Source organism: Lampris incognitus, chromosome 9 (assembly GCF_029633865.1).
Source record: "Lampris incognitus isolate fLamInc1 chromosome 9, fLamInc1.hap2, whole genome shotgun sequence".
Taxonomy (NCBI): domain Eukaryota; kingdom Metazoa; phylum Chordata; class Actinopteri; order Lampriformes; family Lampridae; genus Lampris; species Lampris incognitus.
This window is the reverse complement of record NC_079219.1, coordinates 61,763,827-61,831,802: the sequence shown is the minus strand read 5'-3', so window position 1 is coordinate 61,831,802 and position 67,976 is coordinate 61,763,827. Positions and strand designations below refer to the sequence as shown.

The window sequence follows — 67,976 nt, the reverse complement described above, 5'->3', positions numbered from 1 at the left end:
TAGGTTAAGAGGAGAGGTGATGATCAGCGAGCAGCAGTATGGTTTCATGCCATGAAAGAGCACCACAGATGTGATGTTTGCTTTGAGAATGTTGATGGAGAAGTATAGAAAAGGTCAGAAAGAGTTGCATTGTGTCTTTGTAGATTTAGAGAAAGCATACGACAAGGTGCTGAGAGAGGAGGTGTGGTATTGTATGAGGAAGTCGGGAGTTGCAGAGAAGTATGTAGGAGTGGTGCAGGATCTGTATGAGGGAAGTGTGACAGTGGTGAGGTGTGTGGTTGGAATGACAGATGGGTTCAAGGTGGAGGTGGGATTACATCAAGGATCGGCTCTGAGCCCTTTCTTGTTTGCAATGGTGATGGACAGGTTGACGGATGAGATCAGGCAGGAGTCTCCATGGATGATGATGTTCGCAGATGACATTGTGATCTGTAGTGAGAGTAGGGTACAGGTTGAGGAGAGCCTGGAGAGGTGGAGGTATGCACTGGAGAGAAGAGGAATGAAAGTCGGTAGGAGCAAGACACTTCCACCGAGTTGACTGATCACTGCCAGCTGTTTTCAGCTTCCGCCTGTTACCTAGAGTAAATAGGTGTCTACTTTCCTGACACCTGGGCTTCTTCTGGAAGATCATAATTTTTGTCTTTTTTAAGTTTACTGCCACGGCTCGGTTCTGACTATTTCTTTCGCAGATCCAGATGCTGCTGCAGACCCTGTTCTGTGGGTGACAGCAGCACCAGGTCATCTGCATAGAGCAAGAATTTAACTTGTGTGTTGTTTAGGGTGAGGCCAGGAGCTGCAGATTGTTCCAGTAACACCGCTAACTCATTGATGTAGTTATTGAACTGGGTTGGACTCAAACTGCAGCCCTGTCTCACCCCTCGCCCTTGAGTGAAGTATTCTGTTCTGTTGTCGCCAAGTTTTACTCCGCATTTATTTTCCAAATATATAGATTTGATTATGTCAAACACTTTACGCCCTACGCCACTTTGGAAGATTTTATAGTATAAACCATCGTGCCAGATAGAATCAAATGCTTTCTTAAAATCAGTGAAGCATGCAAATATTTTCCTTTATTTTTTTGGTGAACATGTTGATTAATTAGGGTGTGCAGGGTGTAGATGTGATCTGTAGTGTGGTGATTTGGTAGAAAGCCAATCTGACTCTTGCTCAAGACACTGTGTTGGGTAAGGAAGGCCTGTATTAACAATACAGCAGAAAACCTTCCCCAGGTTACTGCTCACACAGATGCCTCGGTAGTTATTGGAGTCAAATTTATCTCCACTCTTGTATATTGGGGATATAAGCCCCCTATTCCAGGTGTCAGGAAAGCAGCCAGCATGTAGAACCAGGTTGAACAGTTTAAGCGGGGCCTTCTGCAGCTCAAGGGTGTCACGATGGGAGCAGGGATTGAGGACCCAAATGCAGACAGCGGAGACACACTGGGTGATAACAATGCTTTAATAAAACAAATAGACAGACTTACAGGCAGCAATGAAAACTCAGGACAAGGCGTGAAGCATCCGGCAACCAAGAGTCAACTCCCATGTGTGTATGTGTGTGTCTGTGATGATCCGACAAGGAGCCAGGGCAACCAGGGGGAATATATAACATAGAGGAGCCAATCAGGGAGATTGGGCGCAGATGCACAGGACAGGGCAGGAACAGAAAAGCCAATCAGAGAAAGGGGAACAGGTGAGTAAAGCAGGGGCAATCAGGTAAATGAGGCAATCAGGGGCGATCAGGGTTACTCAGGCAAACGGGGCGCAGGTGAACAGAAACACCAATCGGGATGGAGAACAGGTGATCCCCGATGGCCCGGACCACACAACCATGACAGGACCCCCCCCCCCCCCGTCAAGGGATGGATTCATGTCGTCATCCCAAATGAATGGAACAGGAGCACCAAGCAGGGTGGACTGAGGGGGTCTGGGGGAGGGCTTCGGGACCAAGTGGTCTGGGAGTGGATGAATGGGGCCAGGGATCTCAGGTGGATGGCCTTGAGAGCTGAACCAATGGATGCAACCGATCTGGAGGGCGACCAGGATGCAGGACTGAAGGGCGGAGCAGCACTGGTGGACAGGCTTGGACGGGTCAGCCGCTCAGGAGGTCGGTGACGCAGACAGGACCGCCTCTCTGGAGGCTGGCGATGCAGACAGGCCGGCTGCTCGGTTGTTGCTGGTTTGTAAGTAAATAGCATGTCTTTTATATAGTGTGATGCAAGGCCGTTTAGCACTTTGTATACAGTTAACAGAATTCTAAAATCGATTCTAGTTTTGACAGGAAGCCAATGCAGAGATCTAAGAACAGGTGTAATGTGTGCATACTTTTTAGTTCCGGTGAGAACACATGCTGCCACATTTTGAATTAACTGCAGTTGGCGCACAACTGATTTTGGGAGGCCGGTGAAAAGTCCATTACAGTAGTCTAGTCTACTTATTATAAATGCATGGATCAGTTTCTCACAGTCTCATTTTGATTAAAAGCCCACTAGTTTTGAAATGTTTTTAAGATGGTAAAAGGCTGAGATGATTAATGTGGCTCTTAAAACTACAATCACTGCCTATGATCACACCCACATTTCTAGTTTTGCTTTTGCACTCCAGAGACAGAGAGCTGAGATGAGCTGCAATTCTCTGTCTCTGAGTCTTTGCACCAAAAATAAGTATTTGTCTTGTCTTTGTTCAATTGTAAAAAGTTCTCTGACATCCATATATTAAAATCGTCAATACACTGAATTAGGGAACGTATGGGATCTAGGTCATCAGGAGATAGGTCTATGTGCAGTTGTGAATCATCTGAATAATTCTGGTAATTCACTTTGAGTTTCTTTATAACATGTGCGAGTAGGAGCATATAGAGATTGAACAGCAATGGTCCAAGAATCGAACCTTGGGATACCCCACACATTATACCCACTATGTCCGAGGAAAAGTCTCAAATAGACACAAAGAACTGCTTGTCCGGTAGATATGTTCTAAACCAGTTGAGAACTGGGCCAGAGAGGCCGACCCACTTTTCTAATTTCTCTAGCAAAATATGATCAACAATGTCGAAGGTGGCACTGAGATCCAGGAGCACAAGAACAAATGTTTTTTTAGAATCCGTGTTCATATGCCTGTCCGTATGACTGCTGGAATAGGCTCCAGCATCCCCGCGACCCTGAGAAAAGGATAAGCGGTAATGGATGGATGCATGTTCATATGCAGGTCGTTCACAACTTTGATAAGTGCTGTTTCTGTGCTATGGTGAGATCGAAAACCTGATTGACAAATGCCTAGAAGGTTGGTTGATATTAAATAGTTATTAACTTGAGAATAAACTGTTTTATCAAGTATTTCGCTGAGGGATTGTAAGTTGGAGATGGGCCTGTAGTTGGCAATAGCTGTCGCATCAAGGTTGTTCTTCTTTAGAAGTGGTTTAATGACAGCTGTCTTAAGTGCTGCAGGAAATATACCTGCTTGAAGATAGCAGTTAATAATTTCTAAAACATCATATGCTAAGCAAGTAAAAACTTTTTTTTTAAAATGTGGTAGGGAGAGGATCCAAGCAGCATGTGGAGGACCTGAGCTGCGCAACAATATTGTCTAGATTTTAAGGTCTAGAGCAGGGGTCCCCAACCACCTGGATACGGACCGGCGAATCCGGAAAGATCCCGCCCTCAGGCGCTAGGATTGGCCAGATCCGCCTGTCAGTCAACTTTCCGGATTCATTCTAGGAAAAAAATATTCGCTTACCGTACACACACAGTTAAGTTGGCACAGTTAGCTTGGATGCAAACGTGGCTAATGGCTAACAGTTAGCTAGCAAACGTGGCTAGGGTTAGGGTTGTTGTGCGTTCGCATCGGCCTTGACTAACAGGCAGATCTGGCCAATCCTAGCGCCTGAGGGCGGGAACTCTCCCGGATTCATCCTAGGAAAAAAATATTCGCGCACCGGGCCGCAAGGAAACAATATGATATACAACATTCAAACGCTAGATGCTTTTTAATTTGAAACGGATACTTGAAGTGTGTACAATGATGCAATTTCACCACTCATTCACGTGGCATTCGGCAGACCAATGGTAACTCAAGAAGAAGAAGTAGAAGAAGAACAACAACAGTAACTAATTTCATAACTCAGAGACTTCAGCTAGCTAGCTAGCATTAGTACCGGTAAAAAGCAAACGTCGCTTGAGAGTTTCTCAGGAAGAGGTAGGGGGCAGTAAAAGGTCTAATGACGATGATAACGCAGAGACAGCAGAGGTAGAGACAAAAGAAAAAAAAAGAAAAAAGAAAAGAAAAAGAAAAAGAAAAGCTTCCTTCAATAGGAAATACGACGAATCGTACCTAAAATACGGCTTTATTTAGACCGGCCCTGGCGTGCTCCGAGCCCCCTTTGTGTGATATGTGGAGACGAGCTGTCTAATGAGGCCATAAAGCCTCAAAACTGCTGCGGCACCTCGAGTCCAAGCACCCTGCACTTAAACACAAACCCGTGGAGTTCCGTCCATTATCCGAGCCGCTTATCCTGCTCTCAGGGGCGCGGGGATGCCGGAGCCCATCCCGGCAGTCAGTGGGCGGCGGGCGGGCAGACACCCTTGACAGGCTGCCACACCGTCACAGGGCGGAGTGGCGTGTCTGAGCGAAAACACCTTGGGCAAGCGGGGCAGAAGCGTGCGCTGAGAGCCCCCACTTCTACACAGGCTGCTGCTGCTGCTCTGACAGCGTCGTATTTAGTGGCTAGCCGTGTTGCTGGGGCTACTTAGTGGCTGGTCGTGTTGCTGGGGCTACTTAGTGGCTGGTCGTGTTGCTGGGGCTACTTAGTGGCTAGTCGTGTTGCTGGGGCTACTTAGTGGCTAGTCGTGTTGCTGGGGCTACTTAGTTGCTAGTCGTGTTGCTGAGGCTACTTAGTGGCTAGTCGTGTTGCTGAGGCTACTTAGTGGCTAGTCGTGTTGCTGAGGCTACTTAGTGGCTGGTCGTGTTGCTGGGGCTACTTAGTGGCTAGTCGTGTTGCTGGGGCTACTTAGTGGCTAGTCGTGTTGCTGAGGCTACTTAGTGGCTGATCGTGTTGCTGGGGCTACTTACTTCCCTTTCACACTTGAAAGTCCAAACCAAGGTCTGAACCAGAGGCTGGTTCTGGTGCTTTCACATCTGTTATTTTATAGTCATTAGGTTCAGGAGTTCTGCTTTCATACCAGCGGACCTTGACTTGAACTTTTGGCTCGTTGTTGCCGCCAGGTGCGCTCGTTGTTGCTAGGTGTTACTGTTTGTGTTTGTTTTATCACTTCCTATGATTGATCCGAAAGTTCGAACCTTTGATTTCACATTAGACGTTCGTGAACCTTGGTCTGAACCGAGACTACCTCCTGAGCTTGGACCAAAGACCCGAGTCTTTGATCCCTGTACCCTGGTCCAAGAGGTTTCACACCTGACAATCTGGTTCGGACTTTTCTGGAAAGTCCGGACTAAACAACATAAGTGTGAAAGGGCCCTTATAGTGGCTAGTCGTGTTGCTGGGGCTACTTAGTTGCTAGTCGTGTTGCTGGGGCTACTTAGTGGCTGGTCGTGTTGCTGAGGCTACTTGGTGGCTAGTCGTGTTGCTGAGGCTACTTAGTGGCTAGTCGTGTTGCTGAGGCTACTTAGTGGCTAGTCGTGTTGCTGGGGCTACTTAGTGGCTAGTCGTGTTGCTGGGGCTACTTAGTGGCTGGCCGTGTTGCTGAGGCTACTTAGTGGCTAGTCGTGTTGCTGGGGCTACTTAGTGGCTGGTCGTGTTGCTGGGGCTACTTAGTGGCTGGCCGTGTTGCTGAGGCTACTTAGTGGCTAGTCGTGTTGCTGGGGCTACTTAGTGGCTAGTCGTGTTGCTGGGGCTACTTAGTGGCTGGTCGTGTTGCTGAGGCTACTTAGTGGCTGGTCGTGTTGCTGAGGCTACTTAGTGGCTGGTCGTGTTGCTGGGGCTACTTAGTGGCTAGTCGTGTTGCTGGGGCTACTTAGTGGCTAGTCGTGTTGCTGGGGCTACTTAGTGGCTAGTCGTGTTAACCCCCGGCCGACCGGCCAGTGAGTCTCTTGTAGTTTACACTAAGGCTAAGAAGCCTTTCACTATCGACGAAGAAGTGATTCTGCTGCTGCCAAGGACACGTGCCGTGAACTGCTGGGGAAGCTGCAGATGACAAGGTGGTGAAGCTTCCTCTTTCAGCCACCACTTTCAAGGAGATGAAACTGGTGAGTTGCAATGCTCTTATAGTATGTATGTTATGTTAATGCGAGGAAAATATGCGCTGTGTGTTTGATACCCAAACCTTACTTTAAATGTTATTGTAACATGCACGGATAAGTAGGCCCGTTCGGACCCTTTAGTCGACTGGTTAGCGATGTCGCCCGCGGTGCGAGAGATATGGGTTTGCGGCTCGGCTGTGGCGGTTCCTGCGGTTGCCCCCCTAATTCGCCACATTATGATACTGTTGATTTATAAGCCTAACCTATTTTCCGGTCGCCACTCCGCCCCGCCCCCAGTACGCCAGAATATTGTCAATATTAAACCGGTCCACGGGGTAAAGAAGGTTGGGTACCCCTGGTCTAGAGGGTCAAAGTCAGACATGGTGCTAGTGATATTTCTGGAGAACTGGAGGGTAGTAGGTTCATTCATTACTGATGTTCTGTCTAATGGCAATAATTTTATTATTGAAGAATGTAGCGAATTGTTCACATTTTTCGGTGGACAGCATCTCTGATGGGTTTGGAGATGGTGGATTAATAAGCCGATCAATAGTAGAGAAAAGCACTTTACTATTGTTAATATTTTCATTGATGATTTTAGAGAACAAAAGACTGCCTGGCGTGTTTAATGACTTTGTTGTACTTATTCAGCCTATCCTTGTAAATTTCATGGTGAACTTGAAGTTTAGTCTTTCTCCACTGTCGTTCTCCCTGGCAACACTCTCTCTCTCTTAGGCTGCCTAACAACCACTCTATTTCTCCAGGGGCCTTTTTGTTTTTCTATGTTTTTAGTTTTAACATGTGCAATGTTATCAAAGATATTTCATATTTTTGAGTTGAAGTTGTTCACAAGCTCCTCAGTTTGTGATGACTTGAACGGTGACAACTAATTTACAGTTTTCTTAAAGGTTTCAATTGTATTTTTGTTAATTAAACGTTTTTTGATTGTTCGAGTGCACTTCTGTTGTACAGGAAAAGAAGACACATCAAAAAAATGTGCAACAGTGATCTGAAATAGCAACATCCATTGTAGGTGGGTTCAGAAACATGCTGAGTGAGACCAAATGCCTCCAGTAAGCTAATGAGGTTTCTAGCATCGGGATCTGTTTGGTTGTCAACATGAACATTAAAATCACCTAAGATGATGAAACAATCATACTCAGTGGAAACCATAGACAGTAGCTCCGAAAATCCATCAAGAAAGCCATGTTTAGATTTTGGTGGCCGATCGTAGCCTTACAATGTATAGTAAATCCCAGCCACTGAGGATGCACAAGCCAGTGCGTTCTTAGTGCCAGTCTCAAGCCCCGATAAATGGGGAGGGTTCCGTCAGGAAGGGCATCCAGCATAAAATCTTTGCCAAATCAAATATGCGGATCATAAATCAGATTTTCACACCAGATCGGTCGAGGCCCGGGTTACCAACAATCGCCACCGATACTGTTAACCAGCAGGGTGCCAGTGGAAACTATACTACTGTTGGGCGAAGGAGAAGGAGAGGGGGGAAAGCATATCCAGAGGCAGCTAGAGAGGAGGAAGGGTAGGCATGTGGAGGTGAGAGTTGGAACTTTGAATGTTGGTACTATGACTGGTAAAGGGAGAGAGCTGGCTGACATGATGGAAAGAAGAAAGGTAGGCATACTGTGTGTGCAAGAGACCAGGTGGAAGGGGATTAAGGCCAGGAGTATCAGAGGTGGGTTCAAACTCTTCTACCATGGTGCGAATGGGAGGAGAAATGGGGTAGGGGTAATTCTGAAGGAAGAGTATGTCAAGAGTGTGTTGGAGGTGAAGAGAGTGTCAGACAGAGTGATGAGTATGAAGCTGGAAATCGAAGGTGTATTGCTGAATGTTATCAGTGCATATGCCCTGCAAGTTGGGTGTGAGATGGAAGAGAAAGAAGAATTCTGGAGGGGGTTGGACGACGTGGTGGAGAGGGTACCCAAGAAGGAGAGAGTGGTGATTGGAGCAGACTTCAATGGACATGTTGGTGAAGGGAACAGAGGTGATGAGGAGGTGATGGGTAGGCATGGAGTCGAGAGAAATGTGGAAGGACAGATGGTAGTGGATTTTGCAAAAAAGATGGAAATAGCTGTGGTGAATACATATTTCAAGAAGAGAGAGGAACACAGGGTGACGTATAAGAGTGGAGGAAAGTGCACACAAGTGGACTATGTCTTATGTTGAAGGTACAGTCTGAAAGGGTTCGGAGAGACTGCAAGGTGGTGGCAAAGGAGAACATAGCTAGGCAGCATCGGATGGTGGCCTGCATGTAGGATGAATTTGGAGACCAAGAAGAGGAAGAGAGTGAAGGCAGAGCCAAGTTTCAAATGGTGGTAGTGAAGAAGGGAGACTGTTGTGTGGAGTTCAGGGAGGAGTTAAGACAGGCACTGGGTTGTAGTGAAGAGATGCTGAATGGCTGGGCAACCACTGCAGAAATAGTGAGGGGGACAGCTAGGAAGGTACTTGGTGTGTCATCAGGACAGAGGAAGAAGGGCAAGGAGACTTGGTGATGGGATGAGGATGTACAGCAAAGTATACAGAAGAAGAGGTTGGCAAAGAAGAAGTGGGATAATCAGAACGAGGAAGAAAGTAGACAGGAGTACAAGGAGATGCAGCGTAAAGCAAAGAGAGGTGGCAAAGGAAAAGGCGTATGGTGAGTTGTATGAGAGTTTAGACACTAAGGGAGGAGAAAAGGACTGGTACCGGTTGGCTAGACAGAGGAACTGAGCTGGGAAATAGAAGCTTTTCTGTCCATATAGACCAATTCTCTTCAGCTGCGGCCCCACTTAACTATGGGGTCCCCCAAGGCTTCAATTTGGGCCCCATTCTCTTCTCTCATTGTATATGCTGCCATTTGGGTCCATTTTTAAAAAACATAATATGTCTTTTCATTGTTTTGCTGATGATTTGCAAATCTATCTGCCTATAAAAGCAAACAGCAGAGGTTCTATACAGGCTTTGCTGAGTTGTTTAAAGGATGTCAAAACATGGATGGAATTAAATGTCCTGAAACTAAATCAAAATAAGACTGAAATTATTGTATATTGACAACCTGATCTTCTGGATGGTTATGATAGTGCTCTTGGCCCTTTAGCTTCCTACCGTCACTCTTCTGTTAAGAATCTTGGTGTGATTTTTGACAGCTGTTTTAACTTTGATAAAAAAAAATAAAAAAAAGCTAAGTAGTCAAAACAGTTTTTTTTTTCAATTACGACTTCTGGGAAAAGTAAAGGCCTATCTCCCTCCAAATGATCTTGAAAGGGTAATTCATGCATTTATTACCTCTCGTTTGGATTATTGTAACTCATTGTATGTTGGTGTAGCTCAGTCATTACTTCGTCGCCTGCAGCTTGTACAAAAATGCAGCTGCTCGCCTGCTGACAGGAAAGAAGCGACGTGATCGCATAACACCTGTACTGGCCTCCCTTCATTGGCTTCCTGTCTGTTTTAGGATCCAGTTTAAGATTTTATTACTTGTTTTTAAGTCTTTAAATGGGCTGGCACCATCTTATTTATCTGAGCTAATAATACATCATCATACACCAGTCAGAGCACTCAGGTCAACAAACCAGATGCTCCTACATGTTCCCAGATCCAGGCTTAAGGGTAGGGGTGACAGAGCCTTTGCAGTGGCTGCCCCTGATCTCTGGAACAACTTACCAGTACACACAAGATCTGCTCAGACCCTAGAGAGACCTACCTCTTCTCGCTGGCATTCAATTCAAGTTGAGCTTGACACCGTGATTTTACTGTGGAAATATACTTTAACTCTTATGTTTTATTGTTTACATTTAATTTCTTTATTTTATTGTCTTCTTTACATATATTTTTATATTCGTATGTGTCACTTATTTTATATTGTATTTTAAGCTTGTGCAGCACTTTGGTTCAACTGTGGTTGTTTTAAATGTGCTATATAAATAAACTTGACTTGACTTGACTTGGGAAGGATGTGCAGCACGTTAGGACGATGAAGGATAAAGATGGAAATGTGCTGACAAGTGAGGAGAGTGTGTTGAGAATGTGGAAGGAGTAATTTGAGGGGCTGGTCAATGAAGAAAATGAGAGCGAGAGAAAGTTTGATGATGTGGGGATAGTGAATCAGGAAGTGCAGTGGATTAGCAAGAGAAAGTGAGGGCAGCTATGAAGAGGAGGATGAAGAGTGGAAAGGCAGTTGGTCCTGATGACATACCTGTGGAGGAATGTAGATGTTTAGGAGAGATGGCAGTGGAGTTTTTAAACTAGATTGTTAAACACAATCTTGTAAAGTGAGAGGAAGCCTGAGGAGTGGAGAAGAAGGTGGGATTACATCAAGGATCGGCTCTGAGCCCTTTCTTGTTTGCAATTGTGATGGACAGGTTGACGGACGAGATTGGGCAGGAGTCTCTGTGGACTATGATGTTTATGGATGATATTGTGATCTGTAGTGAGAGTAGGGTGCAGGTTGTGGAGAGCCTCGAGAGGTGGAGGTATGCACTGGAGAGAAGAGGAATGCAAGTCAGTAGGAGCAAGATGGAATACATATATGTGAATGAGAGGGAGGACAGTGGAATGGTGAGGATGCAAGGAGCAGAGGTGACAAATGTGTATGAGTTTAAGTACCTGGGGTCAACTGTCCAAAGTAATGGGGAGTGCAGAAGAGAGGTGAAGAAGAGAGTGCAGGCAGGGTGGAGTGGGTGTAGAAAAGTGTTAGGAGTGATTTGTGACAGAAGGGTACCAGCAAGAGTTAAAGGGAAGGTTTATAAGATGGTTGTGAGACCAGCTATGTTATATGGTTTGGAGACAGTGGCACTGATGAAAAGACAGGAGGTGGAGCTGGAGGTGGCAGAGTTGAAGATGATAAGATTTTCATTGGGAGTAACGAAGAAGGACAAGATTAGGAACGAATATATGTATTAGAGGGACAGCTCAGGTTTGACGGTTTGGAGACAAAGCAAGAGAGACAAGATTGAGATGGTTTGGACATGTGTAGAGGAGAGATGCTGGGTATATTGGGAGAAGGATGCTGAATATGGAGCTGCCAGGGAAGAGGAGAAGAGGAAGGCCAAAGAGGAGGTTTATGGATGTGGTGAGGGAGGACATGCAGGTGGCTGGTGTGACAGAGGAAGATGCAGAGGACAGGAAGAGACGGAAATGGATGATCCGCTGTGAGTAGTAGTAGTAGTAGTAGTAGTGGTATTAGTAGAAGTATTACTCGATTACATTACATTACAGTCATTTAGCAGATGCTTTTATCCAAAGCGACTTACAATAAGTGCATTTAATGTAGGAAATCAGGGGAACTACTAGTCATCAGAGGTCATAAGTGCATCTAAACAAGCATCTAAGAGCAAAACCAGTGCTAAAGTAAAAGTGCAAAAAGAGATTTTTTTTGTTTTTTAAATGAGTGAATACAATAAGTGCTAACAAGTAACAGGGTAGTAGTTCCTGAAGAGGTAAGTTTTCAACCTGCTCCGAAAGATGGGCAGCGACTCCGTTGTGCTGACATCAGTGGGGAGTTCATTCCACCACTGTGGGGCCTGGACAGAAAAGAGCCGTGACCGGGTCGATCAGCAGCAAGGGCCGCTGAGCGACGAGGCAACCAGGCATCCTGAAGCAGCAGAGCGAAGTTGTTGGGCGAGGGTGTAGGGCTTGACTATGGCCTGGAGGTAGGAAGGAGCTGCTCCTTTCACTGCCCTGTAGGCTAGCACCAGAGTCTTAAACTGGATGTGAGCAGCTACTGGGAGCCAGTGTAAGGACATGAGAAGTGGAGTTGTGTGGGAGAACTTAGGGCGATTGAACACCAGACGAGCTGCAGCTTTCTGAACAAGCTCCAGAGGTCTGATGGCTGATGCCGGGGCACCAGCAAGGAGGGAGTTGCCGTAGTCCAGCTGGGAGATGACCAGAGCCTGGATGAGCACCTGTGCCATCTCGTTGGTGAGGAATGGGCAAATCCGCCTGATGTTATAGAGGAGATATCTGCAGGAGCGAGCAACCGATGTAAAATTTTCAGCAAACGACAGTTAGTCGTCCAGGATCACACCCAGATTCCTCACAGTCTGAGTTGACGTCACCACGGTGTTGTCAATGGTGATGGCCAGCTCTCGGTGTGGGCAACCTTTCCCCAAGAGGAACATCAGCTCTGTCTTGTCCAGATTGAGCTTCAGGTGGTGTGTCGCCATCCTCTCCGAGATGTCAGTCAAGCACGCAGCAATGCGTGTCTCTACTTGTGTGTCAGAGGGAGAAAAGGACAAGATCAGCTGGGTGTCATCGGCATAACAATGGTAAGAGAAATCATGCGAGCGAATAACAGAACCAAGGGATGTCGTGTACAGGGAGAAAAGGAGAGGACCCAGAACCGAACCCTGTAGAACGCCTGTAGTCAGTCTGCGAGGCTCGGACACAGATCCCCTCCATGTCACCTGGTAGGAGCGACCCATTAGGTAGGTTGCAAACATTGAGAGTGCAGAGCCTGTGACACCCAGCCCCTCGAGGGTAGAGAGGAGGATCTGGTGGTTCACTGTGTCGAACGCAGCTGACAGGCCCAGGAGTATCAGGACAGAGGAGAGACAGTTTGTTCTCACAGAGTGCAGCGATTCTGTCACTGCAAGGAGGGACGTCTCTGTCGAGTGTCCCACCCTGAACCCAGACTGGTTGGGTGTCCGGGAGGTTGTTCTGGTGGAGGTACAAAGAAAGTTGGTTGAAGACAGCACTTTCGAAAGTTTTGGATAGAAAGGGTAGAAGGGAAACTGGTCTGTAGTTTTTGATGTTAGAGGGGTTAAGTGATGGTTTCCTGAGAAGAGGGGGGGGTGACTCTAGCAGTGTTGAAGGCACATGGAAAGCATCCAGCCGGGAGGGAGGTGTTGATGAGGAGGGTTAGATAGGGAAGGAGTTCAGGTGCTATAGACTGAAGAAGAGGGGAGGGGACCGGGTCAACGGAGCATGTGGTGGGGCGACTGGATGTGATGAGGTTTAGAACCTCGTCGGGGGAGAGGGGAGCGAGGTGGGATAAGGTGGGACGTGGAGAGGTGAGGGACAGTGCAGAGGGTGGGATAGTGCAAGCAGCACTAACCAGGTGGTGAGAAAAGGGAGGATCTGATTTCGTTTACCTTCTTGTCAAAGAAGTTAGCGAAGTCATCAGGGAGAAGGGGGGAAGTAGGAGGAGGAGGTGAGGGTTGAAGAAGTGTAGAGAAGGTTTCAAAGAGTTTCTTAGGATTAGAGGCAGAGGATAGGATTTTAGAGTGATAGAAGGCAGCCTTAGCAGCAGAAAGGAAGGAGGAGAAAGAGTAAAGAAGAGACTGGAATTTGAGAAGGTCTTCTGGGAGTTTGCCTTTTCGCCATTTGCGCTCTGCCACTCTCAGGCTCCGTCTGTCAGTACGTACTGAGTCAGTCAGCCAAGGGGCAGGTGGAGTTGGGCATGCAGGCCTGGAGGTGAGGGGACAGAGATTGTCCAGAGAAGAGGAGAGGGTAGAGCGAAGACGATCAGTAGCAGTGTCAGGGAGTAGGAGAGAGAAAGATTCAGGTGTAGGGAGGATAGAGGTAACAGAGGAAGAAAGATCACTGGCGGAGAGAGAGAGGAGGTGTCTATGGGTGGAAACCATGTGGGTAGGGGAAGGGGCTGAGCGGGGTGAAGAGAGGGAGAGAGAGTAGGACATGAAATAGTGGTCAGAGAGCTGGAGGGGAGTAACAGAGAGATTGGAAATAGGACAGTGTCTAGTAAAGATAAGGTCCAGCTGGTTGTGGGTAGGAGGAGAGGGTGAGAGGTGAAGGTCAAAGGAAGAGAGGAAAGAGAGAAGAGGATCTTGCTTGTTAGTGTGGGTGTTGAAGTCACCGAGAAGGATAAGTGCAGAGTCATCAACAGGGAAGTGCGAGACAAGTGTGTCAAGCTCCTCCAGAAACTCACCAAGGGGGCCTGCTGGGCGGTACACAACCACGTTGGTGAGTTTGACTGGATAAGAGACAGTAACAGCATGAAATTCAAAAGAGGGTGGAAAAAATTGTGGAATGGAAACAAGAGAGTATTTCCATTTCAGGGAGATTAGCAGGCCAGTACCACCACCCCACCTCCCAGCTCTGGGAGTGTGAGAAAAAGAGTACATATCAGACAGAGCTGCGGGTGTGGTAGTGTTTTCTGGCATGATCCAGGTCTCAGTTAGAGCAAGAAAGTTGAGGGAGAGCAAGGATGTGTAGCCTGAGATAAACTCAGCTTTCAGCACCCCAGACTGGCAATTCCAGAGCCCTCCCGTCACCACTTGCTCAACGTGAGTAAAGAGAGAGTGGAATAGATGCACCTAGGAGTGACCCAACATCTATGCCAGCCCCGGGAAGAGGAAAGGACAGGAATGCGAAGGAAACACATAGTCTATACTAGGTACACAAAATACAGATGACTGACTGGATCTAAAAAGAGCAGTCCGTGCTTGACGAAGTCTTGGCTTGAAAAAGTCGTGCTTGCCTTTGTTCACTCTAACCTTCGTTCAACCTAGGCTTGTTTGCCTGACACTTGGAAGCTAATGCTTCCACATAGCAGCAGTGATTTAAAGAACACTGATTGCTAATTGTCTGCCATCAGTGCAGGCCACACCCTGGCCACTTAACACCCAATTGGCCAAAGAGGTACACTGAAAATACGCTTATTGCCCAGAAACTGTACACTTATGTAAAACTCTAACGAACCTCACACAATAACTATTAAGGCTGCAAACAGCAAGTTACCAAGGAATATATTTATAAGCTAAAAGGATAACTAAGTCAAAACAGCTAGGCAACAAGAAATATTTAAGGACACACTAGGTGAAAAACAGCTACAGCTAGAATAAGTAAATAACACAAGTAAGAAAGTAGAATAAGACAGCTACAGCTAGAATAAGATGCCACTAGGAACCAGCAGCAGATATATAGACAAAAGGACTAATACTCAAGCAGCTGGAATAAGACTAGTAGCAACTTGTTAAGCAAGAAAGATGATACTTACTCTATACTAGATAAACCAGCAATTCAGAATCACTCCAGAAGTTAAGATGTACACTGGTGCAGATACAATATTTAATACTTATCTAATAAAACTAAACTAATTATTTTATATTACACAATTGGTTTTACTTTATTTTGGGAGGTTCAGAAATTGCCTAGTAATTTCCTAGTAATAAGGTAATTATCATGTAATTTCTTAGAAATAAGGTTGAAATTACATTGTAAGTTGGGTTAGGGTTAGCTGTAAAATTGCCTGTAAAACTACCACCTTATTACTAGGAAATTACAAGGTAATTTCAACCCGTTTCTACGAAATTACGTTATAATTACCGCCTTATTACTAGGAAACTACTAGGTAATTCCCGACTCCCTAAAGTAAAGTGTTACCACACAATCTAATGATAAACTAAGAAATGATAACATAAGTAACAGTAACATAGCTATTAACTGAAGTTTAATCAACTATCAGTTTACCATTTATTAATGATGGTTATTACAAAATGTTACCGTTGATAACTGCTGGTTGATGGTATGACAACACAGCATGGACAGTAGGATATAGAATGAGGATATGGTCATGGATAGTGTGATATAGTATGAGTATATGGTCATGGACAGTGTGATATAGTATGAGTATATGGTCATGGGCAGTATGATATAGTATGAGGATATGGTCATGGACAGTATGATATAGTATGAGGATAGGGTCATGGGCAGTGTGATATAGTATGAGGATATGGTCATGGACAGTGTGATATAGTATGAGGATAGGGTCATGGGCAGTGTGATATAGTATGAGGATATGGTCATGGACAGTGTGATATAGTATGATGATATGGTCATGGACAGTATGATATAGTATCAGGATATGGTCATGGACAGTATGATATAGTATCAGGATATGGTCATGGACAGTATGATATAGTATGAGGATATGGTCATGGACAGTGTGATGTAGTATGAGGATATGGTCATGGACAGTATGTTATAGTATGAGGATACGGTCATGGACAGTATGATATAGTATCAGGATATGGTCATGGACAGTGTGATGTAGTATGAGGATATGGTCATGGACAGTATGTTATAGTATGAGGATACGGTCATGGACAGTATGATATAGTATCAGGATATGGTCATGGACAGTATGATATAGTATCAGGATATGGTCATGGACAGTGTGATATAGTATGAGGATATGGTCATGGACATGGCTCACTAAAGTCTGACTGCTACTTTTCAAAGCTTATGGTAAACTGATTTTTTTTCCATTATGCTGGTGGACTCAATGTGTAAACGTTTTGGGCCATACAGTGAAGTAAAAACAAGGTAATTTATTGATAACTAAAGAATTTGTATTTAAAGGTTCCTGTATCGTTTTATTTACATTCATAAAGGTTATGAATACATTCTGGGGAAACAACTGCTAGCTGAAATCCATCAATTGATATCCAAAGGCACAGATGAGTTTTTGACTCAAGGGCAAAATGACCATGTAATTTACCTATTGTACGAGTTCTAACTTTACTGGAAACCAGTGTCCTTTACTGTAATCCTGGCATCCATTTTGTTATTTGAATGGTGGAGGTCTTGAAGGCATTTCCTGGTAAGAGTTAATTGACATATACGAAAACCTCCGATTTGACCACCAACTGTCTGGGCCTTCTCTCTCTGTGTTCTGGAGACTGAAGATGCCTGTTGGTTGCAAGTTTGAATTCCTCCATTGAGAAGTTTAAGGGGAATACACTTGAAAGAGAGAGGTTGCCCTCCTCTAAAACTACTGTTGAAGTTCTCCTGAGCAGTGGCAGTGGGTTAGTAAAGTGTCTAACAATAAAAGACTGTGGTGGCCAACAATGGAGGACTGCTGTTGTATTGATCAGCTCCTGGTGTTGTATTGATCAGCATCTGGTGTATTGATCAGCTCCTGGTGCTGTATTGATCAGGTCCTGGTGTATTGATCAGCTCCTGATGTTGTATTGATCAGCTCCTGGTGTATTGATCAACTCCTGATGTTGTATTGATCAGCTCCTGGTGGCTAACAGTTGAAAACTGGTTGTACTGGGCAGCTCCCAGTGGCAGTCAGTGGAAGAAGGTGGCTGGAGTAAACTGTGTGAAAACTATGAATACAAAGCAGGGCAAAGGTGATAAAGAGCATGGTGCTCAGTGACGATGAACATATGGATGAAGGCTTTCTTTGGTGCTCTTATCCAAACTAGGCAGTGGATCAGGAGCTTTGTCTTGTTCAACTTACTCTTGTTTAACTTCGTTTTGCAAATGGTGTGATCTGTTTGACCACAGGAACAAATGTGCCATCACTGCTGAATAACAAATACAAACAAACTCAAAAATTAAAAATAAAAATGTTAAGAGGTTTAGATTTTTTTTTTTTTAGCAAACTTTAGAAAACTGTCTCCGAATAAAACAATTAAGATGTGTATATTTACGGAATTCCCTATTATAGCCCATCACAATGCGTACAGCATGAGCAGAGGGTCCTGTGATAGGAGTGTGTTCTGCGTCATATCATGCTAAGAGCACAGAGAGCAGCCAGGGGTACCAGCAGGGTCGGCAGGGGACTGTGTGGCAGTGCTGAGGCCACGAGCAGCAGGTGAATCCTTTCCCTGTCAGTCATCATTCTCTTGGCATCCTCCAGAGCAGCTACAGATGCCATGCTGGCGTTCAAGTCCCCTGTAGCCAGCAGGTCAAACACACATGCCTGATAATAGATATCTGGGGTTGGGAGAAGGGCAGCACAATGGGTCTGGGCGCGCCCAGTGGGCCTGGACAATGAGGAAGAGGAGGATGAGGATGGATGTGGTGGGGAGAGAAAGTTGAGTTGTTGGGAGGCAGGACACCCCCACACACACAGCTGAAGGTCCTGCTCAGGACCAAAAGCCTCCACGATGGTGCGGGGCGAGCGGACTGAGAAGCCCAGAGAGCGGCCGCTCTGTCGCACCACCAGCACTGTGCCGATATGAGTGGCGTGGATTTCCACGTGACGCCCAGGGTTCTGAGAACGAACCACGAGGCTACGCTGGCCACGTTGCTCTCCGCTCCACACTGAGCCATCGACAAAGGCCGCCGGGACATCGTCCAGCTCTGCCTGGTAGAGCTGCTGCTCGATGCACTGCTGCCAGTTCTTAAAGATGATGGTGATCTGGGCAGAGAGAGGATGTATGCTGTTATATCATACAAACATTAGTTATTATGTGACATGAGGGCATAAATTTCACTTTTTGGATCATCAGCCAATAGATTACTCAATTTTAAAGTTAATAGCCACTCAGAATTTCCACTAACCAAAACTGTTTTCTTGAAATAAACCAGATTATAGGGGTCACTACATCGGCTTCAATATATTCATTAGTGAAAATAAAAGGCATTATAAATCATTACTAAGCAATAACCAGAGAGAGAGAGAGATTTTTTTGATTTTTAAAAAGGTACATTTATCCCGAATATGTTACAGTCCAACAGCTTTACCTAAACACAATGATCACTTTATGATCCAGCTCATATAAAAAAAGAGTTTCAGGGAAAAACAAAAAACTTTGATTAGTCTGAACAAGTATTTGTAAATAACAGAACTTCAAAATAAAATAGCCCAACATAACAAACACAAATTCACCTCAGGGGGTTTGCAACAACACAGCATCTTGTCTTTAGACCCTCGCATCAAATGAGGAACAACTCCCTAACAAACCCCTTTAACAGGGAGGAACATTAGGAAGAACCCCCAGGGAGAGCACCAGAGGAGGATCTCTCTCCCAAGACGCACAACATGCAATGATGTTGTGTTCACACAATGTACATTACAAATAAATAAAATAAGAAGAAAACCAAATCTTCACCAACTCCCACTAAGCACACTACCAACCAAAGTTCTGCTCTGCCTGGTTTTACTCTGTTTGTTTTCTGTTGTCTCGTCACTGTTCCTCCTGGTTCGACTGTTTGTTTTCTGTTGTCTCGTCACTGTTCCTCCTGGTTCGACTCTGTTTGTTTTCTGTTGTCTCTTCACTGCTCTGCCTGGTTCGACTCTGTTTGTTTTCTGTTGTCTCGTCACTGTTCCTCCTGGTTCGACTCTGTTTGTTTTCTGTTGTCTCGTCACTGTTCCTCCTGGTTCGACTCTGTTTGTTTTCTGTTGTCTCTTCACTGTTCCTCCTGGTTCGACTCTGTTTGTTTTCTGTTGTCTCTTCACTGTTCCTCCTGGTTCGACTCTGTTTGTTTTCTGTTGTCTCTTCACTGTTCCTCCTGGTTCGACTCTGTTTGTTTTCTGTTGTCTCGTCACTGTTCCTCCTGGTTCGACTCTGTTTGTTTTCTGTTGTCTCTTCACTGTTCCTCCTGGTTCGACTCTGTTTGTTTTCTGTTGTCTCGTCACTGCTCTGCCTGGTTTTACTCTGTTTGTTTTCTGTTGTCTCTTCACTGTTCCTCCTGGTTCGACTCTGTTTGTTTTCTGTTGTCTCATCACTGCTCTGGCTGGTTTTACTCTGTTTGTTTTCTGTTGTCTCGTCACTGCTCTGGCTGGTTTTACTCTGTTTTCTGTTGTCTCGTCACTGCTCTGGCTGGTTTTACTCTGTTTTCTGTTGTCTCGTCACTGCTCTGGCTGGTTTTACTCTGTTTGTTTTCTGTTGTCTCTTCACTGCTCTGCCTGGTTCGACTCTGTTTGTTTTCTGTTGTCTCTTCACTGTTCCTCCTGGTTCGACTCTGTTTGTTTTCTGTTGTCTCGTCACTGCTCTGCCTTGTTTTACTCTGTTTTCTGTTGTCTCTTCACTGTTCCTCCTGGTTCGACTCTGTTTGTTTTCTGTTGTCTCTTCACTGTTCCTCCTGGTTCGACTCTGTTTGTTTTCTGTTGTCTCGTCACTGCTCTGCCTGGTTTTACTCTGTTTGTTTTCTGTTGTCTCTTCACTGTTCCTCCTGGTTCGACTCTGTTTGTTTTCTGTTGTCTCGTCACTGCTCTGCCTGGTTTGACTCTGTTTTCTGTTGTCTCGTCACTGCTATGGCTGGTTATACTCTGTTTGTTTTCTGTTGTCTCTTCACTGTTCCTCCTGGTTCGACTCTGTTTGTTTTCTGTTGTCTCGTCACTGCTCTGGCTGGTTTTACTCTGTTTTCTGTTGTCTCGTCACTGCTCTGGCTGGTTTTACTCTGTTTTCTGTTGTCTCGTCACTGCTCTGGCTGGTTTTACTCTGTTTGTTTTCTGTTGTCTCTTCACTGCTCTGCCTGGTTCGACTCTGTTTGTTTTCTGTTGTCTCTTCACTGTTCCTCCTGGTTCGACTCTGTTTGTTTTCTGTTGTCTCGTCACTGCTCTGCCTGGTTTTACTCTGTTTTCTGTTGTCTCTTCACTGTTCCGCCTGGTTCGACTCTGTTTGTTTTCTGTTGTCTCGTCACTGCTCTGGCTGGTTTTACTCTGTTTTCTGTTGTCTCGTCACTGCTCTGGCTGGTTTTACTCTGTTTTCTGTTGTCTCGTCACTGCTCTGGCTGGTTTTACTCTGTTTGTTTTCTGTTGTCTCTTCACTGCTCTGCCTGGTTCGACTCTGTTTGTTTTCTGTTGTCTCTTCACTGTTCCTCCTGGTTCGACTCTGTTTGTTTTCTGTTGTCTCGTCACTGCTCTGCCTGGTTTTACTCTGTTTTCTGTTGTCTCTTCACTGTTCCTCCTGGTTCGACTCTGTTTGTTTTCTGTTGTCTCTTCACTGTTCCTCCTGGTTCGACTCTGATTGTTTTCTGTTGTCTCGTCACTGCTCTGCTTGGTTTTACTCTGTTTGTTTTCTGTTGTCTCTTCACTGTTCCTCCTGGTTCGACTCTGTTTGTTTTCTGTTGTCTCGTCACTGCTCTGCCTGGTTTGACTCTGTTTTCTGTTGTCTCGTCACTGCTCTGGCTGGTTTTACTCTGTTTGTTTTCTGTTGTCTCTTCACTGTTCCGCCTGGTTTGACTCTGTTTGTTTTCTGTTGTCTCTTCACTGTTCCGCCTGGTTCGACTCTGTTTGTTTTCTGTTGTCTCGTCACTGCTCTGGCTGGTTTTACTCTGTTTTCTGTTGTCTCGTCACTGCTCTGGCTGGTTTTACTCTGTTTGTTTTCTGTTGTCTCTTCACTGCTCTGCCTGGTTCGACTCTGTTTGTTTTCTGTTGTCTCTTCACTGTTCCGCCTGGTTCGACTCTGTTTGTTTTCTGTTGTCTCTTCACTGCTCTGCCTGGTTTTACTCTCTTTTCTGTTGTCTCTTCACTGTTCCGCCTGGTTCGACTCTGTTTGTTTTCTGTTGTCTCGTCACTGCTCTGGCTTGTTTTACTCTGTTTTCTGTTGTCTCTTCACTGTTCTGCCTGGTTCGACTCTGTTTGTTTTCTGTTGTCTCGTCACTGTTCCTCCTGGTTTTACTCTGTTTGTTTTCTGTTGTCTCTTCACTGTTCCGCCTGGTTCGACTCTGTTTGTTTTCTGTTGTCTCTTCACTGTTCCGCCTGGTTTGAATCTGTTTTCTGTTGTCTCTTCACTGCTCTGCCTGGTTTTACTCTGTTTTCTGTTGTCTCTTCACTGCTCTGCCTGGTTTTACTCTGTTTTCTGTTGTCTCTTCACTGTTCTGCCTGGTTCGACTCTGTTTGTTTTCTGTTGTCTCGTCACTGTTCCTCCTGGTTTTACTCTGTTTGTTTTCTGTTGTCTCTTCACTGTTCCGCCTGGTTCGACTCTGTTTGTTTTCTGTTGTCTCGTCACTGCTCTGGCTGGTTTTACTCTGTTTTCTGTTGTCTCGTCACTGCTCTGGCTGGTTTTACTCTGTTTTCTGTTGTCTCGTCACTGCTCTGCCTGGTTTTACTCTGTTTTCTGTTGTCTCTTCACTGTTCTGCCCGGTTCGACTCTGTTTGTTTTCTGTTGTCTCGTCACTGCTCTGGCTGGTTTTACTCTGTTTGTTTTCTGTTGTCTCTTCACTGCTCTGGCTGGTTTTACTCTGTTTTCTGTTGTCTCATCACTGCTCTGCCTGGTTTGACTCTGTTTGTTTTCTGTTGTCTCTTCGCTGTTCCGCCTGGTTTGACTCTGTTTGTTTTCTGTTGTCTCTTCACTGCTCTGCCTGGTTTTACTCTGTTTGTTTTCTGTTGTCTCTTCACTGCTCTGCCTGGTTCGACTCTGTTTGTTTTCTGTTGTCTCTTCACTGTTCCTCCTGGTTCGACTCTGTTTGTTTTCTGTTGTGTCTTCACTGCTCTTGCTTGTTTTACTCTGTTTTCTGTTGTCTCTTCACTGTTCCTCCTGGTTCGACTCTGTTTGTTTTCTGTTGTCTCGTCACTGTTCCGCCTGGTTTTACTCTGTTTGTTTTCTGTTGTCTCTTCACTGTTCCTCCTGGTTTTACTCTGTTTGTTTTCTGTTGTCTCTTCACTGTTCCTCCTGGTTCGACTCTGTTTGTTTTCTGTTGTCTCGTCACTGCTCCGGCTGGTTTGACTCTGTTTGTTTTCTGTTGTCTCGTCACTGCTCTGGCTGGTTTTACTCTGTTTTCTGTTGTCTCGTCACTGCTCTGGCTGGTTTTACTCTGTTTTCTGTTGTCTCGTCACTGCTCTGGCTGGTTTTACTCTGTTTTCTGTTGTCTCGTCACTGCTCTGCCTGGTTTGACTCTGTTTTCTGTTGTCTCTTCACTGTTCTGCCCGGTTCGACTCTGTTTGTTTTCTGTTGTCTCGTCACTGCTCTGGCTGGTTTTACTCTGTTTGTTTTCTGTTGTCTCTTCACTGCTCTGGCTGGTTTTACTCTGTTTTCTGTTGTCTCGTCACTGCTGTGCCTGGTTTTACTCTGTTTGTTTTCTGTTGTCTCTTCACTGTTCCGCCTGGTTTGACTCTGTTTGTTTTCTGTTGTCTCTTCACTGTTCCGCCTGGTTTGACTCTGTTTGTTTTCTGTTGTCTCTTCACTGTTCCGCCTGGTTTGACTCTGTTTTCTGTTGTCTCTTCACTGTTCTGCCTGGTTTGATTCTGTTTGTTTTCTGTTGTCTCGTCACTGCTCTGCCTGGTTTGACTCTGTTTGTTTTCTGTTGTCTCTTCGCTGTTCCGCCTGGTTTGACTCTGTTTGTTTTCTGTTGTCTCGTCACTGCTCTGCCTGGTTTGACTCTGTTTGTTTTCTGTTGTCTCTTCACTGCTCCGCCTGGTTTGACTCTGTTTTCTGTTGTCTCTTCACTGTTCTGCCTGGTTTGACTCTGTTTTCTTTTGTCTCGTCACTGCTCTGCCTGGTTTGACTCTGTTTGTTTTCTGTTGTCTCTTCGCTGTTCCGCCTGATTTTACTCTGTTTGTTTTCTGTTGTCTCGTCACTGCTCTGCCTGGTTTTACTCTGTTTGTTTTCTGTTGTCTCGTCACTGCTCTGCCTGGTTTTACTCTGTCTGTTTTCTGTTGTCTCGTCACTGCTCTGCCTGGTTTTACTCTGTTTGTTTTCTGTTGTCTCGTCACTGCTCTGCCTGGTTTGACTCTGTTTGTTTTCTGTTGTCTCTTCACTGCTCTGTCTGGTTTGACTCTGTTTGTTTTCTGTTGTCTCTTCACTGTTCCACCTGGTTTGACTCTGTTTTCTGTTGTCTCTTCACTGTTCTGCCTGGTTTGACTCTGTTTGTTTTCTGTTGTCTCGTCACTGCTCTGCCTGGTTTTACTCTGTTTGTTTTCTGTTGTCTCTTCACTGTTCCGCCTGGTTCGACTCTGTTTGTTTTCTGTTGTCTCTTCGCTGTTCCGCCTGGTTTGACTCTGTTTGTTTTCTGTTGTCTCGTCACTGCTCTGCCTGGTTTTACTCTGTTTTCTGTTGTCTCATCACTGCTCTGCCTGGTTTTACTCTGTTTTCTGTTGTCTCGTCACTGCTCTGGCTGGTTTGACTCTGTTTGTTTTCTGTTGTCTCTTCACTGTTCCGCCTGGTTTGAATCTGTTTTCTGTTGTCTCTTCACTGTTCTGCCTGGTTTGACTCTGTTTGTTTTCTGTTGTCTCGTCACTGCTCTGCCTGGTTTTACTCTGTTTGTTTTCTGTTGTCTCGTCACTGCTCTGCCTGGTTTTACTCTGTTTGTTTTCTGTTGTCTCTTCACTGTTCCGCCTGGTTCGACTCTGTTTGTTTTCTGTTGTCTCTTCGCTGTTCCGCCTGGTTTGACTCTGTTTGTTTTCTGTTGTCTCGTCACTGCTCTGCCTGGTTTTACTCTGTTTTCTGTTGTCTCGTCACTGCTCTGCCTGGTTTTACTCTGTTTTCTGTTGTCTCATCACTGCTCTGCCTGGTTTTACTCTGTTTTCTGTTGTCTCGTCACTGCTCTGGCTGGTTTGACTCTGTTTGTTTTCTGTTGTCTCCTCACTGCTCTGCCTGGTTTTACTCTGTTTGTTTTCTGTTGTCTCTTCACTGTTCCGCCTGGTTTGACTCTGTTTGTTTTCTGTTGTCTCTTCACTGTTCCGCCTGGTTTGAATCTGTTTTCTGTTGTCTCTTCACTGTTCTGCCTGGTTTTACTCTGTCTGTTTTCTGTTGTCTCTTCACTGTTCCTCCTGGTTCGACTCTGTTTGTTTTCTGTTGTCTCTTCACTGCTCTGGCTGGTTTTACTCTGTTTTCTGTTGTCTCTTCACTGTTCCTCCTGGTTCGACTCTGTTTGTTTTCTGTTGTCTCGTCACTGTTCCTCCTGGTTTTACTCTGTTTGTTTTCTGTTGTCTCTTCACTGTTCCTCCTGGTTCGACTCTGTTTGTTTTCTGTTGTCTCGTCACTGCTCCGGCTGGTTTGACTCTGTTTGTTTTCTGTTGTCTCTTCACTGTTCCGCCTGGTTCGACTCTGTTTGTTTTCTGTTGTCTCGTCACTGCTCTGGCTGGTTTTACTCTGTTTTCTGTTGTCTCGTCACTGCTCTGGCTGGTTTTACTCTGTTTTCTGTTGTCTCGTCACGGCTCTGGCTGGTTTTACTCTGTTTTCTGTTGTCTCGTCACTGCTCTGCCTGGTTTGACTCTGTTTGTTTTCTGTTGTCTCTTCGCTGTTCCGCCTGGTTTGACTCTGTTTGTTTTCTGTTGTCTCGTCACTGCTCTGCCTGGTTTCACTCTGTTTGTTTTCTGTTGTCTCTTCACTGCTCCGCCTGGTTTGACTCTGCTTTCTGTTGTCTCTTCACTGTTCTGCCTGGTTTGACTCTGTTTTCTTTTGTCTCGTCACTGCTCTGCCTGGTTTGACTCTGTTTGTTTTCTGTTGTCTCTTCGCTGTTCCGCCTGATTTTACTCTGTTTGTTTTCTGTTGTCTCGTCACTGCTCTGCCTGGTTTTACTCTGTTTGTTTTCTGTTGTCTCGTCACTGCTCTGCCTGGTTTTACTCTGTCTGTTTTCTGTTGTCTCATCACTGCTCTGCCTGGTTTTACTCTGTTTGTTTTCTGTTGTCTCGTCACTGCTCTGCCTGGTTTGACTCTGTTTGTTTTCTGTTGTCTCTTCACTGCTCCGTCTGGTTTGACTCTGTTTGTTTTCTGTTGTCTCTTCACTGTTCCGCCTGGTTTGACTCTGTTTTCTGTTGTCTCTTCACTGTTCTGCCTGGTTTGACTCTGTTTGTTTTCTGTTGTCTCGTCACTGCTCTGCCTGGTTTTACTCTGTTTGTTTTCTGTTGTCTCGTCACTGCTCTGCCTGGTTTTACTCTGTTTGTTTTCTGTTGTCTCGTCACTGCTCTGCCTGGTTTTACTCTGTCTGTTTTCTGTTGTCTCGTCACTGCTCTGCCTGGTTTTACTCTGTTTGTTTTCTGTTGTCTCGTCACTGCTCTGCCTGGTTTTACTCTGTCTGTTTTCTTTTGTCTCGTCACTGCTCTGCCTGGTTTTACTCTGTTTGTTTTCTGTTGTCTCGTCACTGCTCTGCCTGGTTTTACTCTGTCTGTTTTCTGTTGTCTCGTCACTGCTCTGCCTGGTTTTACTCTGTTTGTTTTCTGTTGTCTCGTCACTGCTCTGCCTGGTTTTACTCTGTTTGTTTTCTGTTGTCTCTTCACTGTTCCGCCTGGTTCGACTCTGTTTGTTTTCTGTTGTCTCGTCACTGCTCTGCCTGGTTTTACTCTGTTTTCTGTTGTCTCGTCACTGCTCTGCCTGGTTTTACTCTGTTTTCTGTTGTCTCGTCACTGCTCTGGCTGGTTTGACTCTGTTTGTTTTCTGTTGTCTCGTCACTGCTCTGCCTGGTTTTTCTGTGTTTGTTTTCTGTTGTCTCCTCACTGCTCTGCCTGGTTTTACTCTGTTTGTTTTCTGTTGTCTCTTCACTGTTCCGCCTGGTTTGACTCTGTTTGTTTTCTGTTGTCTCTTCACTGTTCCGCCTGGTTTGAATCTGTTTTCTGTTGTCTCTTCACTGTTCTGCCTGGTTTGACTCTGTTTGTTTTCTGTTGTCTCGTCACTGCTCTGCCTGGTTTTACTCTGTTTGTTTTCTGTTGTCTCGTCACTGCTCTGCCTGGTTTTACTCTGTTTGTTTTCTGTTGTCTCTTCACTGTTCCGCCTGGTTCGACTCTGTTTGTTTTCTGTTGTCTCTTCGCTGTTCCGCCTGGTTTGACTCTGTTTGTTTTCTGTTGTCTCGTCACTGCTCTGCCTGGTTTTACTCTGTTTTCTGTTGTCTCGTCACTGCTCTGGCTGGTTTGACTCTGTTTGTTTTCTGTTGTCTCTTCACTGTTCCGCCTGGTTTGACTCTGTTTGTTTTCTGTTGTCTCTTCACTGTTCCGCCTGGTTTGAATCTGTTTTCTGTTGTCTCTTCACTGTTCTGCCTGGTTTTACTCTGTCTGTTTTCTGTTGTCTCTTCACTGTTCCTCCTGGTTCGACTCTGTTTGTTTTCTGTTGTCTCGTCACTGCTCTGGCTGGTTTTACTCTGTTTTCTGTTGTCTCTTCACTGTTCCTCCTGGTTCGACTCTGTTTGTTTTCTGTTGTCTCGTCACTGTTCCTCCTGGTTTTACTCTGTTTGTTTTCTGTTGTCTCGTCACTGTTCCTCCTGGTTTTACTCTGTTTGTTTTCTGTTGTCTCTTCACTGTTCCTCCTGGTTCGACTCTGTTTGTTTTCTGTTGTCTCGTCACTGCTCTGCCTGGTTTTACTCTGTTTTCTGTTGTCTCATCACTGCTCTGCCTGGTTTTACTCTGTTTTCTGTTGTCTCGTCACTGCTCTGGCTGGTTTGACTCTGTTTGTTTTCTGTTGTCTCCTCACTGCTCTGCCTGGTTTTACTCTGTTTGTTTTCTGTTGTCTCTTCACTGTTCCGCCTGGTTTGACTCTGTTTGTTTTCTGTTGTCTCTTCACTGTTCCGCCTGGTTTGAATCTGTTTTCTGTTGTCTCTTCACTGTTCTGCCTGGTTTTACTCTGTCTGTTTTCTGTTGTCTCTTCACTGTTCCTCCTGGTTCGACTCTGTTTGTTTTCTGTTGTCTCGTCACTGCTCTGGCTGGTTTTACTCTGTTTTCTGTTGTCTCTTCACTGTTCCTCCTGGTTCGACTCTGTTTGTTTTCTGTTGTCTCGTCACTGTTCCTCCTGGTTTTACTCTGTTTGTTTTCTGTTGTCTCGTCACTGTTCCTCCTGGTTTTACTCTGTTTGTTTTCTGTTGTCTCTTCACTGTTCCTCCTGGTTCGACTCTGTTTGTTTTCTGTTGTCTCGTCACTGCTCCGGCTGGTTTGACTCTGTTTGTTTTCTGTTGTCTCTTCACTGTTCCGCCTGGTTCGACTCTGTTTGTTTTCTGTTGTCTCGTCACTGCTCTGGCTGGTTTTACTCTGTTTTCTGTTGTCTCGTCACTGCTCTGGCTGGTTTTACTCTGTTTTCTGTTGTCTCGTCACGGCTCTGGCTGGTTTTACTCTGTTTTCTGTTGTCTCGTCACTGCTCTGCCTGGTTTGACTCTGTTTGTTTTCTGTTGTCTCTTCACTGTTCCGCCTGGTTTGACTCTGTTTGTTTTCTGTTGTCTCGTCACTGCTCTGCCTGGTTTCACTCTGTTTGTTTTCTGTTGTCTCTTCACTGCTCCGCCTGGTTTGACTCTGTTTTCTGTTGTCTCTTCACTGTTCTGCCTGGTTTGACTCTGTTTTCTTTTGTCTCGTCACTGCTCTGCCTGGTTTGACTCTGTTTGTTTTCTGTTGTCTCTTCGCTGTTCCGCCTGATTTTACTCTGTTTGTTTTCTGTTGTCTCGTCACTGCTCTGCCTGGTTTTACTCTGTTTGTTTTCTGTTGTCTCGTCACTGCTCTGCCTGGTTTTACTCTGTCTGTTTTCTGTTGTCTCATCACTGCTCTGCCTGGTTTTACTCTGTTTGTTTTCTGTTGTCTCGTCACTGCTCTGCCTGGTTTGACTCTGTTTGTTTTCTGTTGTCTCTTCACTGCTCCGTCTGGTTTGACTCTGTTTGTTTTCTGTTGTCTCTTCACTGTTCCGCCTGGTTTGACTCTGTTTGTTTTCTGTTGTCTCTTCACTGTTCCGCCTGGTTTGACTCTGTTTTCTGTTGTCTCTTCACTGTTCTGCCTGGTTTGACTCTGTTTGTTTTCTGTTGTCTCGTCACTGCTCTGCCTGGTTTTACTCTGTCTGTTTTCTGTTGTCTCGTCACTGCTCTGCCTGGTTTTACTCTGTTTGTTTTCTGTTGTCTCGTCACTGCTCTGCCTGGTTTTACTCTGTTTGTTTTCTGTTGTCTCTTCACTGTTCCGCCTGGTTCGACTCTGTTTGTTTTCTGTTGTCTCGTCACTGCTCTGCCTGGTTTTACTCTGTTTTCTGTTGTCTCGTCACTGCTCTGCCTGGTTTTACTCTGTTTTCTGTTGTCTCGTCACTGCTCTGGCTGGTTTGACTCTGTTTGTTTTCTGTTGTCTCGTCACTGCTCTGCCTGGTTTTTCTGTGTTTGTTTTCTGTTGTCTCCTCACTGCTCTGCCTGGTTTTACTCTGTTTGTTTTCTGTTGTCTCTTCACTGTTCCGCCTGGTTTGACTCTGTTTGTTTTCTGTTGTCTCTTCACTGTTCCGCCTGGTTTGAATCTGTTTTCTGTTGTCTCTTCACTGTTCTGCCTGGTTTGACTCTGTTTGTTTTCTGTTGTCTCGTCACTGCTCTGCCTGGTTTTACTCTGTTTGTTTTCTGTTGTCTCGTCACTGCTCTGCCTGGTTTTACTCTGTTTGTTTTCTGTTGTCTCTTCACTGTTCCGCCTGGTTCGACTCTGTTTGTTTTCTGTTGTCTCTTCGCTGTTCCGCCTGGTTTGACTCTGTTTGTTTTCTGTTGTCTCGTCACTGCTCTGCCTGGTTTTACTCTGTTTTCTGTTGTCTCGTCACTGCTCTGGCTGGTTTGACTCTGTTTGTTTTCTGTTGTCTCTTCACTGTTCCGCCTGGTTTGACTCTGTTTGTTTTCTGTTGTCTCTTCACTGTTCCGCCTGGTTTGAATCTGTTTTCTGTTGTCTCTTCACTGTTCTGCCTGGTTTTACTCTGTCTGTTTTCTGTTGTCTCTTCACTGTTCCTCCTGGTTCGACTCTGTTTGTTTTCTGTTGTCTCGTCACTGCTCTGGCTGGTTTTACTCTGTTTTCTGTTGTCTCTTCACTGTTCCTCCTGGTTCGACTCTGTTTGTTTTCTGTTGTCTCGTCACTGTTCCTCCTGGTTTTACTCTGTTTGTTTTCTGTTGTCTCGTCACTGTTCCTCCTGGTTTTACTCTGTTTGTTTTCTGTTGTCTCTTCACTGTTCCTCCTGGTTCGACTCTGTTTGTTTTCTGTTGTCTCGTCACTGCTCTGCCTGGTTTTACTCTGTTTTCTGTTGTCTCATCACTGCTCTGCCTGGTTTTACTCTGTTTTCTGTTGTCTCGTCACTGCTCTGGCTGGTTTGACTCTGTTTGTTTTCTGTTGTCTCCTCACTGCTCTGCCTGGTTTTACTCTGTTTGTTTTCTGTTGTCTCTTCACTGTTCCGCCTGGTTTGACTCTGTTTGTTTTCTGTTGTCTCTTCACTGTTCCGCCTGGTTTGAATCTGTTTTCTGTTGTCTCTTCACTGTTCTGCCTGGTTTTACTCTGTCTGTTTTCTGTTGTCTCTTCACTGTTCCTCCTGGTTCGACTCTGTTTGTTTTCTGTTGTCTCGTCACTGCTCTGGCTGGTTTTACTCTGTTTTCTGTTGTCTCTTCACTGTTCCTCCTGGTTCGACTCTGTTTGTTTTCTGTTGTCTCGTCACTGTTCCTCCTGGTTTTACTCTGTTTGTTTTCTGTTGTCTCGTCACTGTTCCTCCTGGTTTTACTCTGTTTGTTTTCTGTTGTCTCTTCACTGTTCCTCCTGGTTCGACTCTGTTTGTTTTCTGTTGTCTCGTCACTGCTCCGGCTGGTTTGACTCTGTTTGTTTTCTGTTGTCTCTTCACTGTTCCGCCTGGTTCGACTCTGTTTGTTTTCTGTTGTCTCGTCACTGCTCTGGCTGGTTTTACTCTGTTTTCTGTTGTCTCGTCACTGCTCTGGCTGGTTTTACTCTGTTTTCTGTTGTCTCGTCACGGCTCTGGCTGGTTTTACTCTGTTTTCTGTTGTCTCGTCACTGCTCTGCCTGGTTTGACTCTGTTTGTTTTCTGTTGTCTCTTCACTGTTCCGCCTGGTTTGACTCTGTTTGTTTTCTGTTGTCTCGTCACTGCTCTGCCTGGTTTCACTCTGTTTGTTTTCTGTTGTCTCTTCACTGCTCCGCCTGGTTTGACTCTGTTTTCTGTTGTCTCTTCACTGTTCTGCCTGGTTTGACTCTGTTTTCTTTTGTCTCGTCACTGCTCTGCCTGGTTTGACTCTGTTTGTTTTCTGTTGTCTCTTCGCTGTTCCGCCTGATTTTACTCTGTTTGTTTTCTGTTGTCTCGTCACTGCTCTGCCTGGTTTTACTCTGTTTGTTTTCTGTTGTCTCGTCACTGCTCTGCCTGGTTTTACTCTGTCTGTTTTCTGTTGTCTCATCACTGCTCTGCCTGGTTTTACTCTGTTTGTTTTCTGTTGTCTCGTCACTGCTCTGCCTGGTTTGACTCTGTTTGTTTTCTGTTGTCTCTTCACTGCTCCGTCTGGTTTGACTCTGTTTGTTTTCTGTTGTCTCTTCACTGTTCCGCCTGGTTTGACTCTGTTTGTTTTCTGTTGTCTCTTCACTGTTCCGCCTGGTTTGACTCTGTTTTCTGTTGTCTCTTCACTGTTCTGCCTGGTTTGACTCTGTTTGTTTTCTGTTGTCTCGTCACTGCTCTGCCTGGTTTTACTCTGTTTGTTTTCTGTTGTCTCGTCACTGCTCTGCCTGGTTTTACTCTGTTTGTTTTCTGTTGTCTCGTCACTGCTCTGCCTGGTTTTACTCTGTCTGTTTTCTGTTGTCTCGTCACTGCTCTGCCTGGTTTTACTCTGTTTGTTTTCTGTTGTCTCGTCACTGCTCTGCCTGGTTTTACTCTGTCTGTTTTCTTTTGTCTCGTCACTGCTCTGCCTGGTTTTACTCTGTTTGTTTTCTGTTGTCTCGTCACTGCTCTGCCTGGTTTTACTCTGTCTGTTTTCTGTTGTCTCGTCACTGCTCTGCCTGGTTTTACTCTGTTTGTTTTCTGTTGTCTCGTCACTGCTCTGCCTGGTTTTACTCTGTTTGTTTTCTGTTGTCTCTTCACTGTTCCGCCTGGTTCGACTCTGTTTGTTTTCTGTTGTCTCGTCACTGCTCTGCCTGGTTTTACTCTGTTTTCTGTTGTCTCGTCACTGCTCTGCCTGGTTTTACTCTGTTTTCTGTTGTCTCGTCACTGCTCTGGCTGGTTTGACTCTGTTTGTTTTCTGTTGTCTCGTCACTGCTCTGCCTGGTTTTTCTGTGTTTGTTTTCTGTTGTCTCCTCACTGCTCTGCCTGGTTTTACTCTGTTTGTTTTCTGTTGTCTCTTCACTGTTCCGCCTGGTTTGACTCTGTTTGTTTTCTGTTGTCTCTTCACTGTTCCGCCTGGTTTGAATCTGTTTTCTGTTGTCTCGTCACTGCTCTGCCTGGTTTGACTCTGTTTGTTTTCTGTTGTCTCGTCACTGCTCTGCCTGGTTTTACTCTGTTTGTTTTCTGTTGTCTCGTCACTGCTGTGCCTGGTTCGACTCTGTTTGTTTTCTGTTGTCTCTTCACTGTTCTGCCTGGTTTGACTCTGTTTGTTTTCTGTTGTCTCTTCACTGCTCTGCCTGGTTTGACTCTGTTTTCTTTTGTCTCGTCACTGCTCTGCCTGGTTTGACTCTGTTTGTTTTCTGTTGTCTCTTCGCTGTTCCGCCTGATTTTACTCTGTTTGTTTTCTGTTGTCTCGTCACTGCTCTGCCTGGTTTGTCTCTGTTTTCTGTTGTCTCGTCACTGTTCTGCCTGGTTTGACTCTGTTTGTTTTTTCTGTTGTCTCTTCGCTGTTCCGCCTGATTTTACTCTGTTTGTTTTCTGTTGTCTCGTCACTGCTCCGCCTGGTTTGACTCTGTTTGTTTTCTGTTGTCTCTTCGCTGTTCTGCCTGTTTTTACTCTGTTTGTTTTTTGTTGTCTCGTCACTGCTCTGGCTGGTTTTACTCTGTTTTCTGTTGTCTCTTCACTGCTCTGCCTGGTTTTACTCTGTTTTCTGTTGTCTCGTCACTGCTCTGCCTGGTTTTACTCTGTCTGTTTTCTGTTGTCTCGTCACTGCTCTGCCTGGTTTTACTCTGTTTGTTTTCTGTTGTCTCGTCACTGCTCTGCCTGGTTTTACTTTGTTTGTTTTCTGTTGTCTCGTCACTGCTCCGCCTGGTTTGACTCTGTTTGTTTTCTGTTGTCTCGTCACTGCTCTGCCTGGTTTTACTCTGTTTGTTTTCTGTTGTCTCTTCACTGCTCTGGCTGGTTTTACTCTGTTTGTTTTCTGTTGTCTCTTCGCTGTTCCGCCTGGTTTGACTCTGTTTGTTTTCTGTTGTCTCGTCACTGCTCTGCCTGGTTTGACTCTGTTTGTTTTCTGTTGTCTCTTCGCTGTTCCGCCTGATTTTACTCTTTTTGTTTTCTTTTGTCTCTTCACTGCTCCGCCTGGTTTGACTCTGTTTTCTGTTGTCTCTTCACTGTTCTGCCTGGTTTGACTCTGTTTTCTTTTGTCTCGTCACTGCTCTGCCTGGTTTGACTCTGTTTGTTTTCTGTTGTCTCTTCACTGTTCCGCCTGATTTTACTCTGTTTGTTTTCTGTTGTCTCGTCACTGCTCTGCCTGGTTTGACTCTGTTTGTTTTCTGTTGTCTCTTCGCTGTTCCGCCTGATTTTACTCTTTTTGTTTTCTTTTGTCTCTTCACTGCTCCGCCTGGTTTGACTCTGTTTTCTGTTGTCTCTTCACTGTTCTGCCTGGTTTGACTCTGTTTTCTTTTGTCTCGTCACTGCTCTGCCTGGTTTGACTCTGTTTGTTTTCTGTTGTCTCTTCACTGTTCCGCCTGATTTTACTCTGTTTGTTTTCTGTTGTCTCGTCACTGCTCTGCCTGGTTTGACTCTGTTTGTTTTCTGTTGTCTCTTCACTGTTCCACCTGATTTTACTCTGTTTGTTTTCTGTTGTCTCGTCACTGCTCTGCCTGGTTTTACTCTGTTTGTTTTCTGTTGTCTCGTCACTGCTCTGCCTGGTTTTACTCTGTTTGTTTTCTGTTGTCTCTTCACTGTTCCTCCTGGTTCGACTCTGTTTGTTTTCTGTTGTCTCGTCACTGTTCTGCCTGGTTTTACTCTGTTTTCTGTTGTCTCGTCACTGTTCTGCCTGGTTTTACTCTGTTTTCTGTTGTCTCGTCACTGTTCTGCCTGGTTTTACTCTGTCTGTTTTCTGTTGTCTCGTCACTGCTCTGCCTGGTTTTACTCTGTTTGTTTTCTGTTGTCTCGTCACTGCTCTGCCTGGTTTTACTCTTTTTGTTTTCTGTTGTCTCGTCACTGCTCCGCCTGGTTTGACTCTGTTTGTTTTCTGTTGTCTCTTCGCTGTTCCGCCTGATTTTACTCTGTTTGTTTTCTGTTGTCTCTTCGCTGCTCTGGCTGGTTTTACTCTGTTTGTTTTTTGTTGTCTCGTCACTGCTCTGGCTGGTTTTACTCTGTTTTCTGTTGTCTCGTCACTGCTCTGCCTGGTTTGACTCTTTTTGTTTTCTGTTGTCTCCTTGCTGTTCCGCCTGGTTTGACTCTGTTTGTTTTCTGTTGTCTCGTCACTGCTCTGCCTGGTTTTACTCTGTTTTCTGTTGTCTCGTCACTGCTCTGCCTGGTTTTACTCTGTCTGTTTTCTGTTGTCTCGTCACTGCTCTGCCTGGTTTTACTCTGTTTGTTTTTTGTTGTCTCGTCACTGCTCTGGCTGGTTTTACTCTGTTTTCTGTTGTCTCGTCACTGCTCTGCCTGGTTTGACTCTGTTTGTTTTCTGTTGTCTCTTCACTGTTCTGCCTGGTTTGACTCTTTTTGTTTTCTGTTGTCTCCTTGCTGTTCCGCCTGGTTTGACTCTGTTTTCTGTTTTCTCGTCACTGCTCTGTCTGGTTTGACTCTGTTTGTTTTCTGTTGTCTCTTCACTGTTCCGCCTGGTTTGACTCTGTTTGTTTTCTGTTGTCTCTTCACTGTTCCGCCTGGTTTGACTGTGTTTGTTTTCTGTTGTCTCTTCACTGCTCTGCCTGGTTTTACTCTGTTTGTTTTCTGTTGTCTCGTCACTGCTGTGCCTGGTTTTACTCTGTTTGTTTTCTGTTGTCTCGTCACTGCTCTGCCTGGTTTGACTCTGTTTGTTTTCTGTTGTCTCTTCACTGTTCCGCCTGGTTTGACTGTGTTTGTTTTCTGTTGTCTCTTCACTGCTCTGCCTGGTTTTACTCTGTTTGTTTTCTGTTGTCTCGTCACTGCTGTGCCTGGTTTTACTCTGTTTGTTTTCTGTTGTCTCGTCACTGCTCTGCCTGGTTTGACTCTGTTTGTTTTCTGTTGTCTCGTCACTGCTCTGCCTGGTTTTACTCTGTTTGTTTTCTGTTGTCTCGTCACTGTTCTGCCTGGTTTTACTCTGTTTGTTTTCTGTTGTCTCTTCACTGCTCTGGCTGGTTTGACTCTGTTTGTTTTCTGTTGTCTCTTCACTGCTCTGGCTGGTTCGACTCTGTTTGTTTTCTGTTGTCTCTTCACTGTTCCGCCTGGTTTTACTCTGTTTGTTTTCTGTTGTCTCGTCACTGCTCTGCCTGGTTTGACTCTGTTTGTTTTCTGTTGTCTCTTCACTGCTCCGCCTGGTTTGACTCTGTTTTCTGTTGTCTCTTCACTGTTCTGCCTGGTTTGACTCTGTTTTCTTTTGTCTCGTCACTGCTCTGCCTGGTTTGACTCTGTTTGTTTTCTGTTGTCTCTTCGCTGTTCCGCCTGATTTTACTCTGTTTGTTTTCTGTTGTCTCGTCACTGCTCTGCCTGGTTTTACTCTGTTTGTTTTCTGTTGTCTCGTCACTGCTCTGCCTGGTTTTACTCTGTCTGTTTTCTGTTGTCTTGTCACTGCTCTGCCTGGTTTTACTCTGTCTGTTTTCTGTTGTCTCGTCACTGCTCTGCCTGGTTTTACTCTGTTTGTTTTCTGTTGTCTCGTCACTGCTCCGCCTGGTTTGACTCTGTTTGTTTTCTGTTGTCTCGTCACTGCTCTGCCTGGTTTTACTCTGTTTTCTGTTGTCTCTTCACTGTTCCGCCTGGTTTGACTCTGTTTGTTTTCTGTTGTCTCGTCACTGCTCTGCCTGGTTTTACTCTGTTTGTTATCTGTTGTCTCGTCACTGCTCTGCCTGGTTTTACTCTGTTTGTTTTCTGTTGTCTCATCACTGCTCTGCCTGGTTTTACTCTGTCTGTTTTCTTTTGTCTCGTCACTGCTCTGCCTGGTTTTACTCTGTTTTCTGTTGTCTCGTCACTGCTCTGCCTGGTTTTACTCTGTCTGTTTTCTGTTGTCTCGTCACTGCTCTGCCTGGTTTTACTCTGTTTGTTTTCTGTTGTCTCGTCACTGCTCTGCCTGGTTTTACTCTGTTTGTTTTCTGTTGTCTCGTCACTGCTCTGCCTGGTTTTACTCTGTTTGTTTTCTGTTGTCTCGTCACTGCTCTGGCTGGTTTTACTCTGTTTTCTGTTGTCTCGTCACTGCTCTGCCTGGTTTGACTCTGTTCGTTTTCTGTTGTCTCTTCACTGTTCTGCCTGGTTTGACTCTTTTTGTTTTCTGTTGTCTCCTCGCTGTTCCGCCTGGTTTGACTCTGTTTTCTGTTGTCTCGTCACTGCTCTGCCTGGTTTGACTCTGTTTGTTTTCTGTTGTCTCGTCACTGCTCTGCCTGGTTTGACTCTGTTTGTTTTCTGTTGTCTCTTCACTGCTCTGCCTGGTTTTACTCTGTTTGTTTTCTGTTGTCTCGTCACTGCTCTGCCTGGTTTGACTCTGTTTGTTTTCTGTTGTCTCTTCGCTGTTCCGCCTGGTTTGACTCTGTTTGTTTTCTGTTGTCTCGTCACTGCTCTGCCTGGTTTGACTCTGTTTGTTTTCTGTTGTCTCTTCACTGCTCCGCCTGGTTTGACTCTGTTTTCTGTTGTCTCTTCACTGTTCTGCCTGGTTTGACTCTGTTTTCTTTTGTCTCGTCACTGCTCTGCCTGGTTTGACTCTGTTTGTTTTCTGTTGTCTCTTCGCTGTTCCGCCTGATTTTACTCTGTTTGTTTTCTGTTGTCTCGTCACTGCTCTGCCTGGTTTTACTCTGTTTGTTTTCTGTTGTCTCGTCACTGCTCTGCCTGGTTTTACTCTGTCTGTTTTCTGTTGTCTTGTCACTGCTCTGCCTGGTTTTACTCTGTTTGTTTTCTGTTGTCTCGTCACTGCTCTGCCTGGTTTTACTCTGTCTGTTTTCTGTTGTCTCGTCACTGCTCTGCCTGGTTTTACTCTGTTTGTTTTCTGTTGTCTCGTCACTGCTCCGCCTGGTTTGACTCTGTTTGTTTTCTGTTGTCTCGTCACTGCTCTGCCTGGTTTTACTCTGTTTTCTGTTGTCTCTTCACTGTTCCGCCTGGTTTGACTCTGTTTGTTTTCTGTTGTCTCGTCACTGCTCTGCCTGGTTTGACTCTGTTTGTTTTCTGTTGTCTCTTCACTGCTCCGCCTGGTTTGACTCTGTTTTCTGTTGTCTCTTCACTGTTCTGCCTGGTTTGACTCTGTTTTCTGTTGTCTCGTCACTGCTCTGCCTGGTTTTACTCTGTTTGTTTTCTGTTGTCTCGTCACTGCTCTGCCTGGTTTTACTCTGTTTGTTTTTTGTTGTCTCGTCACTGTTCTGCCTGGTTTTACTCTGTTTTCTGTTGTCTCTTCACTGCTCCGCCTGGTTTGACTCTGTTTTCTGTTGTCTCTTCACTGTTCTGCCTGGTTTGACTCTGTTTTCTGTTGTCTCGTCACTGCTCTGCCTGGTTTTACTCTGTCTGTTTTCTGTTGTCTCGTCACTGCTCTGCCTGGTTTTACTCTGTCTGTTTTCTGTTGTCTCGTCACTGCTCTGGCTGGTTCGACTCTGTTTGTTTTCTGTTGTCTCTTCACTGTTCCGCCTGGTTTTACTCTGTTTGTTTTCTGTTGTCTCGTCACTGCTCTGCCTGGTTTGACTCTGTTTGTTTTCTGTTGTCTCTTCACTGCTCCGCCTGGTTTGACTCTGTTTTCTGTTGTCTCTTCACTGTTCTGCCTGGTTTGACTCTGTTTGTTTTCTTTTGTCTCGTCACTGCTCTGCCTGGTTTTACTCTGTTTTCTGTTGTCTCGTCACTGCTCTGCCTGGTTTTACTCTGTCTGTAGATGTAGCGACGAACCGTGTTAACTGACGATGGTTTTCCCAAGTGCTCCTGAGCCCACGTGGTCATATCCTTTACAGAATGATGTCGGTTTTTAATGCAGTGCCGCCTGAGGGGTCGAAGGTCACGGGCATTCAGTGTTGGTTTTCGGCCTTGCCGCTTACGTGCAGAGATTTCTCCGGATTCTCTGAATCTTGTGATGATATTATGGACTGGAGATGATGAAATCCCTAAATTCCTTGCAGTTGCACGTTGAGAAACGTTGTTCTTAAACTGTTGGACTGTTTGCTCACACAGTTGTTCACAAAGTGGTGAGCCTCGCCCATCCTTGCTTGTGAACAACTGAGCCTTTCGGGGATGCTCCTTTAATACCCAATCATGACACTCCCCTGTTTCCAGTTAACCTGTTCACCTGTGGAATGTTCCAGACAGGTGTTTTTTGAGCATTCCTCAACTTTCCCAGTCTTTTGTTGCCCCTGTCCCAGCTTCTTTGGAACGTGTTGTAGGCATCAAATTCAACATGAGTGAATATTTGCAAAAAACAATAAAGTTTATCAGTTTGAACATTAAATATCTTGTCTTTGTAGTGTATTCAGTTGAATATAGGTCGAAAAGGATTTGCAAATCATTGTATTCTGTTTTCATTCACGTTTTACACAACGTCCCAACTACATTGGAATTGGGGGTTGTAGTACGGCCAGCTCACCTGACCTACATGTATTTGGACTGTGGGAGGAAACCGGAGCCTCCGGAGGAAACCCACACAGACACGGGGAGAACATGCAAACTCCACACAGAGGACGACCCGGGACAACCCCCAAGGTTGGACTACCCCGGGGCTCGAACCCAGAACCTTCTTGCTGTGAGGCGACCGTGCTAACCACTGTGCCCCCGTGCCGCCCCCTACACAATATGATAAAATATATCATAGCAAAAACAAAAACCGAAGCAAATCTTCACATCCTTTTCTACTAATGTGACTGGCCCTAAATCTTACATTACTTCTGACCGCTAAATCTAACTAAGGCCCTGATACCTCCAAACTAACACGTGTTGGCTACACCTCACACTAAATGTCTCTTACTTTAGTAAGTGCAGTGGCATAGGCTCCTCCCCTCATAGGTGTGCTGGTCACCTGGACATACAGGTACTCATTGTCTATCAGGGGCCATGCCCCCTGGACAGTACACGTCTGAAATTCATCGTTGAAAGTTCGAATGTGTGGGTCACCAAACACGCTGCAGTAGAGGTATTCTGGCACTCGTCCCTCTCGTGTGAGGAAGCCCTTCTCATAGAAGCAGGCATTCCCTGAGATAGGGGCTTGGGGAGGTGGGCGGGGCTGGGCGGTGGGCCCTGCTCGTGGACAGCGATACTGGATAAGGAGGTCTTCGATACCCTGGACGGCTGAGTGGTATGCCAGGTCGCCCCGGCAGGCCCTTGCCGTGCGCTTGGTGCATGTAGCGTAGGAACGCAGGGCGCTGCAGTAGCCGGTGTTAACAGCTTCCCTGCTCAGCCCACCCCCTGCTCCCCCACCACTGTTTCCAAGGTCCAGTGTGGCGGCGACGAAATCCGAGTTACACCTCAGGATGTTACAGGAGGCCCAGACTGAGAGGAGAAAGAGGAAACATTGGTTGGTGTCAGCAGCAAACACTTGCCGCAGTTTTAGTGTGCAATGGATGATTTGTTAGCTGATGGATTAGTGTGATTAGAGGTCTCCAAGGTGTTCATCTGTTAGCCACTCCATGCTAAGTTACATAATGTGTATCTCGGCTAATAATGATAATGATAATAATAATAATCATGATAATAATAAAAATAAAATAATAACACATTAAATTTAAGTGACGTTCAAGGTACTCAAGGACACTTGACTCACTGGGGGAAAAAGAGGTTTATTTGCCACTGAAGTCCCTCTCAAGAGATGGCTTTTGAGCTGAGCCTTAAAATTGAAAGTAGAGTCAGTTTTTTGGATGGAGTTCAGGGGACTTTTCCAAAGCATAGGGGCAGCTGGTCGAAAGATCCAGAGGGGAATCTAGTATGACACCCAGGTTATGGACCTGAGAGGAGGGGCAGATTTTTAAGAAGTGACTCGGGGGCATGACCAGGACCTCCATTTTATTGCTGTTGAGTTTGAGTAAGTTGATGGACATCCAGGACTTGATTTCAAAGGCAGTTGATGAATGCAGGAGGTGGGTGCTGAGCAGACGGTTTATAATGGATGTAGATCCTCTGTGAATAGTACACATGGCCATTGAAACTGTAGTTAATGGTCACGCCCATATTTGCATGTGAAACTGGTTGTTGGTTTTGGTCGCTATTCAACTGTATTGTTTATAAGCGTGGGGATACCTGCAGTCAGTTTAAACCGAGGAGGTCACTTGGATGAGTGATGAAACATATCTGTGAATAAACGTTTTATCCAGATGAACTGATTCAGCTTTCTTTGATGCAGAGTTGAGTGTCATTGGTGTAGGAGTGGAAGTTACAGCCATGATGGCAGATGATTTGACCAAGGCAGAGCATGTAGATAATGAACAATAAGGGGCTGAGAACAAAACCTTGGGGCACACCCTGTTTGAGAAGGGCTGAGGTGGATTTAGAGCCTCCAAGGGTGATGTACTGTCTCTGGTCAGCAAGGTAGGAGCAAAATCACTGGAGGGCCGTGCCTGTAATCTCGACTGCTTGTTCTAGACTGTCAGTCAGGATGGAGTGGGAAATGTTGCTGAAGGCGGCTGAAAGGCCGAGTAGGATGAGGTTAATGTGTCCGGAATCTGCAGCCATGAGGAGCTTGTTAGTGACTTTGATGAGAGCTGTTTCTATGGTGTGTTTGGCCTTAAAGCCAGACTGGAGCTCTTCAAAGAGGTAATTGTTGTTACTGTTGTTACTGCTCGATGCATCCTCCACTGCGACGACACAGTCTGTCACGTCATATTAGTGTACATGTCGGCGTTCCGTCTTGTTCTTTTGTGTGTGTTTTTAGTTGTAAGTCTTGATCGTTTTAGTCTATATTGTCTAGCTAAATGTCTAATAAGTTGGATCTATACAAGGTGTTCTGGATCATATATGAATATGAATACCCTATGGATCATTGATCAAAACTCAGGGCTACAAACAGAGGTTAGCCCCTACCGACGATTCACCAAAAGCTGGGAAGATCTTATACAACTAGTCTTCTATCCTCTGTAATGTGAAGCCAGTAGCTATCCTCCCTCCAGTGATCTGACCGAAGAAAAGAGGTAGGCGAGGTGGTGTATGCACCAGACTGAGGAAGGGCCCCTTCAAACCCCATCTTCCCTCCGTCATACTGGCAAACCTACATTCACCAGTATGATGGAGGGAATGTCATAATTCCCTCCGTCATACTGGCTGTCTGATCCAGACACACACACACACACACACACACACACACACGAGGGGATAAAGGAGGTACACAGAGAGAGAGGGGGGGGGGCAGAAAGAGGGAAAAAAGAGAACGGGAAAAAACAGAATACTAACAGACAAAATACAGGAAAAGGAGATTTACTGAGATAGGTAGACGGGTGGGAAAATGAGAGGGAGAAAGAGAGCGAGTGAAAATAAATTACCCCTGCTTCATTTCATTCACACACGCCCCACCCCACCCTAATCACAGAAATGACTCGCTTGCCCGTTGGCTACCGGTTGGACCCTTTAGTTAACTGGTTAACGCCGCCACCCGTGGTGCGGAACACCTGGGTTCGCGTCCCGGCTGCGGTGGTTCCCGGTTGCCCCCTGAATTCGCTACAGTGTTAAAATGTTAACTTTGGTGTCACTCGTTTCCTAACAGACATACTAACATATGCAATGCATTAATATATCAACTGGGTATTTATCTTGACAGAATATAGAATTTAAAAACCAGCGGTCATTTTGACTGCCCTTGGTCGTTTTCGTTAGGAGTGAAATCCTGGTCATTCTAGTGTTAATAACACACGATCTCGTGAAATGGGGAGCGTCTCGAACCGTGAAGCCCGTATTGAACGATTTGGAATTCGATCCAGTATCGTCCCACCCTCCTTGATCCTCAGTATCGCTTCCAGTGGTTTGTGGTCAGATTCTACAATCACTCTCTGGCCGTACATGCACTCGTGGAAACGCTTGCAGCCGAAGAGTACTGCATACAGCTCTTTTTCCATTTGAGTGTAATTTTGTTCTGTGCTGTTCAGTGACTTGGATGCATAAGCAATCGGTTTGCCGTCCTGGAGCATTACAGCACCGAGGCCACATTTTGAGGCATCTACTTGGAGCCTCAGCTCTTTCTGTGGGTCAAAGTATGCAAGTATTGGGTGATGTGTCATCAGTTCTCTCATCTGTTTGAATGCTCTGTCGTGATTTTCATCCCATGTGAACTCACTGTCTTGTTTCAACAGCTGTCGCAGTGGTGCATTTGCCTCAGAGAGCCGTGGTGTGAATCTGGCCAGATAGTTGACTATCCCGAGTACGGTTTCCAGTTCAGCCTTGCTCTGAGGTGGTTGCATCTCTTGAACTGCCTGACACTTTTAGTGGGTCTGGTTTGATGCCTTTATGTGAGAGCTTGTGTCCAAAATAGCTGACCTCTGTCACACATATACCACATTTGGTGGGGTTCACCCTCACCCCCCTCTCTGTTGTGCACTTGAGCATGGCTCTGAGGTTGCCATCGTGTTCTTTTTTGGCTTTTCCAAAGACCAGGATGGCATCAACTATGGCAGCTACGCCATCAAGTCCTTCGTATGCTTCATCCGCGTGTCTCTGGAACTCGTCTTGGGCTGAGGGCAACCTGAGAAAACTGTATCTGCCAAATGCTGTGTTGAATGTTGTCAGTAGCGATGATTCGGTGCCCAGTTTTATGGCCCAGTAACCTGATCTAGTGTCTAGAACGCTGAAAGATTGCGCTCCAGTGAGTTTTGTGGTGACGTCCTCTGGGTAGAGGGTAGTGTGGTCTTTGGATTGCCTTGTTGAGGTCTCTGGGGTCTAGGCATACTCTTAGCTTGCCTGTTTGGGGCTTTTCGACAACTACCACAGTATTTTGCAATTCTGTAGGTTCTGTTACCTTGCAGATAATGTTGTTTTCCTCCATCTTGTCGAGCTCCTCCTTCAGCCGGCTCCGTAGTGCAATGGGGATCCTGTGTGGTGGGTATACGACAGGTGTTGCGTCTGGGTTAACATGGAGATTACACTCTTCTGTGAACTCTTCTATGCCCTGGAGAACATCCGCATACTCCTTTACTATGCTCTGTGACTGTGGGTCATTGTCTGGTGACTGTGAGTCGTTGTCTGGTGGTTTGTCGTTTCCTTCAGTCACCGCCAGTACTAGTTTGATCAAGTTCATGTCTAAACAAGCTCTCAGTCCTCAGATGGGCGAGGCTTTAGTGTCGACGGTGTAGAACTCGAGCATCATTGTTCTGTCCTTGTGTTGACATTTCAACTGACAGGTGCCTCTCACTCTCAGTCTTTCATCGCCATAAGTGGTGAGCTTCTGTGTGCCTGGTTTATGGCCGTGTTATTGAACAGTGTGTCACACATGTTTTCTGGGAGGGCACTGATTTGTGCTCCAGTGTCTATTTTGAATTTCACTTTCTGATCTGATGTGCCAACTTTAATTTCTGCATAAGCCTGTATGTTGCTTTTGTCCATGTTTTCAGTTGTGAGGCCGTCAATGTACAGTTCCTCCTGCTCTTCTGCGTCGTTCTCTCTGATGGTGTGTACACTTGTGAGGGTTTGTCTGTGCTAGGAATTTTGTGTTGCCTGTTTTTGCAAAATGATTGGTTTGTTTTTTTGTTTGCCTTTTATGCACTGTTTCCCCTTAGCTGGGCAGATGTCTTTTGTGCTGTGTGAGCCTCCACGCCTGGTGCATTCCTTATTTGCTGGGTTAAACTCCCTTGGTCTCACAGTTTTGCTGCTATCTGGCCATTTCGTTTCTGGTCTTTTGTTTACTGCATGCACAGTGTCATGGTTGCTGTGGTCTCTGCTGCCGACCGTTTCTTTCAGCTGCATCTGTGCTAACTCGTGTGAGCGGGCTATGTCTATAGCTGTATCCAGTGCCACCTCTGCACCCTGGCTGAGCAGCGTCTCACGCACACGGGGGGAGTTAGTGGCACGCACAATGCGGTCTCTGACCATTTTGTCACTATTTGGGTAACACAGTCTTAACTAACCGTTTTAGCTCGGTTACGAAGTGTTCAGATGTCTCACTGTTTCCTTGCATGTTCTCATGGCAACGGTACCTGGCATAAGTCAGGTTAGACCTGGGAGTGAGGTATTCTGTGTACTTATCGTAGTTTGTCTTTAGCGTCTTAGCTTCATCTTCTGTAAGCGTCCAGCTGTCGTACACATCTCCTCCCTTTCCCCCGAGCCAAGATACCTGCTGATAACATCAGCTCTGTGTGCTGCTGGAGTCGCCTCCGTGCCTCGGCTAAGTTCGGTGAGTCCCAGTCCATCCTGGCTGCTGGAACACCGTACGTGTCCATTTCCTTATCGGTGGGTGGGTGTATGAATCTCTACTCTGACACACTGTTAACATATATTTGATAAATAATCACCCTGGCTTTTCTATCAACTGTGCGAACTTTATTCCTCCAGCTTGTCTCCCCAACTCTCTCGGGACTTCCGGTAACCCAACTCTACGGTGTCCTGTGGCTGGGTTTGGGTTTGCAAATGAGTATGTTACAAATGGGTAGGAAAACTAAGTGCCTACTTCCTCCTACTCCTTTTCCAACATGTAACAAATAATCTGATGCATACGGAGATGTGTTCACTGAGTTTGATGTGTGGATTTGTTGATCACTTCAGATTATTGGCAACCTGTGTGTTATATCCTGCTTGGTCACATGTTCCAAATAAATCAGCATTCAGTCATCACCACACGAGAGCAGGTCAGGCAAAAGTTCACAAGGAAGAATGCTGGAAAACTACACCACAAAACACACTAGACAGCCTGGCAGGGACATGGGGAAACCAGGGGAAAATAAGTGCTGGGGAGCTAATCAGGGAACAGATGTGGCAAACTCGGGGTTGACTGGTGGCAAAAGCAGGGGTAGGAAGTGGAAGGACAAGACAGGTGAGTACTTCAAAGTAAAACAGGAGGGCAACAGCGGCTGCTAGTGAGCAGGTAGAATCATTGTTGGTTTCATTGTTCTCATGTCACCATTACAAAAACAGAAATCTGCGGCCCTTTCATCACTGAGTCTCATCACAAACACCCCTATTCATCTTTTGGTATCTGGGGCATATTTTAAAAGAGAAGGGTGAGAGATGTGGTGGTGTTTTGGAAAACATCAGTTTGTAAGAGACACAGCTATGAGGCAAGGCATTCCTCACTGTCCCTGTGTACAGCGTCTGTGTGCCGTAAATTGTTCTGTAAGATTTTGTGGGGAATCCAACCTGCAGACCACCACCTGGCCCAGTTAGAAAGCAGTAACTAGTCTTCATGATGACGGTGGTCATACAAGGGCAGGACTGGGGCATTAGTGTTAAGTGGAGGCTGATAAAGGCTGTTCTTCATAGTTGTTCTTAAGTGTGTGGTGTGGAAAGTGTGAGTTTTGAGGTGTCCTGTGTGTGTTCAGACCTTCGGGTGAGAACAGGAGTAATAGAAGCAGGGCCACACAAATGTTGTGTTTCCATGGTAACTGTGCGTGCTCTGTGATGGGAGTTGGGGTCCCCATCCCCCCCCCACTCCCCTTTCCCCACCTCCAGAGGCGGAGCCCTGGACTGGCTTGGCACAAGGACTGCAGCTCTGCAAGACAACATGTGTATGTTTATTTTGATGTGAGGTATTTCATTTGAAATGTTTCATAAAACATATGAAAGAAATGACACCTGGTGATGTGGTTATGTACTGAACCCAAAGGGCTCCGTTTCTGCTTTCACAGGAGACCTGCCAAAACATGGCAGGTTCTGCAAGGCCGACGTAACGACCCACAGCGCACAAGTTGTCAAACACCTCACAGAAATCACAGAGTTGAATCAGGTCATCTGGACACAACCTTTAGTGAGACAACCGTTTCATCATCATCCAAGTAACCTCTGCAGTCTCACCTGACTGCAGGTGTCCCCACCCTTATAAACAATACAGTGTGACTGCAGGTGTCCCCACCCTTATAAACAATACAGTGTGACTGCAGGTGTCCCCACCTTATAAACAATACAGTGACTGCAGGTGTCCCCACCTTATAAACAATACAGTGACTGCAGGTGTCCCCACCCTTATAAACAATACAGTGACTGCAGGTGTCCCCACCCTTATAAACAATACAGTGTGACTGCAGGTGTCCCCACCCTTATAAACAATACAGTGACTGCAGGTGTCCCCACCCTTATAAACAATACAGTGTGACTGCAGGTGTCCCCACCCTTATAAACAATACAGTGTGACTGCAGGTGTCCCCACCCTTATAAACAATACAGTGACTGCAGGTGTCCCCACCCTTATAAACAACACAGTGTCTGCAGGTGTCCCACCCTTATAAACAATACAGTGTGACTGCAGGTGTCCCACCCTTATAAACAATGCAGTGTGACTGCAGGTGTCCCACCCTTATAAACAATGCAGTGTGACTGCAGGTGTCCCCACCCTTATAAACAATACAGTGTGACTGCAGGTGTCCCCACCCTTATAAACAATACAGTGTGACTGCAGGTGTCCCCACCCTTATAAACAATACAGTGTGACTGCAGGTGTCCCCACCCTTATAAACAATACAGTGGCTGCAGGTGTCCCCACCCTTATAAACAATACAGTGACTGCAGGTGTCCCCACCCTTATAAACAATACAGTGACTGCAGGTGTCCCCACCCTTATAAACAATACAGTGACTGCAGGTGTCCCCACCCTTATAAACAATACAATGACTGCGGCTGTCCCCACCCTTATAAGCAATACAGTGACTGCAGGTGTCCCCACCCTTATAAACAATACAGTGACTGCAGGTGTCCCCACCCTTATAAACAACACAGTGACTGCAGGTGTCCCCACCCTTATAAACAATACAGTGACTGTAGCTGTCCCCACCCTTATAAACAATACAGTGACTGCAGGTGTCCCCACCCTTATAAACAATACAGTGACTGCAGCTGTCCCCACCCTTATAAACAATACAGTGACTGCAGGTGTCCCCACCCTTATAAACAATACAGTGGCTGCAGGTGTCCCCACCCTTATAAACAATACAGTGACTGCAGGTGTCCCCACCCTTATAAACAATACAGTGACTGCAGGTTTCCCCACCCTATAAACAACACAGTGACTGCAGGTGTCCCCACCCTTATAAACAATACAGTGACTGCAGGTGTCCCCACCCTTATAAACAATACAGTGTGACTGCAGGTGTCCCCACCCTTATAAACAATACAGTGTGACTGCAGGTGTCCCCAACTTATAAACAATACAGTGACTGCAGGTGTCCCCACCCTTATAAACAATACAGTGTCTGCAGGTGTCCCCACCCTTATAAACAATACAGTGACTGCAGGTGTCCCCACCCTTATAAACAATACAGTGTGACTGCAGGTGTCCCCACCCTTATAAACAACACAGTGTGACTGCAGGTGTCCCACCCTTATAAACAACACAGTGTGACTGCAGGTGTCCCACCCTTATAAACAACACAGTGTGACTGCAGGTGTCCCCACCCTTATAAACAACACAGTGACTGCAGGTGTCCCCAACTTATAAACAATACAGTGACTGCAGCTGTCCCACCCTTATAAACAATACAGTGACTGCAGGTGTCCCCACCCTTATAAACAATACAGTGACTGCAGGTGTCCCCACCCTTATAAACAATACAGTGACTGCAGGTGTCCCCACCCTTATAAACAATACAGTGTGACTGCAGGTGTCCCCACCCTTATAAACAATACAGTGACTGCAGGTGTCCCACCCTTATAAACAATACAGTGTGACTGCAGGTGTCCCCACCCTTATAAACAATACAGTGACTGCAGGTGTCCCCACCCTTATAAACAATACAGTGTGACTGCAGGTGTCCCCACCCTTATAAACAATACAGTGACTGCAGGTGTCCCCACCCTTATAAACAATACAGTGTGACTGCAGGTGTCCCCACCCTTATAAACAATACAGTGTGACTGCAGGTGTCCCCACCCTTATAAACAATACAGTGTGACTGCAGGTGTCCCCAACTTATAAACAATACAGTGACTGCAGGTGTCCCCACCCTTATAAACAATACAGTGTGACTGCAGGTGTCCCCACCCTTATAAACAATACAGTGACTGCAGGTGTCCCCACCCTTATAAACAATACAGTGTGACTGCAGGTGTCCCCACCCTTATAAACAATACAGTGACTGCAGGTGTCCCCACCCTTATAAACAATACAGTGTGACTGCAGGTGTCCCCACCCTTATAAACAACACAGTGTGACTGCAGGTGTCCCCAACTTATAAACAATACAGTGACTGCAGGTGTCCCCACCCTTATAAACAATACAGTGTGACTGCAGGTGTCCCCACCCTTATAAACAATACAGTGTGACTGCAGGTGTCCCCAACTTATAAACAATACAGTGTGACTGCAGGTGTCCCCACCCTTATAAACAATACAGTGACTGCAGGTGTCCCCACCCTTATAAACAATACAGTGTGACTGCAGGTGTCCCCACCCTTATAAACAATACAGTGACTGCAGGTGTCCCCGCCCTTATAAACAACACAGTGTGACTGCAGGTGTCCCCAACTTATAAACAATACAGTGTGACTGCAGGTGTCCCCAACTTATAAACAATACAGTGACTGCAGCTGTCCCACCCTTATAAACAACACAGTGACTGCAGGTGTCCCCACCCTTATAAACAATACAGTGACTGCAGGTGTCCCCGCCCTATAAACAACACAGTGTGACTGCAGGTGTCCCCACCCTTATAAACAACACAGTGACTGCAGGTGTCCCCGCCCTATAAACAACACAGTGTGACTGCAGGTGTCCCCACCCTTATAAACAACACAGTGACTGCAGGTGTCCCCACCCTTATAAACAACACAGTGTCTGCAGGTGTCCCCAACTTATAAACAACACAGTGACTGCAGGTGTCCCCACCCTTATAAACAACACAGTGTCTGCAGGTGTCCCACCCTTATAAACAACACAGTGTCTGCAGGTGTCCCCACCCTTATAAACAACACAGTGTCTGCAGGTGTCCCACCCTTATAAACAACACAGTGTGACTGCAGGTGTCCCCACCCTTATAAACAACACAGTGTCTGCAGGTGTCCCCACCCTTATAAACAACACAGTGACTGCAGGTGTCCCCACCCTTATAAACAACACAGTGTCTGCAGGTGTCCCCAACTTATAAACAACACAGTGTCTGCAGGTGTCCCACCCTTATAAACAACACAGTGTCTGCAGGTGTCCCACCCTTATAAACAACACAGTGTCTGCAGGTGTCCCCACCCTTATAAACAACACAGTGACTGCAGCTGTCCCCACCCTTATAAACAACACAGTGTCTGCAGGTGTCCCCACCCTATAAACAATACAGTGACTGCAGGTGTCCCCACCCTTATAAACAACACAGTGACTGCAGCTGTCCCCACCCTTATAAACAACACAGTGTCTGCAGGTGTCCCCACCCTATAAACAATACAGTGACTGCAGGTGTCCCCACCCTTATAAACAATACAGTGACTGCAGGTACCCCCACCCTTATAAACAACACAGTGTCTGCAGGTGTCCCCACCTTATAAACAATACAGTGTGACTGCAGGTGTCCCCACCCTTATAAACAATACACAGTGACTGCAGGTGTCCCCACCTTATAAACAATACAGTGACTGCAGGTGTCCCCACCCTTATAAACAATACAGTGACTGCAGGTGTCCCCACCCTTATAAACAATACAGTGACTGCAGGTACCACCACCTTATAAACAACACAGTGTCTGCAGGTGTCCCCACCCTATAAACAATACAGTGACTGCAGGTGTCCCCACCCTTATAAACAACACAGTGACTGCAGCTGTCCCCACCCTTATAAACAACACAGTGTCTGCAGGTGCCCCCACCCTATAAACAATACAGTGACTGCAGGTGTCCCCACCCTTATAAACAATACAGTGACTGCAGGTACCCCCACCCTTATAAACAACACAGTGTCTGCAGGTGTCCCCACCTTATAAACAATACAGTGTGACTGCAGGTGTCCCCACCCTTATAAACAACACAGTGACTGCAGGTGTCCCCACCCTTATAAACAACACAGTGACTGCAGGTGTCCCCACCTTATAAACAATACAGTGACTGCAGGTGTCCCCACCCTTATAAACAATACAGTGACTGCAGGTGTCCCCACCCTTATAAACAATACAGTGACTGCAGGTGTCCCCACCCTTATAAACAATACAGTGACTGCAGGTACCCCCACCCTTATAAACAATACAGTGACTGCAGGTACCACCACCTTATAAACAACACAGTGTCTGCAGGTGTCCCCACCCTATAAACAATACAGTGACTGCAGGTGTCCCCACCCTTATAAACAACACAGTGACTGCAGCTGTCCCCACCCTTATAAACAACACAGTGTCTGCAGGTGTCCCCACCCTATAAACAATACAGTGACTGCAGGTGTCCCCACCCTTATAAACAATACAGTGACTGCAGGTACCCCCACCCTTATAAACAACACAGTGTCTGCAGGTGTCCCCACCTTATAAACAATACAGTGTGACTGCAGGTGTCCCCACCCTTATAAACAATACACAGTGACTGCAGGTGTCCCCACCTTATAAACAATACAGTGACTGCAGGTGTCCCCACCCTTATAAACAATACAGTGACTGCAGGTGTCCCCACCCTTATAAACAATACAGTGACTGCAGGTGTCCCCACCCTTATAAACAATACAGTGACTGCAGGTACCCCCACCCTTATAAACAATACAGTGACTGCAGGTGTCCCCACCCTTATAAACAATACAGTGACTGCAGGTACCCCCACCCTTATAAACAATACAGTGACTGCAGGTACCACCACCTTATAAACAATACAGTGACTGCAGGTACCCCCACCCTTATAAACAATACAGTGTGACTGCAGGTACCACCACCTTATAAACAATACAGTGACTGCAGGTGTCCCCACCCTTATAAACAATACAGTGACAGCAGCTGTCCCCACCCTTGTAAACAATACAGTGACTGCAGGTGTCCCCACCCTTATAAACAACACAGTGACTGCAGGTGTCCCCACCCTTATAAACAATACAGCTACTGCAGGTGTCCCCACCCTTATAAACAATACAGTGTCTGTAGGTACCCCCACCCTTATAAACAATACAGTGACTGCAGGTGTCCCCACCCTTATAAACAATACAGTGTCTGTAGGTACCCCCACCTTTATAAACAATACAGTTACTGCAGGTGTCCCCACCCTTATAAACAATACAGTGTCTGCAGGTACCCCCACCTTTATAAACGATACAGTGACTGCAGTGTCCCCACCCTTATAAACAATACAGTGACTGCAGGTGTCCCCACCCTTATAAACAATACAGTGTCTGCAGGTACCCCCACCTTTATAAACGATACAGTGACTGCAGTGTCCCCACCCTTATAAACAATACATTGGCATAACCACCCAAACCAGTGATCAGTTTCATATGCAAATTGTGGTGATTCTGTATGTGGCGGGAGTGGCGGAACAGTTGAGATGCATAGTTTCCAAACACCGTGTCTCAGTTGCTTTCAAACCCCATAACACGCTGCACCAGAAGTTGGTCCACCCCAAGGATCAGGTCCCCCGGCACAAACACAACAATGTAGTGTAGCTGTTAGGTGCCAGGTGGGTTGCCATGATTGTATATTGGGGAAACTAAACAGACGCTGGTCAAGAGGATGGCACAACACAGGAGAGCTAACACATCAGACCAGGACTCCACAATCTACACCATCTACAGACCAGGAGTCCACAGTCTACACTATCTACAGACCAGGACTCCACAGTCTACACCATCTACAGGCCAGGACTCCACAGTCTACACCATCTACAGGCCAGGACTCCACAGTCTACACCATCTACAGGCCAGGACTCCACAGTCTACACCATCTACAGGCCAGTGGCCACTCTTTCAGGGATGAGGATGGGACCATCCTTGATAGGGAGGAACGCTGGTTTGAATGGGGAGTCAAAGAGGCCATCTATGTGAAGAGGGAACGACCATCCCTGAACTGAAGGGGGTGGGGGTGGGGTGTGGTGGGGTCTAAGAGTACATCTGTCACCATCTTACATTGCTGTGATTGCAAACATTCCCCAATCCTCTGTGAATAGTACACATGGCCACTGTAACTCTAGTTAATGGTCACACCCATATGTGCATATGAAACTGGTCGTTGGCATGGGTGGTGATGCCACTGTGTTGTTTATAAGGGTGGGGACACCTGCAGTCAGATGAGACTGCAGAGGTCACTTAGATGATGATGAAATGTATCTGTCAATAAATGGTGTGTCCAGATGACCTGATTCTACCTTCTGTGGTATCTCAAGTTATTTTTCTGTGGCGTTTCCCTCATCCAAATAAAAGGTGTGAGGCTAGATGGTCTCATCCATTACCGCAGCTCTCTTTTGCACTGTGTAACTCTAAAGCAAGTTACACATTGCAAAGTACATCCGAGCACACTCGACCTGATGATGATGGCCTCCAAAGCCCTCTGACACTATAAGTGGAATTTGGAGCTCTACAAATAAAAGTGGCTTGACTTGACCTGCCTTCTTCCACATTTAATTGCCACAATGAAGATGTGAAACACAATGAGTTGTATCATTTTTAACCACAAAATTGTTCATGTTTTTGATGGCATACATTAGCTATTGTCTTACATACACCAGTGGCAGAAAGTCTCTTAAAAGGACATAATTATTGCCCTAAATCCTTGGTTCTACTAAAACTGTTCCATCATTTGTAATTCTAAATAGTAAAAACACTGAAACTGCATGCATGCAGGCAAATTGTTCTCATTATGGTATTTTGTAGTAAAAACAAAAATCCAGGCCCTCAACCATGGCACATAATAACAGCGTTATTATTGATAATTATAGTTTTATAGAATTACTATATCCACAGTGTTATCCTCACCATAAACGTGGGTTGTGTCTTTATATTTCACTAGCAAGTGTGTGCTGAGGTTAGCCGACACATATGGAGAGGTTTGAATTATGGACTCCGCTCTGTTTACCCACAGTGAAGAACAAACAGCAGGCAGGAGGCGTGTAGTGGGCGGGGCTATAGCAGGCGGGGCGCGTGCAGTGGGCGGGGCTATAGCAGGCAGGAGGCGTGCAGTGGGCGGGGCCATAGCAGGCAGGAGTCCTGCAATGGGCGGGGCTATAGCAGGCAGGAGCCTACAGTGGGCGGGGGTTATAGTAGACATGCAGTGGGCGGGGCTATCAGCTTTGAGCTTCATTCACTGCTTCCTGTTTATTCTACTAGAAATCATTAATCAATGCCAGATGTCAGCTCTTCAGGAGTCTCAGGGAAGTTCTTGTAGAAAAAGACAGACAGAACGTTAGACAAAGACAGGCAGATGAAGTGATGGGCAGAAAGAAAGACAGACGGAGAGAGACAGACAGTCCAGCTGACTGACACACAGACTGACTCACTGATGACAGACAGACAGACCAATATATCGTCAAGTCAATTTTATTTGTATAGCCTAATATCACAAATTACAAATGTCCTCAGGGGGCTTTACAGCAACACAACATCCTGTCCTTAGACCCTCACATCAGATAAGGAACAACTCCCTACAAAAAAAGAAAGAAAGACTCATAGCTAGACTGAATTTTTTCAAAAGAATGTAATGCCATAAGGTTTATTGTAGAAATGTGTGATAACGTGTGATAACAGCATGTAAACAGGGCCAGGTTTCATCTGGAGATGAGCGCTCCCCGTGCTCCACCCTGCAGACATGTCAATAACCAGTCGACATAGACCCACAGGTGTCATACAGCAATACACACAAAACCATGTTGTGTAATGTCAAACAGGATCAGCTCTATGGGCAGACCAGCAGGATCTGGTAGCTGGTTCTGGTCTCAGTGCTGCAGCTCAGACTGGTCAGACCAGCTGCTGTGTGTCTGAACTGCAGTCCATTCAGACCTGCACCGACAACTGGGAGGGAGTGTGTGTGTGTGTGTGTGTGTGTGTGTGTGTGTGTGTGTGTGTGTGTGTGTGTGTGTGTGTGTGTGTGTGTGTGTGTATTTGGGCAAGTCCAGGGGAGTTAGGGCAGGAATAGAGCAGACTAAATATACCACCCAGTTGCCCCCCAGGTTACTACCCCAGCATGTGTTACCCCTGGGACAGAAATAGCCTGGCCTGGGGGTGGGGCTGACAACTCTGTCACCATCCAGCCCATCAGAAGCACATTTACTGTCCAGTACACAGACAGACAGACAGACATTATAGAAAGGCCTCAGTTGCCTATGAAACATAAATTCTTTAGCCCCTGTCACTAGTTTAGCTGCCAACTAGATGTTCAGAGTAGACTAGATGTTCAGAGTAGACTACCTCACCAGGCATGTTCACCAACACGTGTCAGTTGGCTGGTAGTGATCGCCTGCTTGGTTCCAGCTGTTTGTATTAATAGGGAAGCAATGTATTCCAAGTTTCACTCTGTCATAAAGATACATACTAACAGTGCTGTGTCTGTGTCACAACATGAAGCAATCCCCTACACCTGGATGGACGACATGAAGCAATCCCCTACACCTGGATGGACGACATGAAGCAATCCCTTACAGCCAGATGGACAACATGAAGCAACCCCCTACAGCCGGATGGACAACATGAAGCAACCCCCTACAGCCGGATGGACAACATGAAGCAATCCCCTACACCCGGATGAACAACATGAAGCAATCCCCTACACCCGGATGAACAACATGAAGCAATCCCCTACACCCGGATGAACAACATGAAGCAATCCCTTACAGCCGGATGGACAACATGAAGCAACCCCTTACAGCCGGATGGACAACATGAAGCAACCCCCTACAGCCGGATGGACAACATGAAGCAACCCCCTACAGCCGGATGGACAACATGAAGCAATCCCCTACAGCCGGATGGACAACATGAAGCAATCCCCTATAGCCAGATGGACAACATGAAGCAATCCCCTATAGCCAGATGGACAACATGAAGCAATCCCCTATAGCCAGATGGACAACATGAAGCAATCCCCTATAGCCAGATGGACAACATGAAGCAATCCCCTACAGCCGGATGGACGACATGAAGCAATCCCCTATAGCCAGATGGACAACATGAAGCAATCCCCTACAGCCGGATGGACAACATGAAGCAATCCCCTATAGCCAGATGGACAACATGAAGCAATCCCCTACAGCCGGATGGACAACATGAAGCAATCCCCTACAGCCAGATGGACAACATGAAGCAACCCCCTACAGCCGGATGGACAACATGAAGCAATCCCCTACAGCCAGATGGACAACATGAAGCAATCCCCTACAGCCAGATGGACAACATGAAGCAATCCCCTATAGCCAGATGGACAACATGAAGCAACCCCCTACAGCCGGATGGACAACATGAAGCAATCCCCTACAGCCAGATGGACAACATGAAGCAATCCCCTACAGCCGGATGGACTGTGGTTCTTGGCTGATACCAGACAGAATGTCAACTCTCCATTTCCATCTTCAGTCTGACATTGCCTCCACTGTAGGGCTGCACGATTTTAGAAAAAAAAACTCATATTACAATATTTTTTTTCTGAGATATACAGTGCATCCGGAAAGTATTCACACCCCTTCACTTTCCCCACATGTTGTTATGTTACAGCCTTATTCCAAAATGGATTAAATTCCTTTTTTCCTCATCAATCTACACACAGTACCCCATAATGATGACAAAGCAAAAAAGGTTTTGTAGAAATTTTTGCAAATTTATTAAAAATAAAAAACTGAAATATTGCATGTACATAAGTATTCACACCCTTTACTCAGTACTTGGTTGAGGCACCCTTGGCAGCGATTACAGCCTCAAGTCTTCTTGGGCACGAAGCTACAAGCTTGGCACACCTATATTTGGGGTATTTCTCCCATTCTTCTCTGCAGATCCTCTCCAGCTCTGTAAGGTTAGATGGGGAGCGTCGCTGCACAGCTATTTTCAGGTCTTTCCAGAGATGTTCAATGGGGTTCAAGTCTGGGCTCTGGCTGGGTCACTCAAGGACATTCACAGACTTGTCCCGAAGCCACTCCTTCGTTGTCTTGGCTGTGTGCTTAGGGTCGTTGTCGTGTTGAAAGGTAAACCTTCGCCCCAGTCTGAGGTCCTGAGCGCTCTGGAGCAGGTTTTCATCAAGGATCTCTCGGTACTTTGCTCCATTCATCTTTCCCTCGATCCTGACTAGTCTCCCAGTTCCTGCCGCTGAAGAACATCCCCACAGCATGATGCTGCCACCACCATGCTTCACTGTAGGGATGATATTAGCAAGGTGATGAGAGGTGCCTGGTTTCCTCCAGACGTGACGTTTGGCATTCAGGCCAAAGAGTTCAATCTTGGTTTCATCAGACCAGAGAATCTTGTTTCTCGTGGTCTGAGAGTCCTTCAGGTGCTTTCTGGCAAACTCCAAGCGGGCTGTCATGTGCCTTTTACTGAGCAGAGGCTTCCGTCTGGCCACTCTACCATAAAGGCCTGATTGGTGGAGTGCTGCAGAGACGGTTGTCCTTCTGGAAGGTTCTCCCATCTCCACAGAGGAACGCTGGAGCTCTGTCAGAGTGACCATCGGGTTCTTGGTCACCTCCCTGACCAAGGCTCTTCTCCCCCGATTGCTCAGTTTGGCTGGACGGCCAGCTCTAGGAAGAGTCCTGGTAGATCCAAACTTCTTCCATTTATGAATGATGGAGACCACTGTGCTCTTCGGGACCTTCAAAGCTGTAGAGATTTTTTTGTACCCTTCCCCAGATCTGTGCCTCGATACAATCCTGTCTCGGAGGTCCACAGACAATTCCTTTGACTTCATGGCTTGGTTTCTGCTCTGACATGCACTGTCAACAGTGGGACCTTATATAGACAGGTGTGTGCCTTTCCAAATCATGTCCAATCAATTGAATTTACTACAGGTGGACTCCAATCAAGATGTAGAAACATCTCAAGGATGATCAGTGGAAACAGGATGAACCTGAGCTCAATTTTGAGTGTCATAGCAAAGGGTGTGAATACTTATGTACATGCAATATTTCAGTTTTTTATTTTTAATAAATTTGCACGAATTTCTACAAAACCCTTTTCGCTTTGTCATTATGGGGTATTGTGTGTAGATTGATAAGAAAAAAAAGGAATTTAATCCATTTTGGAATAAGGCTGTAACATAACAAAATGTGGGGAAATTGAAGGGGTGTGAATACTTTCCGGATGCACTGTATATTGCAATATATAAACAATGCAGGAATGTTCACCAGATTTCTTGAATAGCTCTATTTGGAAAGAATTATTCATTCTAGAATGATGGGGGGGGGTGATTTTTAAGGGGACTCCATCTGCATACAAAATCATAAGTAGCTGAATTGTAGAGGATTTGGTTTTTGTTGAAGAGTAGCTTGTAAATATGTGGCCATCCTACCGGGAGAGCTGAACACTCATGTGCGCGCTCTATGCGTAGAAGGCAGAGAATGATCAAAAGCAGACCAACATGCATCCTGATGTGGGCTGGAAAAAAATGCTCCAAAATACGCATGGTCCAAAACTCACGACCTGTAGTCAGCACTTCACCACAATAAAAAGAACAATGAACGAGAGAGGAAGAAAAAAACCACCTGGTCCTAAAGATAATTTCCCATTTAAAAAATCCATAAAACTGACGTTACTTTTCTTTTTGCAACCACATCTTCTTGCGGTGTTTCCTCCTATTCCTGCTCATGTTCAGATCGTGGCCGTCGTCTAGCAGGGCCTGCTGTGATTGTTTGATACACGGAGCAAGAAGGATTGCGATTAGTGTTTCGCTGTGTATGCAGAGCCTGCATGTCACTCACAACCAACAAACACCGTTTATCTAAGAACCCTCGACTCAGAATAGATATCAGACAGACTTCTCTTGTAGGTCAGTCATGGGACATGAGAACCGTGAAATCCAAGAACCCTCAACTCAGACTAGATTATATCAGACAGACTTCTCTTGTAGGTCAGTGATGGAACATAAGAACCGTGGAATCCAAGAACCCTCAACTCAGACTAGATTATATCAGACAGACTTCTCTTGTAGGTCAGTCGTGGAACACGAGAACCGTGAAATCCAAGAACCCTCAACTCAGATTAGATTATATCAGACAGACTTCCCTTGTAGGTCAGTCATGGAACATGAGAACCGTTTATCCAAGAACCCTAAATTTAGACTAGATTATATCAGACAGACTTCTCTTGTACGTCAGTCATGGAACATGAGAACCGTTTATCTAAGAACCCTCAATTTAGACTAGATTATATCAGACAGACTTCTCTTGTAGGTCAGTCATGGAACATGAGAACCGTGAAATCCAAGAACCCTCAAATCAGACTAGATTATATCAGACAGAATTCTCTTGTAGGTCAGTCACGGAACATGAGAACCGTTTATCCAAGAAACCTCAACTCAGACTAGATTGTATCAGACAGAATTCTCTTGTAGGTCAGTCATGGAACATGAGAACCATGAAATCCAAGAACCCTCAACTCAAACTAGATTATATCAGACAGACTTCTCTTGTAGGTCAGTCATGGAACATGAGAACCATGAAATCCAAGAACCCTCAACTCAAACTAGATTATATCAGACAGACTTCTCTTGTAGGTCAGTCATGGAACATGAGAACCATGAAATCCAAGAACCCTCAACTCAAACTAGATTATATCAGACAGACCTCTCTTGTAGGTCAGTCATGGAACATGAGAACCATGAAATCCAAGAACCCTCAACTCAGACTAGATTATATCAGACAGACTTCTCTTGTAGGTAAGTCATCGAACATGAGAACCATGGAAGTTTTACTTTTGTATCAAGCAGAAAAAAGTTGTAGCATGAGGTGTTTGAGTTAATTTGCCTTACTTCACAAAGCATGTACTGTAATTTGACTAATGTGCATGCGTACATCACGATGATGACGCTGACATGATATATCGTGTAGCCCTACTCCATTCTAACCAATTTCTGCGGGGAGAGGGATTTGATTTTCCTTAAACAACTACGAGACCAACGTATCTGCCTGAATCTAACGTCATTTAATGCAACACTGATGCATAACCATGCACACATACTGGATTTGCAGGGGTTTTAAGAGTTGTTCATCTGTCGCAGCGACAAAGACCATCTAATCATCCTGTAGGGGTCGATTTCTGTGGGTGCCAAGATGGCTGATTAGTCTAATCTGCGCCCTGAATGTTCTTTAGCGGTGTAGGCATGGGAAAGTGGGAGTAGCTAGAGGGTTGCTGGCACGGTCTGCCCTGGCCTGCCTGTGGCTCTCTGCTGCAGCAATCCTGGCAGCATTGTGGTGTTTGCACCATTTCGGAGAGCTGCACGCCACTCTCTTCTGTTCAGAGCTTTCTGTTCCCATGTGTCATAGTTGATGGTGAAGGCCTTTAACGAAACCTTCAAGTTGTCTTTGAAATGCTTGTTTTGACCACCATGGGAGCGCCTGCCTTGTTTGTATTTGCCATATAGCTGTTTCTATGTGCTGATTGGCTAATCATTAGTCTCCCCACAGCGCTCATTGGATAATTGCATTTTCAACCGAGAAACCACTGTTTCATGTCATCATGCCAGACCAGAGTCGGTCAGCTTGGTTGAGTAAGCAGATTCAACAACGTTTGCTTCTGTCCCACTGGAGGTCTTGTGTTTTGTCTGATGGCCAACAGTTGAAAGGGTGGCCAGTGGACTGAGGAGCAGCTGTACTTTTCCAGTTTGGGTGTGAACTGAATGCCGTTTTCTCATGTACACTCACACACACACACACACACACACACACACACAAATAGAAACAGAGATATGCAGACACATACAACGTGCATGTAAATAGCACACATGTAGAGGGACAGAGTGTGGGTTTCAGAGTGACAGAGTGTGTGGGCTGTGTGTTGCAAAGGGACAGAGTGTGTGGCTTGTGTGTTGCAAAGGGACAGTGTGGCTTGTGTGTTGCAAAGGGACAGAGTGTGGCTTGTGTGTTGCAGAGGGACAGAGTGTGGGTTTCAGAGTGACAGAGTGTGTGGCTTGTGTGTTGGAGAGGGACAGAGTGTGGGTTGTGTGTTGCAGAGGGACAGAGTGTGGGTTTCAGAGTGACAGAGTGTGTGGCTTGTGTGTTGGAGAGGGACAGAGTGTGGGTTGTGTGTTTCAGAGGTACAGTGTGTGGGTTGTGTGTTGCAGAGGGACAGAGTGTGGGGTGTGTATAGCAGATGGACAGTGTGTGGGTTGTGTGTTGCAGAGGGACAGAGTGTGGGTTGTGTGTTGCAGAGGGACAGTGTGTGGGTTGTGTGTTGCAGAGGGACAGAGTGTGGGTTGTGTGTTTCAGAGGGACAGTGTCTGTGTTTTTCAGAGGGACAGAGTGTGGGTTGTGAGTTGCAGAAGAACAGTGTGTGGGTTGTGTGTTGCAGAGGGACAGAGTGTGGGTTGTGTTTCAGAGGGACAGAGTGTGGGTTGTGTGTTGCAGAAGAACGGTGTGTGGGTTGTGTGTTGCAGAGGGACAGAGTGTGGGTTGTGTGTTGCAGAGGGACAGAGTGTGGCTTGTGTGTTGCAGAGGGACAGAGTGTGGCTTGTGTGTTGCAGATGGACAGTGTGTGGGTTGTGTGTTTCAGAGGGACAGAGTGTGGGTTGTGTGTTGCAGAGGGACAGAGTGTGGGTTTCAGAGTGACAGAGTGTGTGGCTTGTGTGTTGGAGAGGGACAGAGTGTGGGTTGTGTGTTTCAGAGGTACAGTGTGTGGGTTGTGTGTTGCAGAGGGACAGAGTGTGGGGTGTGTATAGCAGATGGACAGTGTGTGGGTTGTGTGTTGCAGAGGGACAGAGTGTGGGTTGTGTGTTGCAGAGGGACAGTGTGTGGGTTGTGTGTTGCAGAGGGACAGAGTGTGGGTTGTGTGTTTCAGAGGGACAGTGTCTGTGTTTTTCAGAGGGACAGAGTGTGGGTTGTGAGTTGCAGAAGAACAGTGTGTGGGTTGTGTGTTGCAGAGGGACAGAGTGTGGGTTGTGTTGCAGAGGGACAGAGTGTGGGTTGTGTGTTGCAGAAGAACGGTGTGTGGGTTGTGTGTTGCAGAGGGACAGAGTGTGGGTTGTGTGTTGCAGAGGGACAGAGTGTGGCTTGTGTGTTGCAGAGGGACAGAGTGTGGCTTGTGTGTTGCAGATGGACAGTGTGTGGGTTGTGTGTTTCAGAGGGACAGAGTGTGGGTTGTGTGTTGCAGAGGGACAGTGTGTGGGTTGTGTGTTGCAGAGGGACAGAGTGTGGGTTGTGTGTTTCAGAGGGACAGTGTGTGGGCTGTGTGTTGCAGAGGGACAGTGTGTGGGTTGTGTGTTGCAGAGGGACATAGTGTGAGTTGTGTGTTGCAGATGGACAGTGTGTGGGTTGTGTGTTGCAGAGGGACAGAGTGTGGGTTGTGTTTCAGAGGGACAGAGTGTGGGTTGTGTGTTGCAGAAGAACGGTGTGTGGGTTGTGTGTTGCAGAGGGACAGAGTGTGGGTTGTGTGTTGCAGAGGGACAGTGTGTGGGTTGTGTGTTGCAGAGGGACAGAGTGTGGGTTGTGTGTTGCAGAGGGGCAGTGTGTGGGTTGTGTGTTGCAGAGGGACAGAGTGTGGGTTGTGTGTTGCAGAGGGACAGTGTGTGGGTTGTGTGTTGCAGAGGGACAGAGTGTGGGTTGTGTGTTTCAGAGGGACAGTGTGTGGGCTGTGTGTTGCAGAGGGACAGTGTGTGGGTTGTGTGTTGCAGAGGGACATAGTGTGAGTTGTGTGTTGCAGATGGACAGTGTGTGGGTTGTGTGTTGCAGAGGGACAGAGTGTGGGTTGTGTTTCAGAGGGACAGAGTGTGGGTTGTGTGTTGCAGAAGAACGGTGTGTGGGTTGTGTGTTGCAGAGGGACAGAGTGTGGGTTGTGTGTTGCAGAGGGACAGTGTGTGGGTTGTGTGTTGCAGAGGGACAGAGTGTGGGTTGTGTGTTGCAGAGGGGCAGTGTGTGGGTTGTGTGTTGCAGAGGGACAGAGTGTGGGTTGTGTGTTGCAGAGGGACAGTGTGTGGGTTGTGTGTTGCAGAGGGACAGAGTGTGGGTTGTGTGTTGCAGAGGGACAGAGTGTGGGTTGTGTGTTGCAGAGGGACAGTGTGTGGGTTGTGTGTTGCAGAGGGACAGAGTGTGGGTTGTGTGTTGCAGAGGGACAGTGTGTGGGTTGTGTGTTGCAGAGGGACAGAGTGTGGGTTGTGTGTTGCAGAGGGACAGTGTGTGGGTTGTGTGTTGCAGAGGGACAGAGTGTGGGTTGTGTGTTTCAGAGGGACAGTGTCTGTGTTTTTCAGAGGGACAGAGTGTGGGTTGTGAGTTGCAGAAGAACAGTGTGTGGGTTGTGTGTTGCAGAGGGACAGAGTGTGGGTTGTGTTTCAGAGGGACAGAGTGTGGGTTGTGTGTTGCAGAAGAACGGTGTGTGGGTTGTGTGTTGCAGAGGGACAGAGTGTGGGTTGTGTGTTGCAGAGGGACAGAGTGTGGCTTGTGTGTTGCAGAGGGACAGAGTGTGGCTTGTGTGTTGCAGATGGACAGTGTGTGGGTTGTGTGTTTCAGAGGGACAGAGTGTGGGTTGTGTGTTGCAGAGGGACAGTGTGTGGGTTGTGTGTTGCAGAGGGACAGAGTGTGGGTTGTGTGTTTCAGAGGGACAGTGTGTGGGCTGTGTGTTGCAGAGGGACAGTGTGTGGGTTGTGTGTTGCAGAGGGACATAGTGTGAGTTGTGTGTTGCAGAGGGACAGAGTGTGGGTTGTGTGTTGCAGAGGGACAGAGTGTGGGTTGTGTGTTGCAGAGGGACAGAGTGTGAGTTGTGTGTTGCAGAGGGACAGAGTGTGGGTTGTGTGTTGCAGAGGGACAGAGTGTGAGTTGTGTGTTGCAGAGGGACAGTGTGTGGGTGGTGCGTTTCAGAGGGACAGAGTGTGTGGGTTGTGGGTTGCAGAGGGACAGAGTGTGTGTTTCAGAGGGACAGATTGTGGGTTGCAGAGGGACAGAGTGTGGGCTGTGCGTTTCAGAGGGACAGAGTGTTGGTTGTGTGTTTCAGAGGGACAGTGTGTGGCTTGTGTGTTGCAAAGGGACAGAGTGTGTGGCTTGTGTGTTGCAGAGGGACAGAGTGTGTGGCTTGTGTGTTGGAGAGGGACAGAGTGTGGGTTGTGTGTTGCAGAGGGACAGAGTGTGGGTTGTGTGTTGCAGAGGGACAGAGTGTGGGTTGTGTGTTGCAGAGGGACGGTCTGTGGGTTGTGTGTTTCATAGGGACAGAGTGTGGGTTGTGTGTTTCAGAGGTACAGTGTGTGGGTTGTGTGTTGCAGAGGGACAGAGTGTGGGGTGTGTATAGCAGATGGACAGTGTGTGGGTTGTGTGTTTCAGAGGGACAGAGTGTGGGTTGTGTGTTGCAGAGGTACAGAGTGTGGGTTGTGTGTTGCAGAGGGACAGTGTGTGGGTTGTGTGTTGCAGAGGGACAGAGTGTGGGGTGTGTATAGCAGATGGACAGTGTGTGGGTTGTGTGTTTCAGAGGGACAGAGTGTGGGTTGTGTGTTGCAGAGGGACAGAGTGTGGGTTGTGTGTTGCAGAGGGACAGTGTGTGGGTTGTGTGTTGCAGAGGGACAGAGTGTGGGTTGTGTGTTGCAGAGGGACAGTGTGTGGGTTGTGTGTTGCAGAGGGACAGAGTGTGGGTTGTGTGTTGCAGAGGGACAGAGTGTGGGTTGTGTGTTGCAGAGGGACAGAGTGTGGGGTGTGTATAGCAGATGGACAGTGTGTGGGTTGTGTGTTGGAGAGGGACAGAGTGTGGGTTGTGTGTTTCAGAGGTACAGTGTGTGGGTTGTGTGTTGCAGAGGGACAGAGTGTGGGGTGTGTATAGCAGATGGACAGTGTGTGGGTTGTGTGTTTCAGAGGGACAGAGTGTGGGTTGTGTGTTGCAGAGGGACAGAGTGTGGGTTGTGTGTTGCAGAGGGACAGTGTGTGGGTTGTGTGTTGCAGAGGGACAGAGTGTGGGTTGTGTGTTGCAGAGGGACAGTGTGTCGGTTGTGTGTTGCAGAGGGACAGAGTGTGGGTTGTGTGTTGCAGAGGGACAGAGTGTGGGTTGTGAGTTGCAGAAGAACAGTGTGTGGGTTGTGTGTTGCAGAGGGACAGAGTGTGGGTTGTGAGTTGCAGAAGAACAGTGTGTGGGTTGTGTGTTGCAGAGGGACAGAGTGTGGGTTGTGTTTCAGAGGGACAGAGTGTGGGTTGTGTGTTGCAGAAGAACGGTGTGTGGGTTGTGTGTTGCAGAGGGACAGAGTGTGGGTTGTCTGTTGCAGAGGGACAGAGTGTGGCTTGTGTGTTGCAGAGGGACAGAGTGTGGCTTGTGTGTTGCAGATGGACAGTGTGTGGGTTGTGTGTTTCAGAGGGACAGAGTGTGGGTTGTGTGTTGCAGATGGACAGTGTGTGGGTTGTGTGTTTCAGAGGGACAGAGTGTGGGCTGTGTGTTGCAGAGGGACAGAGTGTGAGTTGTGTGTTGCAGAGGGACAGAGTGTGGGTTGTGTGTTGCAGAGGGACAGAGTGTGGGCTGTGTGTTGCAGAGGGACAGAGTGTGAGTTGTGTGTTGCAGAGGGACAGGGTGTGGGTTGTGTGTTGCAGAGGGACAGTGTGTGGGTGGTGCGTTTCAGAGGGACAGAGTGTGTGGGTTGTGGGTTGCAGAGGGACAGAGTGTGTGTTTCAGAGGGACAGATTGTGGGTTGCAGAGGGACAGAGTGTGGGCTGTGCGTTTCAGAGGGACAGAGTGTTGGTTGTGTGTTGCAGAGGGACAGAGTGTGGGTTGTGTGTTGCAGAGGGACAGAGTGTGGGCTGTGTGTTGCAGAGGGACAGAGTGTGAGTTGTGTGTTGCAGAGGGACAGAGTGTTGGTTGTGTGTTGCAGAGGGACAGAGTGTGGGTTGTGTGTTGCAGAGGGACAGAGTGTGAGCTGTGTGTTGCAGAGGGACAGAGTGTGAGTTGTGTGTTGCAGAGGGACAGAGTGTGAGTTGTGTGTTGCAGAGGGACAGTGTGTGGGTGGTGCGTTTCAGAGGGACAGAGTGTGTGGGTTGTGGGTTGCAGAGGGACAGAGTGTGTGTTTCAGAGGGACAGATTGTGGGTTGTGTGTTGCAGAGGGACAGAGTGTGGGCTGTGCGTTTCAGAGGGACAGAGTGTTGGTTGTGTGTTGCAGAGGGACAGAGTGTGGCTTGTGTGTTGCAGATGGACAGTGTGTGGGTTGTGTGTTTCAGAGGGACAGAGTGTGGGTTGTGTGTTGCAGAGGGACAGTGTGTGGGTTGTGTGTTGCAGAGGGACAGAGTGTGGGTTGTGTGTTTCAGAGGGACAGTGTGTGGGCTGTGTGTTGCAGAGGGACAGTGTGTGGGTTGTGTGTTGCAGAGGGACATAGTGTGAGTTGTGTGTTGCAGAGGGACAGAGTGTGGGTTGTGTGTTGCAGAGGGACAGAGTGTGGGTTGTGTGTTGCAGAGGGACAGTGTGTGGGTTGTGTGTTGCAGAGGGACAGAGTGTGGGCTGTGTGTTGCAGAGGGACAGAGTGTGAGTTGTGTGTTGCAGAGGGACAGAGTGTGGGTTGTGTGTTGCAGAGGGACAGAGTGTGAGTTGTGTGTTGCAGAGGGACAGTGTGTGGGTGGTGCGTTTCAGAGGGACAGAGTGTGTGGGTTGTGGGTTGCAGAGGGACAGAGTGTGTGTTTCAGAGGGACAGATTGTGGGTTGCAGAGGGACAGAGTGTGGGCTGTGCGTTTCAGAGGGACAGAGTGTTGGTTGTGTGTTTCAGAGGGACAGTGTGTGGGTTGTGTGTTGCAAAGGGACAGAGTGTGGGCTGTGCGTTTCAGAGGGACAGAGTGTTGGTTGTGTGTTTCAGAGGGACAGTGTGTGGGTTGTGTGTTGCAGAAGAACAGTGTGTGGGTTGTGTGTTGCAGAGGGACAGAGTGTGGGTTGTGTGTTGCAGATGGACAGTGTGTGGGATGTGTGTTTCAGAGGACATAGTGTGGGCTGTGTGTTGCAGAGGGACAGAGTGTGAGTTGTGTGTTGCAGAGGGACAGAGTGTGGGTTGTGTATTGCAGAGGGACAGTGTGTGGGTTGTGTTTTTCAGAGGGACAGTGTGTGGGCTGTGTGTTGCAGAGGGACAGAGTGTGAGTTGTGTGTTGCAGAGGGACAGAGTGTGAGTTGTGTGTTGCAGAGAGACAGAGTGTGGGTTGTGTGTTGCAGAGGGACAGAGTGTGGGTTGTGTGTTGCAGAGGGACAGAGTGTGAGTTGTGTGTTGCAAAGGGACAGAGTGTGGGTTGTGTGTTGCAGAGGGACAGAGTGTGAGTTGTGTGTTGCAGAGGGACAGAGTGTGGGTTGTGTGTTGCAGAGGGACAGAGTGTGAGTTGTGTGTTGCAGAGGGACAGTGTGTGGGTTGTGTGTTGCAGAGGGACAGTGTGTGGGTTGTGTGTTTCAGAGGAACAGTGTGTGGGTTGTGTGTTTCAGAGGGACAGTGTGTGGGCTGTGTGTTGCAGAGTGACAGAGTGTGAGTTGTGTGTTGCAGAGGGACAGAGTGTGCGTTGTGTGTTGCAGAGGGACAGAGTGTGGGTTGTGTGTTGCAGAGGGACAGAGTGTGAGTTGTGTGTTGCAGAGGGACAGAGTGTGGGTTGTGTGTTGCAGAGGGACAGAGTGTGAGTTGTGTGTTGCAGAGGGACAGTGTGTGGGTGGTGCGTTTCAGAGGGACAGAGTGTGTGGGTTGTGGGTTGCAGAGGGACAGAGTGTGTGTTTCAGAGGGACAGATTGTGTGTTGCAGAGGGACAGAGTGTGAGTTGTGTGTTGCAGAGGGACAGAGTGTGGGCTGTGCGTTTCAGAGGGACAGTGTGTGGGTTGTGGGTTGCAGAGGGACAGAGTGTGTGTTTCAGAGGGACAGATTGTGGGTTGCAGTGGGACAGAGTGTGGGCTGTGCGTTTGAGAGGGACAGTGTGTGGGTTGTGTGTTTCAGAGGGACAGAGTGTGTGTTTCAGAGGGAGAGGTTGTGGGTTGCAGAGGGACAGTGTGTGGGTTGTGTGTTGCAGAGGGACAGTGTGTGAGTTGTGTGTTGCAGAGGGACAGAGTGTGTGGGTGGTGCGTTTCAGGGGGACAGATTGGGGGTTGCAGAGGGACAGAGTGTGGGCTGTGTGTTTCAGAGGGACAGTGTGTGGGTTGCAGAGGGACAGTGTGTGGGTTGTGTGTTGCAGAGGGACAGAGTGTGTGGGTGGTGCGTTTCAGGGGGACAGATTGTGGGTTGCAGAGGGACAGAGTGTGGGCTGTGTGTTTCAGAGGGACAGTGTGTGGGTTGCAGAGGGACAGTGTGTGGGTTGTGTGTTGCAGAGGGACAGAGTGTGGGTTGTGTGTTGCAGATGGACAGTGTGTGGGTTGTGTGTTGCAGAGGGACAGAGCGTGTGGGTTGTGTGTTGCAGAGGGACAGTGTGTGGGTTATGTGTTGCAGAGGGACAGTGTGTGAGTTGTGTGTTGCAGAGGGACAGAGTGTGTGGGTGGTGCGTTTCAGAGGGACAGATTGTGGGTTGCAGAGGGACAGAGTGTTGGTTGTGTGTTTCAGAGGGACAGTGTGTGGGTTGCAGAGGGACAGTGTGTGGGTTGCAGAGGGACAGTGTGTGGGTTGCAGAGGGACAGAGTGTGTGTTTCAGAGGGACAGATTGTGGGCTGTGCGTTTCAGAGGGACAGTGTGTGGGTTGTGTGTTGCAGAGGAACAGTGTGTGCACTGAGTGTTGCAGAAGGACAGAATGTGTGGGTTGTGTGTTGCAGAGGAACAGAGTGTGTGGGTTGTGTGTTGCAGAGGGACAGAGTGTGTGGGTTGTGGGTTGCAGAGGGACAGAGTGTGTGGGTTGTGTGTTGCAGAGGGACAGAGTGTGTGGGTTGTGGGTTGCAGAGGGACAGAATGTGTGGGTTGTGGGTTGCAGAAGGACAGAGTGTGTGGGTTGTGGGTTGCAGAGGGACAGAATGTGTGGGTTGTGTGTTGCAGAGGGACAGAGTGTGTGGGTTGTGTGTTGCAGAGGGACAGAGTGTGTGGGTTGTGGGTTGCAGAGGGACAGAGTGTGTGGGTTGTGGGTTGCAGAGGGACAGAGTGTGTGGGTTGTGGGTTGCAGAGGGACAGAGTGTGTGGGTTGTGGGTTGCAGAAGGACA

The 67,976-nt window shown here is 46.7% G+C and overlaps 1 protein-coding gene across 1 annotated transcript; it reads right to left on the bottom strand.

The window, feature by feature from the left end:
* Positions 1-17,642: 17,642 nt before the first annotated feature.
* Positions 17,643-45,312, bottom strand: hjv (hemojuvelin BMP co-receptor). The gene is made up of 3 exons (XM_056287070.1): positions 45,216-45,312; positions 38,736-39,256; positions 17,643-18,303 (listed from the first exon to the last, which is right to left on the bottom strand). The coding sequence occupies exons 1-3, from the start codon at positions 45,310-45,312 to the stop codon at positions 17,665-17,667; spliced, it is 1,257 nt and encodes a 418-aa protein (XP_056143045.1). The 3' UTR covers positions 17,643-17,664.
* Positions 45,313-67,976: the final 22,664 nt, after the last annotated feature.

Excerpts from the sequence above, each read along its gene's own strand:
- hjv (XM_056287070.1), bottom strand. The coding sequence starts at position 45,312 with ATGGGGACCCCAACTCCCATCACAGAGCACGCACAGTTACCATGGAAA. Across the intron at positions 39,257-45,215 it reads ACTCCTGTTCTCACCCGAAG|TCTGGGCCTCCTGTAACATC; the intron begins GTCTGAACACAC and ends TTCTCCTCTCAG. Across the intron at positions 18,304-38,735 it reads ATGCCACTGCACTTACTAAA|ATCACCATCATCTTTAAGAA; the intron begins GTAAGAGACATT and ends CTCTCTGCCCAG.